General features: G+C 42.3%; 7 protein-coding genes across 9 annotated transcripts in view; 5 read left to right on the top strand and 2 right to left on the bottom strand.

Moving 5' to 3' along the window:
- The window catches only part of LOC134180579 (adenylate cyclase type 10-like), a 19,511-nt gene extending 14,381 nt beyond the window's left edge, over nt 1-5,130 (top strand). The window contains exons 39-54 of the mRNA XM_062647761.1: nt 1-72; nt 300-515; nt 595-681; nt 907-1,101; nt 1,432-1,892; nt 1,962-2,473; nt 2,547-3,156; nt 3,235-3,385; nt 3,474-3,565; nt 3,630-3,742; nt 3,816-3,912; nt 3,982-4,097; nt 4,166-4,286; nt 4,621-4,676; nt 4,727-4,851; nt 4,918-5,130. The exon at nt 1-72 is cut by the window's left edge and continues 71 nt beyond it. Of these exons, the coding sequence (XP_062503745.1) occupies nt 1-72; nt 300-515; nt 595-681; nt 907-1,101; nt 1,432-1,892; nt 1,962-2,473; nt 2,547-3,156; nt 3,235-3,385; nt 3,474-3,565; nt 3,630-3,742; nt 3,816-3,912; nt 3,982-4,097; nt 4,166-4,286; nt 4,621-4,676; nt 4,727-4,851; nt 4,918-5,082 (3,189 nt within the window). The 3' untranslated portion in view covers nt 5,083-5,130. The remainder of the gene's footprint in view (nt 73-299; nt 516-594; nt 682-906; nt 1,102-1,431; nt 1,893-1,961; nt 2,474-2,546; nt 3,157-3,234; nt 3,386-3,473; nt 3,566-3,629; nt 3,743-3,815; nt 3,913-3,981; nt 4,098-4,165; nt 4,287-4,620; nt 4,677-4,726; nt 4,852-4,917) is intronic.
- A 279-nt stretch (nt 5,131-5,409) lies between these two features.
- Nucleotides 5,410-14,770, top strand: LOC134179907 (uncharacterized). The gene is made up of 18 exons (XM_062646927.1): nt 5,410-5,541; nt 5,597-5,869; nt 5,930-6,022; nt 9,826-9,936; nt 9,998-10,066; nt 10,126-10,197; nt 10,574-10,671; nt 10,732-10,874; nt 10,932-10,963; nt 11,345-12,055; nt 12,116-12,262; nt 12,338-12,417; nt 12,478-12,520; nt 12,807-12,906; nt 12,971-13,104; nt 13,163-13,266; nt 13,379-13,643; nt 13,699-14,770. The coding sequence occupies exons 1-18, from the start codon at nt 5,428-5,430 to the stop codon at nt 13,792-13,794; spliced, it is 2,685 nt and encodes an 894-aa protein (XP_062502911.1). The 5' UTR covers nt 5,410-5,427; the 3' UTR covers nt 13,795-14,770.
- LOC134179908 (uncharacterized) lies at nt 14,400-15,295 on the bottom strand. Its single transcript, XM_062646928.1, has 3 exons — nt 15,062-15,295; nt 14,832-14,991; nt 14,400-14,770 (listed from the first exon to the last, which is right to left on the bottom strand). Exons 1-3 carry the CDS (start codon nt 15,213-15,215, stop codon nt 14,572-14,574), a joined length of 513 nt encoding a protein of 170 aa, XP_062502912.1. The 5' UTR covers nt 15,216-15,295; the 3' UTR covers nt 14,400-14,571.
- A 1,987-nt stretch (nt 15,296-17,282) lies between these two features.
- On the top strand, nt 17,283-23,298 carry LOC134180227 (uncharacterized). Its single transcript, XM_062647330.1, has 26 exons — nt 17,283-17,524; nt 17,641-17,862; nt 17,959-18,080; nt 18,141-18,336; nt 18,406-18,501; nt 18,567-18,985; nt 19,046-19,268; nt 19,335-19,514; nt 19,581-19,691; nt 19,759-19,907; nt 19,970-20,048; nt 20,101-20,240; nt 20,310-20,454; nt 20,979-21,019; nt 21,085-21,142; nt 21,212-21,266; nt 21,328-21,371; nt 21,430-21,497; nt 21,559-21,895; nt 21,952-22,011; nt 22,076-22,199; nt 22,263-22,333; nt 22,395-22,463; nt 22,527-22,684; nt 22,745-22,871; nt 22,951-23,298. Exons 1-26 carry the CDS (start codon nt 17,408-17,410, stop codon nt 23,125-23,127), a joined length of 3,588 nt encoding a protein of 1,195 aa, XP_062503314.1. The 5' UTR covers nt 17,283-17,407; the 3' UTR covers nt 23,128-23,298.
- A 2,698-nt stretch (nt 23,299-25,996) lies between these two features.
- LOC134180578 (SCO-spondin-like) lies at nt 25,997-27,653 on the top strand. The gene is made up of 3 exons (XM_062647760.1): nt 25,997-26,900; nt 26,970-27,225; nt 27,284-27,653. Exons 1-3 carry the CDS (start codon nt 25,997-25,999, stop codon nt 27,651-27,653), a joined length of 1,530 nt encoding a protein of 509 aa, XP_062503744.1.
- Nucleotides 27,654-33,311: 5,658 nt separating this feature from the next.
- Nucleotides 33,312-43,411, top strand: LOC134180076 (CCAAT/enhancer-binding protein zeta-like). Of its 3 annotated transcripts, none has more exons than XR_009969932.1 (37): nt 33,312-33,358; nt 33,418-33,531; nt 33,585-33,643; nt 34,230-34,322; nt 34,381-34,507; nt 34,575-34,689; nt 35,467-35,567; nt 35,620-35,707; nt 36,681-36,748; nt 36,815-36,943; nt 37,004-37,049; nt 37,114-37,157; nt 37,414-37,498; nt 37,568-37,652; nt 37,708-37,804; nt 37,857-37,941; nt 37,999-38,081; nt 39,881-39,915; nt 39,981-40,059; nt 40,113-40,175; nt 40,247-40,327; nt 40,391-40,441; nt 40,994-41,161; nt 41,230-41,283; nt 41,345-41,397; nt 41,494-41,540; nt 41,613-41,635; nt 41,703-41,739; nt 41,866-41,932; nt 42,000-42,073; nt 42,135-42,180; nt 42,243-42,331; nt 42,392-42,421; nt 42,487-42,519; nt 42,584-42,684; nt 42,751-42,790; nt 42,971-43,071. XR_009969932.1 is itself a non-coding variant. In XM_062647156.1 (37 exons), exons 1-37 carry the CDS (start codon nt 33,314-33,316, stop codon nt 43,247-43,249), a joined length of 2,925 nt encoding a protein of 974 aa, XP_062503140.1. In that variant the 5' UTR covers nt 33,312-33,313; the 3' UTR covers nt 43,250-43,411. The 3 variants fall into 3 exon arrangements, 1 of the variants encoding a protein (XP_062503140.1); XM_062647156.1 differs by having other exon boundaries at nt 42,487-42,530; nt 42,971-43,411; XR_009969933.1 differs by lacking the exons at nt 42,584-42,684; nt 42,751-42,790; nt 42,971-43,071 and having other exon boundaries at nt 42,135-42,157; nt 42,227-42,331; nt 42,487-42,515.
- Nucleotides 43,412-43,526: 115 nt separating this feature from the next.
- On the bottom strand, nt 43,527-66,601 carry LOC134180577 (uncharacterized). The gene is made up of 60 exons (XM_062647759.1): nt 66,521-66,601; nt 66,383-66,418; nt 65,906-66,322; nt 65,217-65,255; nt 64,899-65,151; nt 64,700-64,836; nt 64,607-64,633; nt 64,112-64,549; nt 64,006-64,047; nt 63,532-63,936; nt 63,432-63,473; nt 62,947-63,363; nt 62,838-62,885; nt 62,393-62,779; nt 62,289-62,327; nt 62,036-62,221; nt 61,589-61,717; nt 61,123-61,533; nt 61,027-61,059; nt 60,543-60,968; nt 59,945-60,164; nt 59,287-59,428; nt 57,830-57,935; nt 57,588-57,641; nt 57,126-57,527; nt 57,016-57,057; nt 56,692-56,944; nt 56,502-56,638; nt 56,418-56,441; nt 55,943-56,362; nt 55,840-55,881; nt 55,104-55,550; nt 54,627-55,043; nt 54,516-54,563; nt 54,053-54,454; nt 53,938-53,982; nt 53,705-53,878; nt 53,506-53,628; nt 53,025-53,438; nt 52,491-52,967; nt 52,192-52,422; nt 52,041-52,124; nt 51,003-51,047; nt 50,537-50,932; nt 49,014-49,055; nt 48,701-48,950; nt 48,510-48,646; nt 48,417-48,443; nt 47,919-48,350; nt 47,802-47,843; nt 46,846-47,241; nt 46,551-46,592; nt 45,985-46,398; nt 45,867-45,914; nt 45,171-45,569; nt 45,057-45,098; nt 44,769-44,942; nt 44,575-44,700; nt 44,081-44,491; nt 43,527-44,007 (listed from the first exon to the last, which is right to left on the bottom strand). The coding sequence occupies exons 1-60, from the start codon at nt 66,579-66,581 to the stop codon at nt 43,736-43,738; spliced, it is 12,372 nt and encodes a 4,123-aa protein (XP_062503743.1). The 5' UTR covers nt 66,582-66,601; the 3' UTR covers nt 43,527-43,735.
- Between the last annotated feature and the right edge of the window lie 1,938 nt (nt 66,602-68,539).

Genomic DNA, 68,539 nt, shown 5'->3' with positions numbered 1-68,539 from the left:
TGTGATCCTACCTGCGTTGTTGTTGAAGGACCTCTAGGAATGGGAAAGACTCATCTCTTGGAAGTTTTTAAGGTCTGTGTGCGAGATGCAATGCTGAATTCAGCATCACTAAATATGCATGCATGCTACAGGTTTGTCTGTTTCTGTTGTCTGTTTGTTTGTTAATCTGTCTGTTAATCTGTCTGTTAATCTGTGTGTTGCTTGTCAATGTGTTTATGTTGTTTTCTGTTGTCTTGTAGGTTATTAGGCTATTTAATGAACTCTATATATTTGCTTTTGAACTAAATTATTTTCTGTAGACAGAGGCTTGGCGAAAACAGTTTCGGGTTGTGTGTGGCCATGCTAGTCAAGAAGAGCAGCATACTCCACTATACGCCGTTAAAACACTTGTCGCTCGTCTTCTTGAGCTTGACCGGTGCCATTCGTCTACCGAGCGGGAAGAATTGATCATTTCTAAAGTACCAGAGGCACTTAAACCGGACTTGCCTTTACTCAACGAGCTTCTAAACATCAACGTATGTTACGTGCTTGCCTGTGTAAAGAAGGGTATTATGCAGGCCTAGGGTTTATTGTTCTTGCTGCTGTTTACTCTAGTTACCGCATTCTTCAAGAACGCAACATATAACGTCTGAGAAACATACGCAGATGCTCCACTTATTGCTCTTCAACATTGTCCATCATGTAGGTTGCTTTTATATTTTCTAACATACATGTATTGTTTATATATGGTGTGTGTGTGTGTGTGTGTGTGTGTGTGTGTGTGTGTGTGTGTGTGTGTGTGTGTGTGTGTGTGTGTGTGTGTGTGTGTGTGTGTACTTTATACTGCTTCATGATTTGACTACTATGCTAAAAAATTAGAACATTGAGCTTTAGATTGTGCTTGTGAGTTGTTGCTTGGTTTGTCAGGTTGCTCTTGCTCAGCCATGTGTCTTTTTTGTGGATAATGCTCAGTGGGTTGATGCCGAGTCATGGACATTTCTTTATGACGTTTCCTGTGATGGAAGTGCTCTCTTGGTGCTTGCTATGCGTCCGTTTGCTCAATCTGTGATTGCACCGGTTGCAGCTGAAAAGATAATTCACCATCCACACACAATTCAAATGGTACGAAAGAAATTTGAGAATTTGCATGATTTGCTGCATGCACGGATACAGTATTGCTGTTTGATCTCTTTGTCTCTAAGTTTCTGTCCGTTTTTGTTCTTCATCTGCATGGCTTTCTGTCTATTCGTTTGTTTGCTTCTCTTTTTTCGTTGGCTGTCTTGCTTGCATATACCGTCGTATTTAGCGTTTATGTTTGCACGAGTGCTTGCTTGTGAATTGAGGTGACGTGTTGGCTCGTGTGTGTGTGTGTGTGTGTGTGTGTGTGTGTGTGTGTGTGTGTGTGTGTGTGTGTGTGTGTGTGTATTTTAATAAGTATGATTGTGTTTACAGAAGTTGGGCCGTTTAGACCAAATGGAGATGACGGAACTGGCACGTTTAGCATTAGGCGTGTCTAGCATTCCAGTAGAATTGGAGCGATTGACTGCACGATGTCACGGTGTTCCTCTCTTTTGCGAAGAGCTGATGAACAGCATGCTACGTCGTCGACAGATCAGCATTGTTTCTGAAGACGAAATTCACAATCGATTGGATGGGCGGCGACCGTCAGGACCTGCTCGATCATCGCGAGGAATTTTCGGAAAACCTTCTCTTCATTCATTTTCGGAAAAGAGTAATAGTAATAATGTGGTCACGGCAAAGAAAATGTGCGTAATATTACTGGAAGTCGATATAGACCGAGTGTCTGTTCCAAGCTCTGTGAAAGAGTTGGTGCTTTCGAGGATTGACCGTCAGTCGCACCAGAATCGTCTGGTGATGAAATGCGCCGCAGTACTCGGAGTCGTATTTACAAGGTTAGATGTCGGTCATCTATTGTTGGTTCACTTTTCTTCTCGTGTTTTAGTCTTTTGATTCTTGGTTAGGACGATGCTTGCTGGAATCATTCCTCGAAAGTGTTCGCAAGGCCTTTCCAAATCAATCAACCAGTTGGTCAAATCGGCAATATTTGAGTGTGCCGTAGCTGCGGCAGCTAAGAAAGTCGCCGCTGGCGTGTTGCAAGACGACGATTACGATCTGTATTGCCACTGCATGGCAGCAGAGAAAGATGACGATCATGTCATGTGCAAAACGTTTCGTTTTACGCACACATATCTGCAAGAAACGGCTCACAGCTTGATGTTGACAGACCAAAGGAAACATTTGCACCAGAAAGCTGCAGAGTTACTCGAAGCTCAAGCTCACAAGTGTCGCCACTGTGGCGGTGGAGATTTTATGGAAGGGTCGGAAGAACATCATCACGCCATTCAAGCTCAAAAAGTTTTTGTTCGTCAGTTGGATTTGATCGCTGCATCGCGAAATGTCGTTCGGCAAAGAGCGTTCATCGGTCAGGTGGGAGACAAGCGAGTTAAGAAACGTCGTCGAAGGTTGTCGACCGGTGAGTTATAGTGTATATATAGCATAGCTTAGTATAGGTTTTTTCGCTAATGTCTGGTGCGTGTTTTGTTCAGACAATTCTTTCTATTCAACGGTTTTTGCTTTCAATCGATCTGCTTCCGTAGAGTCTTTGTGTTCGAATGATCTTTGGCAGGAGGATGAAGAATTGATGAAACGGAGAGAAAACGTGAAATCATCATCGAAAGAGAAGAGTCGTGAGTCATCGGACAGAACGGATTTAGATCATTTTCATGAAGTCGATATGGCTCATTGTGAATGTGCCGAAGTGCTGTCTCATGTCTATCCACAACTTGTGAGACACTACGAGGCTGCCGGTATGACGCAGAAGAGGCTCTTGTATACGATAGAAGCGGGAGCGGCTGCAGTCGAAACTTACGCAAATTTAGATGCCGTCATTCATCTCAAACGTGCACAGATGATGATAGAAGAAGGCTCGCAAGTTTCGAACGAGGAAAGAGCTCGCATTCGGGCTCTTTTGGGTCGAGCTCTTTTTCAAATGGGACACACCGAAGAGTGCATGCCACACTTTTACGGCGCTCTCAGAATATTGAACAGACGGCAACCAAGTCGCTGTCGTGCTGCTATGGTATGGAGAACGGTAGTCGAAGGTGTGAGACAAGCACTGCATATCTACTTTCCCCACCACTTTCTGAGACGTTTCAGGTAAGTAGTCAGTGCGGTATGTTTAGTTCTTGTAACTAAGTGTACTTCTTTGTTTGGCTTTTGTCGTTGTGTTTGTAGTGATGAGAAGTCACAGCTTTTGTTAGAACAAGCGCGCTGTTTAGTGCATCTGACACACGTTCACCATCTTCATCGTGACAATCTAGGAACGATGATGGCGGCCTTACAACAACTAAACGCAGCAGAAAGTGCACAGGAAGACATACACCAGGTGCGGCAATATATGCGTGTCGCAGCACTAAGCGCCGTTCTTCCGTATGCCATTTAATCTTAATTATAATGGGATTTGGTATTTGCAGCTGCTTGAAGCTTACTCGGTCATGATCGAATGTTGTCTACAATTTGGGCTGCGACGATTGGCAAGAAAATACGAGAAGACGGCTCGAGCTCTGTTAGTCTAGTATCTTGTACGAGATTGTAGTGTATGATGTATATATGGTGAGCGATGTTTATAGCTGCAGTGGCGTGCAACTCACTGCTAAAGATTTGCTTTCGGTCGCTCATTTTCAGTCTGTTGCCCTCAACCTGCACCTGGCACACGGCGACATGATTGAAGCAATCGATGCAGGTACAGTACATATATACTCGGTTAACATCGCTATTCTATCATTTCTACTTCATTTTATCTAATTTTTCCAAAGGAAATATTGCGCTGGAAATCGCCGCAGTATTACACGATTTGAAGATTCCGATTAAAGTACTACCATTATACTTTGGCGCCGCATCAGCAAACGAAAAGTTGTCGAATACATGCAGAGATGATTGAATGAACGATGATGTATATACAATATGTTATGATCGTGTTAGCACCAAAGAGGTCGACTCGACTCTTATACAACTGCGTGACTTTTGGATTGAAGAAAACGAGAAGGTAGCCGGCGCTTGGTACTTTGCTTGCTGCTTGGAGATGCTGATCACTAGAGGTTGTGTAACGTCACAAGTCGGTGTTTATCTTCAATTTTTTGATTCAAGCTTGTGAACGTGAGTTCAGGTTCGTCATACGAGACGGTGGAATCTTGTATTGATTTTGCGACCGAGTTTTGCAATGATGTTTTGGCTGTCGATGCCGCTCCAGATGCTGCCTTTTATTTGTCATCACTCATAGCGTTATGGTGAGACACTCTTACTGCTTGTCAACTATACATATATATATATATATATATATATATATATATATATATATACATATATATATATATATATTTATATATATGTAGTTTTCTGTTCTGCCTTTGTCAAATAGACATTGTGATTGCTTGCCTGGTTGCTTTGTTTTCTATGATTTGCTTCTACGTTTTCTTCTAAGTGTGTGTTTATGTATATCTCAATATCTGCGTAATTGTTTAGTCTCTTTGTGGTGTTGTTTATGTTTTATACCGAGAATATGCTTTAGTCTGGGTTGGGCTGTTGTTAGTGTGTACATGATGTGTGTGTATATCCATGTAGGTATGCTCAACAAATGGATTGGAACGGTTCTACATTTTGGCTGAATCTTTGCAATGGTAAGTACTCAGTTGCACGCATCTCGTGATAACGGTAATGTTCTTTTAAGATCTACGGCCAGAGACTAATGAGGCATTCGTTAGCTCAAAGGCCCTTTGTAACGTGATCAGAACTCACATATTAGGTGTGCGGTGCAGTCTGGCCAATGACTGGGTTTTGCAGTGTGCCACTCGTGTCAGATGAGCTGCTCTTGAGCGTAATTATTAAGTTAAAGTATTTTTCAAAATACATGATGTTTAGGATTTGAAAAGACTGCAGCGAATTTGCAAGCAAATGCCCGTATTCAAGTCACAAACACTAGAACTGAAGAGTTTGCTGAAGAAAGCGACAACGACGCAACAACGACGCAAACAGTGCTCTTGCTTTACAAAACAGACAACACACAGTGACGAAATATGTAAATGATGCTTTTAATTGACATAGAAGTGAATAAATGACACCAAGTGTTAAGGAACCGAGTAACGTGCGTTAATCATGAATGTTTCTATCGCAATTCAAGCCTGTAGACGTTATCACAGAAACAGGATGAGTTTTATGAAGGTATTATATATCAAATTTTGGCTACATTGCTTATAATTTTTGCTGCAGTTGCTAGAAATGTAGTATACAGTATGTGACCGCGTGCCGTGCGTACCGGGCACCGGCGGCCGTACTTGTAGGGCGCGCAAGAAGGCCTGGGTGTACGAGGCTACCTGCAGCCTCGCGGGCATCTCCAAACGACTCAATAGTGTGCGCGCATACGCCTATCGGATGATGATGGCGTCTGTTTCCGATCTTCCTGCCTTTCCTGACCTCAAATGTGCAGTCGACTGTAGTCCGTCGGATCTATGGAGTCTCAAATGCTGGGGTAACAGAGTAGATGAGGTACACTTGGTGGGCCTTTTTTTGGGACGCCGGTTTACTTTCGTTTCTTCTTCAGTTGAGTAAAAGCGTATTGTCTCTCAAAGAATCTTTTACAAATTACCATACGTCTGGAAAGGCTCACAGCGAAGTAGCCATTACTGTGGGCCAAACGCTTGGCCGGGCGGCCACTTTATTCGGTGATGATGGCGCTCAGTCGGAACTTCTAACGAAAGCAGCCGATTGTTTCAACCGCATTGAGTGTTATCGTGATATGATGTTGCTCAACCAGACGACCACAATGACAACGCAGTCCCTAGACGAAATAACAAGAGAATTCGAACAAACTAAAGTAAATTAGATTGTGTGGTGAAATGGTTGTTGGGAGTGGTCGAGGGATGGTTTACTGTAGGCGTTGGGCAAGTTGCTTCAGGATAGTCAATTGACAATGCAGGCAAATTGGGACAAGTTTGCGAGCTGTCGTCATGTATCCCACCTTGCTGAAGTGAGTTTAATGCATACTACTACAATTTTTGTAGTGTTAGTTTGTTTTCAGTTTTTAAAATTGTCTGTTTGTCTGTCTATTCGTCTGTTTGTCCGTCCGTCTGTCCGTTTGTGTGTTGTGCAGTGCTCGAATTAAAGTTTCAACGTTGTCAGAACATAGTCTCAGTAGCCAGCCCCTCCCCCTTTTGATATCAAAGTGGGAGGGGCTGACTACGCAAGACTAAAATTTTCAAATTGATTGGACTTCACAGCTAGAATTGGTTCAAACATATTTTCCATCGTAACTAACTTACTCAGGAGCATCAAAACCTGATTTTAATTTGTTTGGTATAACGCGCGTTAATAAAAAAGGCAGCCAAATTTAACATGATGAGTGCAAAACATCAGTGTCACCATGCCTTATGATATCCATAAACAGTCAACAGCTACATGAGCACAAACGTTCAGTAAGGTATCACAAAAGCTGGGGCAATTATTTGCCATTCTTGAAAGACACAACAGTGGAAATAATTTCTTCATTTTTACAACGACACTAGACAAGACATTTTAAAGCAGTCCAGCCATAGGGAGACCAGTTCTGGTCTATAAACAGTTCTAAGTATCCACAAGTCAATGGAGTTTGAGATAGAAGTCAGACTAAAATTGTCTCCCACAGATTGTTTTTCATGACTTGTGATTTAAGTCTGTGGATTAAGCGACATTAGAAATTTTCTATAACGAGATACGTAAGACAAAATGTATAAACCTAAATTAATTAATAGTAAAGCAAAAGTTGAGTCATGTTTTGTACTGATCATAAGCACTTATATTTACTGTCAATTAACTATATATTAATTAGCTGTAAAGCAGCTTGTACTAATTGTTGTATCAGAGAGTAAATCAGGTAATACTTAGGCTTAAACTGCCACTAAATTGTACAGGTTACATGTACAGGTTACATGTACAACGTACAAAACTAGTGCTTGTCAACAGTTCTCACCCAAGCTTCCCAATCCTCAATAGAAAACTCAACACCATCACTACTGTTGTGGCTGTCCTGTGATTGCGATGAAAACTTCTTTAATGCTCGCTCATGGAGACGACGCTGCCCTTCTCTCCACCAGTGATCAATGGCTGAGTCTGGATCCCAGTCAGCTAGAGCAGGTCCAGATACATTGATGCGCATTAGTCCTCAGCCAAGCACGTCCTTCTGTCAGTCTTTAGCATCTTAATTACGCTGTGAGTAGACTTGTTCTAAACGACCGCTAGCAACAGGCAAGCAGAAGAACAGCTCCACTATTCTAAGAATGTTGTGCCAACGACTGGAGTCTGCGCAGTTGAATATCTCCTACCAATATCTCCTACAATGCCAAATTAATTTAGAATTTACTGTGAATCCAGATTAGTTGGTGTCCCTAGCAAAGTTAGTTTCCAAAATGGTTCTGATTCATACACATGATGTACAGTACTATACACAGTATACCTAACAAAAATCTGAAAAATTACAAAAGAAACATGTATAGGAGTTTTTGAAGCGCGGAAAGTTTTTTTAATGCGTTTCTAAAACACCTGTTAGCAACACCTCCTCCTCAGCTAAAAGTGATTAACACCAAAAACAGAGTACATGCTACGCGTATACTGTACCTTTGTGAGTGAGTTACATGAAGGTTTTTTTTGGTGTATACGAAGTTACATTTCGAAAACATCCGGGAATACTTTTTTTGCAATTCCTACTAGTAGCTAAACGTAAAGAAAGTAGAAAGTAGAAATAAAGTACTACTTTAGCTAAAAAGTAGCTAAACTCTAAGGTTACCGACCATAACGCGCGGTAAATAATGCAAAACATGGGAAGTCGAGTTCTCGAGAGGGGTCACCGGACAGTCGAGTTTTAGCGCGTGTGCTAGCCACTTGTCCAGCATCGTCTTCACATCCATCCGTTCGGCCACTAAACATGTTTACAGATGTGCGTAGGACGTTATGGAAGTAGGAGGTTGTTCGCGCAGACTTTGCTCTTTGAAAATCTGTAATAACTTCTCAAGTTCTTTGCACTAGGGCGGACAGCGACAATCTTGGTATCATTAGAATTCGCAAGCTCCCGGATTTTCTATAGTAGGCTATCGACGGCGTATCTAATTTTTTTTAGCTGTTTGGTGCATTTCAAGAGTTGCTAGGGTTCCTAGCTCATGAAATAAGAAGGTGTGACTTTACAGCTACTAGAGGAAGTAGCCAATTAGCAAGGTCACTAAACGGTCCACCGCTGAGACATCAACTCACAGTCCTCATTGTTTCGCTGGCTGTTGGTTGGTATTCCTGACTCTTCTTCCTGTTCTGTTTCGTCTTCGAGTTTCTTTACAGTTACGTAGCCTCATTCTATTGTAATATGACCTATAATGGACAGTTTTGGGATATCACTTAACATCTGCGTGTGGAAAACAATTACAGCTGCATCATTACTGACTTTTGTGAGTAAGTCAGTGCAAACAGAGAGTAGCCTCTGTAAATCTCTAGGATACTGTACATACTGTAAAATTGAAAAGCGACAGAAGATTGAAGTTCACAGCAGACCAGTTACAACATAGTTGGAGAATGCCGTGCATATCATTACATCACGTGACTCAGGAATTCGTCTTACAAGACCGGTTGGGGTATACTACTAGTAACTCATGTGTATCTCCCGACTAACCCATATACGAGAAATACTAATCTTACAACGAACCTTTTGATGTAGAGATGAAACACGTCCATTACAGTTGGCCTCACCTGTGGCCTAGTAATTATAATACAATTATCAAATGAAGAGCGGCGATCACTGGCAATAGACATCAGAAACAGGCAGCAAAACGAATAGACGCTCATTGTGCAGCTAGCTGTAGTGGAAAATGATAATCAAGCCTTGAGAGCAAGACATTAGATCTCCTTTACGGCAGGTCTACAGTTGCGTTTTAGCTAAAGTTTGACATCTTGTCCGAATGTTCTTCTTCGTGATCGGACAAACAACAAAAGTGTTCGGAAATGTCCGATGTCCGACCGCTATTTCGAGCACTGTTGTGTATCTGTGTGTCTGCTTGTTTGTGGTGTGTCTGTTTTGTCTACCTGTCTGTTGTCTGTCTGTCTGTCTGTCTGTTGTGTCTTTCATTTATTTTCAACATCAATACTACCATACAATGAATATCACTAAAAGGCACTACAGCTAAATAGTGAGTTCTCGACCCATAGGTTGAGTTACACAAGTCTGTCTGTCTGTCTGCCTGTCTGCAAGTCCATTAGTTTTAAGCATATTTGCAGAGTAGGACTGGTTTTTGGTATAAGCGCAAGTTCAGTACATTTATGGAATAAACAATCTGTCTGTCTGTGTTTGTCTAATGCATACAGTATATCTGTTTGTCTGTCAAAGTAATATATTTAGAGACAATTGAAGTGTATAGGTTTAGCTAACAATGTAAACTGGATCTATGGCTATTTTTAAATCATTAAATTTGTTGGTTGAATTGGCTTAAAACCGTCATGCTTGACATTTGGTTCTGCTATCATAGACCTAAACTTGTAGTGTGTATGGCTGAAATTCAGGTGTGTGTGTGTGTGTGTGTGTGTGTGTGTGTGTGTGTGTGTGTGTGTGTGTGTGTGTGTGTGTGTGTGTGTGTTTGAGCAAGGGAATAGCAACATGAGTAACGGTACTACTAACCACATCTTATGTGTTGTTATGTCTTTGTTTTGTTTCTTTTTGTCCATCTGTTGGCTTGCTTGGTTGCATGTCTGCTTGTTGTCTTTGTTTCAGTTGGACCATTGCTCAATAATTTAGTCAGTGTGGTTTGTCTTTGTTAACAGCCATCACAGCTACACAGATTAGCCAGGGATACATTTGACGCCAAATACAGATACATGCTGATGTTGGCAAACTACGCAGATGCAGTGAAAAAGTCACTTACAGAGAAGAGAGTATGTAGTTTATTGGTCTTCACTTTCTAATGCATTAGGGCTATTGATGTGTATGTAACAGCTGATAGTTCTACAAAAAATTATTGACCACATGTTAGCTCAATACTCATTTTTCAATTTTGGATATCAGGTACAGAACATGTGGTTTATGGTTCAGCAAAATGTTGTTAATGTTTTCATGGTGTGTAGGTGTTGCATGACATGGAGCCATTTATAAATGATTTGTTCGGAAAGATCCAAACACAAACAAGTGAAGTAGAAGTAAGTTATGTAATTGTGTAATAAATTATTTATGGGAGAGGACAACTATAACAAGAAGTATGGATACAAGTGTTTATATGTAAACCATATTACAAGTACTTACTCTGTTGCTGGCTTCACGAATGGTCAAGAGGCATACAAAAGTCAATGGTATGCTGTGGTACTGCATTTACTGACAGCAGTGACCAAAGAAAAATGACTATGTCAGAAATGTGCAGTGTGTTGGCTTAACTGGCTGGTACCATGCTTACATACTGGCATCAGAAATGGTGTTTAATATGTTGTTGTAAGTACGGTTGTGAGCAATATTTGAAGCAGATCACATTACTATCAAATTAACATTTTATAGTTAATATAAAATTTTACATTATTATAGGAAATGTTGAAAAGAGATCATGCTGAGCGGCTTAGAGTCAGTCATGAAATTAAGCAGTTATATGAGACTGATCTACTGGCTTATCCACTTCACCTCCAGTTTGTCACAAGTTTGTTTGTGGAATCAATTGTGGTAAATTGATTTGTTATATTGCACAGCACTGACAGCATACCACAGTCTGGCCAACTGAAGAGTTCCGGTAGCCAATCAAAGAGTTCTGGGCAAACAGGAATAGATGTGTCAGCAACTGTGCAGAATTTTACAGGAAACATTAAGCAAGGCTTACAGAAGCTGTTTCATGGTAATAGCTGAACGACACAAGTTTGGTCATGTGTATTATTGACGCAATGATGTTTAGGTGGTAAGAAGTCTGCTTCGGCAAATGTCTCGGTAAGTGATGAGTATGAAATGTGTTGCGAGTGAACTACTGAATGAATGTGTACACTTGAAATTGATTGTTGACTGTGTGATGCTAAGGGAGGATGCATGGTGGAATGAATTTTTTGCATGAATTATACAACTCTGAGGTACATGTACTGTCTCAGTGGAGGTGGTGGACAGATGTACAAACAATGACATACAGATATATGAGTAAACAGCTAGTGGTCAGACATGCTTGCTTTGACAGAATTCAATTGTGTTACTGAGAGATGAATGAGACAAAAATTTATCTTTTGTGAATGGCTCTATTTACATGTTTAGCGAATGAATATCTATTTGGTTATATTGTTGTTGCTAGTCTACTTTGTATCAACAACTGCATGCTTTCAGGAATATGAGATAATAAATTCTCCAACTCGACGGTCACCTCCCAGGCGTTCAGAGGAGGAAAATGTTGATCCTAAGATAGCTCCACGAAGTGCTGACAATTCACCACTTCCGTTTCGTCGTCGGACAATTCCAATCAAGAAACAGACATCTAGACCTCATCTAAAAACAGCTCAGTTGTCTGTTGGACAGTTAACTGAAGAGAGCAGTGCATCTTCCATAGAAAACATAAATGGGAGTTCTGAAAATGTTGAACTAAATACTGAAACTGCTGAGAACACTGTTGCAGGTGTTGTTAACTTGGCTGATAAAGAGACTAAGGATGAACACAGTGATGAGCAGTCAACTGGAGATGGTTGTGCAACTACCAACTCTCAAGGAATTATACATAGTGATGGTTTAGGTTTTGTAGAATCAGAGGAGGAAGAGCAAGACACAAGAATTGACGACAAACTTAATGCTTCTTGTCAGACGTTGCAAGATGTGCAGTTGATTATTCCTGTTTCTGATAATGCACAAGATATGGACAAGAGTTTCATAGACCAGAGTGAAGAACAGAACGTTCAGATCCATGTACACAGCACAGAACAAGTTTCTCAGGCTGATCAAGATGTCAGCGAAACAGCTGATGACATAGAGACTGCAAAGGTTCTCATGCAAGGATACCTCCGTCTGCATCACAAAGTGCAGGGAAGATCGAAATGGCCACCTGTGGTGAGATGTGTCTGAGTTGTTGTACGTACCACATTTATCTACATTGTCCGTTTGTTTTAGTTTTGTAGCATTGTATTACAGAATGACAGTTGGCTGATGATGGCGCTGTCAGATGGCAGGACCAATCCTGTTGAATTAGACAATCTTTTGCTTTGTGCAGTCAAACCTTGTTTGCCCTCAGAAGTAGATCGAAACTATTGTTTTCAAGTATTTGCATATATTCAGTGATTGAGTAAGGGCATATGTTGATCATATTGCTTTTGCTCATACGTTGTCATGTAGCTCATTTCACCAAGAACAGAAAGATATTTTCAAGCCTTTACTGCTGCTAACTTGCAGCAATGGATGAGTGCTTTGCAGGAAAGCGTTTTTGTTTTCTGATGCTAACTGTTGTTTTGAAGTTGCATGTACTTACATTAGGAGGCGATCACATCTGCTATTGGAAGCAGGCAATTTCGTCTTCAGGTTTGTTTCAATTTGTTTTGTTTGATAGTGTGAGGAAGGGATATGGGTGGGATCATGCATGAAAGGGTGGAGATGAGTGATGATTTGTTGAAGTCATGACAAGGACACTACACTTTGTACTGTGAAGGATGCATATTTCAGAAGTGTACATACACTTGCTGTTTCTGTTAATTATAGCAGCTAGATAGAACGTCAGCTATTAAATGTTGTCAATTGTAGGCGTTTACAGAGAATGAACTTTAATAATTTTGTGAAGGTTGTTGGGTGTACAGTGTGTTTTCTGTAGCCGAGTGAGCAGTCAGAAGCTCAAGACTTGGTAAAGAATGCGTCAGAGAGGATTCATGCGGTACCAGGGAATAGTGTTTGTGCAGACTGCACAGCAGAGGGTGGGAACAACTTCAGTTAACGATTTTATTTTGCTCTATTGACGCCATTATCATATCATTATAGATCCCGAATGGGCTAGCATCAATCTCGGTGTAGTTATTTGTATTGAATGTTCAGGAGTTCATCGCAGCTTAGGTGTACATATCTCCAAAGTTCGATCTTTGGTGCTGGACAGTTGGGATGAGGGTAGTGTTCAGGTCAGTACAAAGATGCGTGGCTTCTGGTTGGTGCTGATTCTATGTCTGGTTGTTTCAGTTTATGGAGTCACATGGCAATGCCAGGATAAATGCTTACTACGAAGCAAAACTAGGAACGGAACCGTTTGATTCACTACCGCGTCCAACCGCTACTACTAACACGTAAGAATGTGATGGAAGAGTACCGAGTGACTGAGTAGATGATTGAAGCAATTTTGTTGATGTAAATATATTGGACTACTGTGTAGTGTACTGATATTTGTGTTTATTGAAGGTATGAGCGGCAGGCATTTATCAGAATGAAGTACGTAGATCGTAACTTTGTCCAAGATCCCGTCATGAATGTGACTGATCTCGATGAAGCAGTCGGCTCGAGTGGAATGAGACATACTTCAAGTGGTGGCCAACAACAGGACGATGACAGTCAGCGGAAAGCGACAAAACGGAAAGAACCCGGGAGACAGTTCAGCAATCGATTGTTGAACGTGTTGGGAGGTGCGAACTCGCTGATGGACATGGAAAACGAACTTCTGTGGGAGGTTATGGACAAGCTAGTCTTCACGTGATGATGTCTCATTCCCTTTTTTGTGATAGGATGAAACAGATTTCAGTGTACCACAGAGGAGTTTTTCGAGTTCAAGACTGATAGTAAGCGCAAGCAGTCAAGAAGATTTAACTGATTCGTTGTGAGCTCTACGTGGAACAATGAATATGTTAAGGTTTTGTAATGTTCCTACCACACTTGTCACGTGATCTTTGTATAGTAATAGTTGGGGAGGCTAATGTAATAGGACGCGCAGTCACTGGAGCGAGATGAACCGGCGATCGATTGTGTTCTTTGTTCTGATCTGACGGGTCAGCTTGTGCAATTGGATATTTTTACACGCAGTACACTACGGCGTTATGAGTATTGCTAGTGGGTGTCATTTACCTTAGCATCAATACAGGACTGTTACTACTACGTTAGTTTAGTTTCGCTCTTTAAAATGGTTTGCATACAGTTTGCCAGCTGCACAGTGCTCGTTCCAACTTGCTGACGTCCTAAATGCGGGGGAAGATGTTTCACTTTCTCTTTGTACCTTTTGTTTGTTTGCCAAAGCGAGATGGAACATGTGACTTGTACATGTAAACTATTATTAGCAAGAATTGTGAAAGACTGCGGTCGTTTACAACAAGCGGTTTTTGCTCATTCATTGCTCTTTGGATTTGTTGTTAATGAGAATGAAACCGTTTCGTTGCTATGAATGGGTGGGTGTAGTTGATTGCAAACTGTGTGGCCGGCGTAAACCGATCGATTCCATAAACTAGTTTTATTGGGTTTTTCTGACAATTGCAAGTTTCAGATCAAATTGCGTGCGAGACTCGAAGCAAACACGTACATTCAGCTGCGACTACGTACAGCAGGACTATTTTGTCACTGCTCGGTCTGTTTCCTCTTTGTTGCAGGCAGACTCTGTGGAAGTGCCATCAAGCATGTACATCGATACGTCTGCAATAGTAGTCACAGCACGGATGTTGAGAGGCAGTGTGTGGAATGGCGCAGTACGCCGCCACGACGAGGTAGCTGCGGTAGCAGCCGCCGTAGTATGTGTGTACTTCTTGATACGGTCCCTGTACGTCTCTGTCGCCGTAGGATTTGGTGCCGTCACCCCAGTCCACCCACCAACTGCACACAACAAGAAACCTAATGTTCGTCTAGGTGAACAAGAAAGCTGTTTTGTGCTTACAAGAAACCGTTTTTGGTGGGGCAGTTTCCCCAGGCGGTAATGATGGCTGCGTTTGCACGATATCCGCTATATGATTCAATAACCGACGACACGTTCGGAGGACTTATACAACTTGGCTTGACAATGATCGGACAGCAGGTGTGTCCGCATGGACCGGAGGCTGTGGATCACAGAGAGGTGAAGAGTTGTAGCCAGTGCGCTACCACTCACGACCAATTTGCTTTTCTTACGCGAGCATTGAGTAGAGTTTGCTAGCGCCTCTCGTTGTGAAGTCATAGTCACGTTTATGAGGTCGTTGCAATAGTCTGGTGCATAACAACCGGGCTCGCCTGCGGTAGTCGTCGCGATGCAGACGGCGACAACAATGAACCAAGTAGTCGTCATGATCCTTAGTCGCACCAAAGTCCTAGCGTTCCTACTGAGAGAGAGAGATGAAGTGACTATAGTGCAACAAAACTGGGCTCTTGTAGCAGTCTTGAGCAGGCGTAAGGGGAATTTCAAAAGGTCAAACAGGAAAACGTGGGATATCATCATGTGACAGCAGTGAATAGTTGACTTGCGTCAGCTAGTTTCAATTTGAGTTCTCACCGAGGTGGATACAGTGTCTACGGTGTGATAGAAGAAACTGTAGGGCCACCGGTAAATGCTAACGCAGATACTGTCTAGATTAACTAGACTCGTTAACTTAGATGCCGTTGCCTCTTGTTGTTGACAGTGTATGCGGATCGATTTGCTTGTGAGATAACGCAATTGTTTCTTGAGTCAACACGTCACTTGTTATTTAGACTTTCGATATGCTAATCGTTCAGGTGTGAATGGGGACATTCACTTTTACATGTCCGCGGCTGCTGTTTACTTGTAAACTAGTAGTAGGTGGTCTTATCTATTGGCATTAGTGCAGAGACCGTTGCTCAATATGGAAGTGTGGGGCTAATTGGACTCGTACCAGGCTGGACTCGTACTGTGAACCTAAGAATTTCGCTCTGGCTGTTGTAGTATCAACTTCTTTGTTTATCGGTTTCATTTAATGCTACCTCACAGTGCAATAGTAATCACCAGGACAAGACTAGACTACAGTAGTCCCATACCACAACACAGTTCTGTTGGAAAAAGAGTTTATGTACTCGTGCGAGCCTTGTGAGGGGTAACTGTTTGCACACTAATATGAGGTGACCGCCGTGTCGGTAAGGAAAAACGAACACCATCAATTAGTAACTGTCTGGAAACGGTCAAGTCTTCTGTACAAGTATGTGGGCATAGACGAGAGTAGCGGTATCGAGCACACCACTGTGTAGGAGGCACTCGGTCAACGAGTAGTTACTTTCGTAGAGTGATGCTTTCCGGACTAAGTCGTATGTAGGAAGGTCACAACAACGTTTTTGCCATTAGTGGGTTTGCACTGCCAATTCTAGCTTACGATTCCTGTGTCCGTTCATTGGAAGACAACGGACCTGCAGTAGCTTGATTGGCTGACCAGGAAGCTCCTGTCTATACACACTATCTCGTGGACAGACTGATGCTCTAGGCATCAATACAGGTGGTCGAAGGGTACTGGTACGAAAGATCGAGTCGACGATCACCTTTGTATGGCCTCTGTATCGTTCTAGTTCCCTCATGCAGATTGATGATGCGGGAGTGTGATATCTCACACACCCGATCTCGCTCACGGCCCGTCAATTTGCTGCACAGTTGCAGAGGTATCTGGCCTAAGCACCTGTAAACCTGAATTTGCTTGCTGGTGAACCAGACTGATCTGGTTGAGCACCATACATCTAATAATTACACAATGCTCTACAGTGGCCACACAAGAAGAAACGGTAAATTGTGATAAAAATATGAAATTATTTTATTCTGACAGATAATAGTCTATCTAGTGTATAAAGTTTTGTAATGCACATACGTTAATGTATCGTATCTTCTATAATCAATAAATTGAAAACCAGGGTTATTTATTTACTCATACTTAATCTGAAGTCAGAAATCATGATCAATAGTTACTATTAGAACAAATTATCTAAGCCAAAATGTATTATTACCAGAGTTATCTTTAGAAAGATCACATTTGAATTCACAAAAAAGGTATACAGAACACTCCACTTATCAACGCTCTCTCGACATTCTCAAGATTTGCTAGCTAACAGTTTATTACGAACTTAACTGTCATCCAAGTACAGCCGTTGTGCACAAACGGCAACGCAATGTGCAGGCACAATGCCCGTCAACTTCTAATATTATCTTTTCTGTAACTAAATTTTTGCAATTCTTGCCTAGCTAGCTAGATGTCGAGAGTGGGAAGTCTTGCTCTTGTGTGCAGCCACTAGAGAATCATCATTACATTCATGATCTCGTTTGGCACGAGCTTAGAAAACACACACACAAGTCGTCGAGTCCATAGATGTCACGTGGATGAAAAGGGCGGTCTTGTGCACGTGATCCAGAACGCCTGCGAGATGGCGGACGTCCTGCTTCAAATTCTAGACGTAGTTCTTTCTTACTGATCACTTCGTTGTTTTGCAACCGTTCCCAAAAATTTTCCAGTCTTCTCAATTGCACTGATCTATACAGTTGTGAGCAGAATGTCGAGCTGGCTGCGTAAGAAGAAACAGCAAATTGGCGCTATTCACCTCCTCGCACCAGGAGGACAAGCGGACTGGATTATTCCCATAGAATTCAAGCCTCGTCTTCTCGTTCAAGTGAGTACAGTGTAGAGACGTACTGACTAGACCACTGTACATGTTCTTTCCAGCATGTGGCTGCATGCACGTGTACTCACATCGTAACAATTCACATTTGTCTATTTGTTTGGAAGGATTTGATCAACTTGGCCGCAGAGAAAGCGAAGATAAAGACGATAGCCGTGCCGTTTTTTGGCCTCTACAATCGTGAAAGTCGGTACTGGCTCTATCCATTTCGCTACTTGGACAAGAATGACGCAGCCATAGATTGGTCATTCCGTGTGCAATTTAAAGTGAAGAACAGCGTGGAGTTGAGACGCCTCGACTCTGTAGCGTTTGAGTATTATATCATGCAGGTCGGCATGCATGCACTAGGAGGACACGTCGTCTTCCGGAAGCTGTGAAATGGAGCTCTATTAATTAAACGATAATCTTTTTTGTTGTGGTTGTAGTGTAGATCTGACTTCGTGTCTGACGCGTATTCTAACGTTGGCCTACAGGATGCCCTGCGTCTTGCTTGTCTAGACATTCTTCTTGCCACACTGAGGTTGAATATAACCTTTCAGAGTGCCTTGTAAGTCATACATTTCAGTTTTAGTTTGGATATAGAGTTACATCTATTTATCGCTTCCAGGAAACAATTTGGTCTTCAACACTTCTTGCCTAAATCAGCCAGAGACAAACTGAAAACACAAGATGCACTGATTGATGTTCTTACTCGAAGCTTCAAGAATTTTGAAAACATGACCGATGAGGCTGCAGCTATTCGATATGTGGAAATTATTGAGCAGTTGCCCAGCTTTGACGTTCATCGGTTTAAGATGAATCTCGTAAGTGAATTAACCGAAGACATATAGCGGATACAAATTGGTGATCTATGCTCGTATAATATAATATAGGCTCAATCTGTGATGGGAGAGAGCATCTCAGAGTCTGTGGTTGTGACTTTGTCTCATTTGTCTGGTCTAGTTCTAGTTCGACAGGAGGTGTATAAGGTTGGTTAGTTTGTGTGTATTGATGATATGGATGTGTGTGTTGATTTTCTGTCTTTTTGTGTCAGGAAAGTATTTGTAGTTTGAATGATGTTGCGTCTGTTCGAACTTGTACGAGTGCTGGTTCAGGCAGTCTACTTGTACATTTAAATCGAGCAAATGGTGCTACTCGTGTGTTTTCATGTGGTAGCATGAAGACATTAGAGACATTTTGTAGTATGGTAGATGGCTACTGCCGACTACTAATTGATAACACAAAGACAATTATAGAAGGAATTATTCATCCCGATGGCCACATACCCAGAATGGGGTTAGGTAGTGGTCCACTTATTAGGAAACAAAGTCCTACAAATGGAAGAGGACAGCATGTTCACTCTAATGGCACAGTTGTTATTGAGTCTGTTGGCTCAGAGCAACACGGTCAGTCAGTCCGTGAGAAGCCATGTGATTTGGACGAAGAGAAATTACAAGTTCATGGACCCATTAGGTCTCTTATGTTTAATGTATCTTGTGATGTTTCGCCCTTAGAAATATGCATGTGTTTTAGTCGAGATGAAGCAAAACAGCTGCTTCAAACAGCCGGTCTTGTTGATGGATTGTATCTAGTACGTGAAAATGCTCGAGTGAAGGGAGGCTATAGTCTCTCGGTGTGCATTGGCAATGAAGTGAAACACTACCTTATTCAGCGACATTGCGAAGGTTATGGAATACAAGATGGACTTCGCTATCCAACGGTGTCAAACCTGCTGAACCATTATCATGAAGAGAGGGTCCTTTGCTTACTATAAATACTCTGCTTGCGTATTATTCAACGAAATCAGTTTTATTGTTGATAGGATGGCTTATGTACAAAACTGGTCAAGGTGTGTTTACCAGTACCTACTAAAGATTCTCCATTTATTGATCGGAAGATCGAAACAGAGGAACAGCCGCCTCCTGTGCCTTTGTCACCAAGACCTAATACACAATGCTCACTGTCTTCCAATTTGGTGACTGTGTGTGGTAAGGTAGGAGAGGTATGTGTTTTACATCATTTTTGTTGTTTATTCTTGCAACAGTTAATTAGCTGTTTGTGTTGACAGGGTCTGTTTGGAAATATCCATTTGGGAGAAATGAAAGTGAGGGATGGTGACAGTGACCAAGTTACCGTTTTGCTCAGTTGTTTAGACAATGCTAGTTTTGTGGTTGGTAAAGTGAGTACAGTACTCACACTTTAACATGTTAACTATTAATTGAATGGGTAATTTTTGTTTTATGCAGCAATTGACTCAATTTTCCTCGACACTTTTCCGGCTGAATCATAAGCGTTTAGTGAAGTATTTCGGTCTCCACACTGTTGCCAAAAGCACATACCTGGTTCAGGAATTTGCACCTTTGGGTCCAATTGATGAACACTTGGCTAAACACAAGTGAGCTAATTCACTATTCCAAGCTGGTGATGTGGCATTTCTGTGATGCACATATTGAACAGACAATCAGAGATGTCAGAGAAATTTCTACTTGGTGTAGCTGCTCAAGTTGCTGAAGGATTATCGTACTTGGATTCACAGGTTTAATGTATGCTAATCTTGATGGAATGTATTATTCATGGTCTTGTGACAGAGTTGTGTTCATGGTGGCCTTACTGCTCACTCTGTGCTGCTCGTGTCACCCAGTACCGTCAAGATATCGGACGTGGGTCTAGTAGGTCAGACTGCAGCAGTCAGCCCTGACTATTTCAACGAAGAGCATGGATTAGGAAGGTGACCGTGACAGCTTTTGGTAGTATCATGTAATTAGTATTGCCATACAATTATACCCTGTTGGTTCAGACATCTCTTGCCTTGGCTTGCTGTTGAATGTGTCAATGGTGTTTCTCTATCCCATGCAAGTGATGTATGGGCAGCTGGAGTAGTACTTTGGGAATTGTTCAATTATGGAAAACGAAAGCCATTTGACTCTCTTTCCCCAACTCAGGTGTGGTAATATTTAGAACATGGCATGTGAATCTTTTGCTTTGTCATGGTTTCTAGATTGGTCACTAACGGGATTTGAGACCAAGTTGTTGCAATAGCTATGAATTATGATCTCTAGACACTATTATTAGACACTTGTGCTGAGTGCATACCCTGCATCCTAAGTGCACTGAAATAGTCAAGTCTAATTCTGCAACTATTTGGTTATGGGTTTTTATTTCTGTTGTCAATGTGACACATTCCAAACAAGGTAGTCCACTCAGTGATATACTAAACAACCTAATGAATTAGACAGGTGGCCACCAGTATACTAGATTAGCTTACTACAAGCTAGTAACCACAACAAAAGCCACTAATTAAGTATCTAATAGGTTGGGCAGCCAACTTCCTTAACTGGCAATGTTAGAGATATGAAGTGGTACAGCTCACTCTCACCCTTGGGCTTAACTTTTGTTTTTCTTGCAAGGTTCCTGTTTATGTAGCTAAACATGACATCTAAGTTAGGTATGTTTGCTGTTTGTACAGGTTAAGAATCTTATCAAAACAGGACAACAACTGAGTGCAATGTTAGACACATAGCTGTGGTTAAACTGTTTCCAAGTATCTGTGATTGGTGTTTGATATTGGTTAGACAAGGGTGTTCAGCTGGTGTTTATGAACTGATGAAACAGTGCTGGTCTGATGTATCTGTAAGTATCTAGTGACAGTCACAGTTATTGTTGTTAATAGCTTGTACATTTGATTGTTTATAATGGCAGACTAGATTGTCTAGTCGTGGTCTGTGTGAGGCTCTGCTAACATTAGCCAGAAAAGGTAGAGGGATTACATTTGTCAGATTTCACCTTGTTTGTGATTTGATCTCATTTTTATAAAGTTAGTGCATCTAATCCCTCTGGTGATTCTCTTCAAACTACTCAGGTTTTGTTGATGCTCAGCTGTTAAGTGTTTTGATTGATAATTTGATTTGAAACATCAGATTGCTAGTTCAACAGGAAAGCTAGGATTTTGTCAAGATGGCAGTGATGTGCAACACAGAGTAGCAAGGTACTTATGTACTTTATACGATTTGCGTGGAAATGAAATTATAGTTGCGTTGTCTGTCTAGCACTTCTGTTTTTCATCAAAGAAGTTTTTCAGATTCTGGTCAACCTGATCACTCATCTTCTGAATTGGCCTCACAAAGGAGTACAGAGTTAAACCCGACTTTTGCAAGAAGCATGTCGTGTTCTGGTCGAGCTGGTCAAGCCATTACTGTACAACACCCATCTTCTGCATTGACCTCACAGAGGACTTTAGTGACTGGTCCGGTCGCTAAACCTAGGAAATCGCCTAAATTGCGTAACCAAGGGGCTCCAAGTCCTATGAGTCTGGGATTGGAAGAGTTGGCAAAGACTAGCATCATTCATGCTAGTGAGCTGAGTTTGTTAGCAGACTTGGGATCGGTAATACAACTGAGTTTATTTTTCTGTCTATATATATAGCAATTAAAATATGTTAGGGCCAGTTTGGTGTGGTGAAGAAAGCAGTATGGATGAAATCTGATGGTACAAAGCAAGAAGTAATAGTAAATGAAATAATGTCTTGAGCCACAGATTGAGTTATTACTTGCTATGCCTTGACAGACCGCTGTAAAGGCATTGATAGCTGACGCTGACGTACATCAGCAGCAAGACTTCTTTCAGGAAGCCAAGTCAATGATCGCATTAGACAACCCCTACATAGTCAGGCTGCTGGGCATTTGTTTCGGTCAGGCATTTGCAATATATTCAATATGTTGACATGCTGTTATTGACACTGTTTTGTGTATAGAACCTTCTTTACTTCTTGTCACAGAACTCGTATCTCTTGGTGCTGTCAATAGTTATCTTCGAAATCTAAGGGTTGGCCATTTATTTATTTATTGAGTTTTTGAAGCACAATGTTGGTTTTCTGTAACAACAGCATGAGCCTCCAGCCACTAATACATTGATTCGCTACTGCCTACAGATTGCTACCGGAATGACATATTTGGTAACTTCCTTTCTAAGAAACTGTTATATTTGTACTGCAGCTGCTTAGATTGATCTTTTTTAGGCATCTCAGAAATTTGTTCATAGAGATCTGGCTGCAAGGAACATTCTAGTCGCATCTCCCCAGCTTGTCAAGATTGCTGATTTTGGACTTTCTCGTGTATTTGGCGGTGAGAAAGAGTATTATGTGGCTGCAAACCAGGGGCAGTGGCCACTTAAATGGTAACGTTGTTTGGTCTTCTTGAACATATGACAACTCTATATGTCTATGTCTGTTGTCAGGTATGCACCAGAGTCAATCAATTTCAAGAGATTTTCTCACAAGAGTGATGTATGGAGTTATGGCGTAGCAATTTGGGAGATATTCATGCTTGGCAGAAAACCCTATGGCAAGATACTGCCTAGGAGTGTGAGTCTATACATAATTCAGCTGATGCTTAAGATGGTTGGATTCTGTCTGTGTAATATGTATGATTGATTACGTGTAGATAATGGAGTATATTGACAGTGGAAAACGTTTGTCAAAACCTGACTTGTGTCCACAAAGTGTCTATGAAGTAATGCAGAGCTGCTGGGAATACGAACAGGAGGACAGACCTACATTTGACGAAATTTGTCAGAAAATGGAATGTTTTTGGAAGCAAAGGAGCAAACAAACCACGTGATGCAAACAATCATGCGCTTAATTGGCAATCTTTTATTTGTACTGCAGCTGGCTGTCAACTTGTAGCTAAATTTTTATAACTATATCACTGAGTCATTTGCAGGCAACATCTTTTGCATAACTAATTGATTAGTTAGTATTGAATATTCATAGTCCACCATTTGCTGGAATAGACACTTGGCAGTGGCTGGCTTGCGCCTTGTGCTCACAAGCAGTGGAAAACGTTGTAAGAGCGGTTTCTGTCGTTTGTGTTGTCTCATCCATATCCATGCTCGTTGGCCGCAAGAGAAAAGATATCTCTGCACTTGAGACATACCACGAGGCATACGCTACAGTCTCTTAGGTTAATTAATGCATCTGTTTGTATATAACTGTTATGCAAAATCTGGGAGGAAGTTAAGCTCATTCTGAATTATTTAATGACTCTTCGCCTCCGCTGTCGGTTTCATGTTACCCTAGGTAACTCGGAGGTTCAAGAGAAGTCGTGTCTGGACAATCTGTGATCTCGCTGCTCACGTGACGACCTTGTATGTGGCCGCACTCCACAAACTGGATTATCTTTGTTGGCGTTTATTCTAATTGCTGCAAATGATCGAGCTTCTCTGATTACCGTATCGTCGATTTGGTAATACGCTCGACCGTGGCTGTCCGGTGACTTTATATTCATTAGAGCAACTTGACGGTCTTTCTGACGCACGTCCGCTTTCTCTACATATTGTTAGATTCTATTTTAGAACTAAACTATATCGAGGTGTACACAGAAGCCTGTAGCAAGCGAGGAGAGTTGTTATCTTTGTTTGTTAATTTTATTGTAGAGCCAATGGTAGTGGGCGGTATTATACGTGTATGTACAGTAAGAGCGTCCTGTCAACGTGCAGTCGCGCTCATCGAGAGCCAGAGATCAGAGGCACAAGCTGAAAGTTGACCATCTGTTTGCTTGGTAAGCATCGAGTTAATAACGCCAGACGTTCCCTGGTCTCATGATCACTGATTCTAAATTGATTGCTCGCTCTTGTCGATCCGTCTGATCGAGTCAAGCTGCATTTGTGGGTGTGTGATGCCTCTCAAGTCACCGACCTTCGTTTGTCACTTTGTGTTGGTCTGCTGTCCGTCTGTCTACGTAAGTGCATGTGTGTTGAGATGCCTCAAGATCTAGCCGCCCCCATCTTTCTTTGCATAATTCGGTGCGGCTTTGTGCTTGTTTGCGGATGCTGTGTACGGCTGCTTTCCATTACATTGTTGTTTCTTAGTCTATCGTTCGCTCGTGCTTCTGAAGCTATACCGTCACTCATACTTGCTGTTTACGATCAATTTCACTTGTGAGCCGAAGGAAATGATGTCGACGACCAGGAGTGCCGTCTTGCTGTTGCTGACGACATTGTTGCTTTACTCGTGTGTCTCAGGAAGAGAGGAGAAAGGTGAGCCTGTTTGCATGCAGGTGGTCAATTTAGAGTGGAGCCAGTAAACAAGACGCCGCGGTCGTCCTACGCACTACATAAAGGTCGAGAATGCACCAGTGACTTGTAACAGTCGGCGCGACCGCTATGTAAACTATAGCCTGACTGCAGACGAGTCTTACTTAGTGACATTATTCGACCTTACTGTGTGAAGAGAGTTCTTGCATAACCACGTGTTTATGCACGTGAATAATCACTCTGTACGATTTACCCGCTGAAAATGCATTGAGCTGCATATAATCTGCTTGTTGTCAAGCGATTAGGAATGTCTGATTGCTGTCCACTTGTTTGTAGGATTGTCGAAGGACAGAAAGCACTTGTCGCTGCTTGTCAGCTCGTACGAGGAGGACAACACGTTGTTGCTGCAGATGTTTCCTCGTCAAACGTACAATCTCACTCCAGATGTCGTGCTCACGTTTCCAGTGTCTACCGTCACAGACATGGCTGTGGCTTTACTATTGCTCGGACACGCACCGAGTCGTCACTTTTTTAAATGTTGGGTGATTGTAGAAGCTCGAGCAGTCGGTCACTCTTTAGATCTCGATATTAAATACTTATCAAGAAATGGCAGTCAAGTAAACGAACCAACTATTACACTCGAACTCGATAAGATGCAAATGCAACAAGAAGTGACTATTTATGTCCAATCTTCCAAACGAGCTCTTACCATATCCCTAGACTGCAGAGAGCTCGCTAGTAAAGAGATTCATTTGAGAAGACCGAATGTAAAAAGATACTTTGCAATGCAACTGCTGGAGGTTTCCGAGCGAGTCCTACAGACGGTATGTTTGCAATTATTGAATGACTAAATAGCTAGAGTAGACACACTGCACTTGTCGTGTGAGTCAATTAATTAAGCTTACGTGTCATTTCAGGGTACTCTGACTACTAGACTACGTCCAGAACTGGATGTCTTATGCACGTCCCTATGGGCCGAAGTAATGAGCGTGCATATTGTGTTTAGTGACCTTTTAATGCCATGTTTGTATGCTGTTTAGAGAAACCGCAAGTTGTCGACTCGCCAGTTACCAGAGCCGGTCAAACCGACGAGTCCTAACGAATCGACGGGGGCGGCGTCTGAAGTCGGCGTATGGACGCAGTGGAGCAACTGGTCGACGTGCAGCGTGAGTTGCGGTCTCGGTAGAAATTCACGTGAACGACTGTGTCGTCCACCGACGCAGCACGTGCTGAGACAACGGTCATTCGTTCTCGATTGCGAAGGAGATCGATTACAGGCACGTTTCTGTAGTCACAAATGGAAATGTCGAGGTGAGTCATTCTGTAGCACTATGCATACTAAACTCACGCGTCATGTAAACTAAACTGATGCATGGCGATTACCACTACTTACATTTACATGTTTCTACATCGAGCTTTAAGGCTTCACGAATTTTGCCGGTTTAATTGCCGATAATGCGTGTAGATCCTCCAACCTTTCTTCCTCTTTCCGTTCAGTCTACCGGTGACGTGACGTGCCTAGCATCGCGCGATGGTACCGTCACTCGATTTAGCGGCAACGGCATCGACTTCAGGCCGGACTGTGCTCACGTGCTCGTCGAGGACTGCGGCGGTGGCAACGAGAAATTGCGTATATCGGCCGTTTGGGAAGAATGCACGGGTGGAACTCTGCAGTGCATCGTCAGTGTAGTCATCGATGACTCCGATATCGGTCGAGTGCTCGTCACCAAGGATCATCACGTCTACGTCAACGGTAAACCGACGGATTTCTTTCCTACCGTCGCTAGGCCTACCGGAATCAAGTACAAACTGATAATAGTTCTCGATACTTGTGGTGTTCGAATGGTTGGCGTGAAAAAAGGATACGACGTGTGTTACAATGGCTCGACGAGCCACGTGACCGTCGTTCTGCTTACCGATTCGTTTGTTGGACGGACGTGTGGCCTCTGTGGATCCAGTCAACGCGTCGAAAGGCTCATAGCGTCGGATGCAGGACCGACCTTATCGAATTTACCAAACAGACCGACACGACACGGTCAGACGTCTACGTCTACTGCTAATGAAACTTTCAAGTACAAATCTTGGCACTGCAACGGTTGTAACGCGCACGGTCCGAGTAATGCGGTACGAATAGCTCAACTAACTTGCGGCAAGAGCTTCAATAGTAAAGAATTTATGACGTGCAAGGCAAGTCTCACCAGAAACGAATTTAACAGACTGGCCAACAGATGTCAGAACCGCATGTGCCGTTGTCCGAATTCTCACAGGCAAGAATGTTTGTGTAAAGCTCTCTCCGAGTTAGCCGTGGCGTGCGAAAAAGCCAACGTATCCGTCAGTTGGAGAAACGAGGGTTTCTGTCGTAAGTCGAACATGCACAATAAAGACCGTATTCGTAGTTATTAAAGCACACGTGTTTGATCGTCTGCAGACGTACCGTGCGGCGACAGGAAAGAATACAAGGATTGGGGCTGTTCGATCACGTGCAAAGACTACGTCAATGGAATGCTCCCTTCAAAATGCCCGGCGGAAAAATATACGAGCGGTTGCCACTGCAAGTATCAGTGGACACTATTGAGTGGTGACCTGGAAAAATCGAGATGCATACCGCCATTCTTCTGTCCTTGTCAGACAGAAAGAGGACTCATCAAGCACGGAGTGTCAATAGAAGAACAAGAAAGAAATTGGTAAGAGGTGACGCTAGATTACAAACTTTTATGTTGTAAAAAGTTTTTTTTTGTTTAGTACGTGCACGTCCGGCTCGTTAAAGTGTAGTCCGCGTAAGTGCACGGCTAACTTTGTTGTCAAAGTCTCACTCGATGTGTATCACTTGTCGTTTGCTACAGCTATTCTGAACGGATCCAATCAACTCCTGTACGGTCGTAGAGGTTCTCTCTTTGTCGTACAATGTCAAACGACCGAAAACCTTCAGACGACCAAAGTCACTCTACGAGATCCCAATGGCAACATCCACGACGGAAACGGTCGAGCACAGGTAGTCATTCGTGCTCTAGACGTCAATAACGGCGTCGGCGTGTACATCTGCACGGCTGTAAACTCAGTCGGTAGCACTAAAGCTCGAATAGAAGTAAAATTAGCCGGTGAGTCTGACTGACTAATTGCATGCGCATGCTTGTAAAAATCGACCCGCCCTTTGCAGTACCGCCGAGAGTCAAGTCGATCACGCTCCCGCAAATTTTCCCAGAGCATTCGCCAGACGTTACGATCAACTGTGAGTTGTACAGTGATCACGTGCCACAAGCCACGATGGAGTGGAGTGTCAATGGGAGAGCTCTAATGGCCGACGATAACAATTTTGTATTGAAAGAGATCAGTAAGAAATCGGTGTTTCGTCTAAAGATTGTCGAATTGCAACACAACTACAGCGGACACTATTGCTGTAATGCATCCAGTGTTGCGGGGTCGTCCAGACTGTGTACACAAGTGACAGTTGTCTGTAAGTATCGAGTAGAGTCTCTATTGCAATATGTCTTGTGTTTACTGAAGGAGTTTGTGTGCATGCAGCGTCCGATTCGGGACAGTTGAGATTTCTCTCCAAACCGAAGGATGTGACGGTAGTGAGCGGTGGTACGGCACGCTTGCAGTGTGCAGCGACGGGAGATCCGTATCCGTGTCAAGTCGAGTGGCTGCATAATGGCACACGAGTCGTCGAAATTGTCAATAGGATAGGAAAGAAACGACTCAAACTGGTGATTAAAGGTATCGATCAGAGCAAGAGTGGCGTATACGAATGCCGTGTGCATAACACAAACGGCACGATACGTACATCCGCAATTGTCACAGTTAATGGTAAATCGTTCACTAACAATAATAATAAAGTAAGATGCGTGTGACATTGCTGTGATTTAACGTAAATACAGATGTCGACGGATGGACGTTCTGGTCGTCGTGGAGTCGATGTAGCGCTACTTGCGGTCAACAGGCCATCTCGGTGAGACAGAGAAGATGTACGAGACCGCCGTGTCGCGGACAAACAATAGAGAAACGGCATTGCGGCTCACAACAATGTCCCAGTTAGACATATTTTGTGCGAGATGGCTAAGTCGTCTAAGTGTGACTTGTGCTCGTGCTCTCTCTCTCTCTAGGCATTTGCTACAGTTGGGGCCATCTACATGTGGTAACGTTTTCGGGTCAAAATTATTCGCTGCAAAGTGACTGTCCTGCCAACATTCTCGCTATAGACTGCAGTAATCAGAAAAAGCCGACATTCAGTGTGCAGTACGTTACAAAGAGATGTCATTCGTCTCAAGCCGAGACGTGCGCTAAAGAAGTTCAAATCTTTCTTGCCAATCAAAAGTCGGAATATATATTGGATGGCTATGTCGTTACTATCATCGCTAAACGTAAGAGAAAGGTCGTCAGCCCCGATTATTCCAAGGGCGGTGTTAACATCACGTTTGACGGCCTATTTATTACATTTCAAACCGACGATTTGACTGTACGGTACGACGGACGCAGTCGCATTAACGTCGAAGTCGGGCAGCAATTTAGACGCATGGCGAGCGGTCTTTGCACAATTGACGGAGTCGGCGATTTCCGAGTTTGTAACAGAACTAGCAGATCTGCCACTGGTGACACTCAACGTGCAAGGTTACGGACAAAGGCCGTCGGCCTGTCTGTGTGTAGTACACGCGCATTACAAGAGAGTTCTTGTAGTCGAGGAAACGAGAGTGAAGACGACGACTATTGCTCTCCTTTATTGTATGATGATCGATTCGTTCCTTGTCACGACGTTATACATCCTCTCGAGTTTTATCAACGTTGTCGTCGCCTCGTTTGCAAGTGTTCGCAGCAGATGACCAAATCGGACTGTTCGTGTGGTGCTTACGCGAGCTACGTCGCCTTGTGTTCGCAGTTGGGAATCGAACTAGTCTGGAACGAGAGAGAGGCTTGTTGTATGTTAACTGGATGTGATGGTTACTCATCAATATCTAATGCTCGTTTCTCTCATTTCTTGTTGCTGTAGATAGCGCATGTGGTCTCGCTACGTTGAAGACAATATCAGAATGCAAACCACTAGAGCAAGCGACTTGCCCCGACCAGAGCAGCAAGAGCGGATTCACAAACAAAAGAGTGTCGCAATGCCCTCAATCTCCTTCTCTAGGTATAGAAACATAATATGACTTTCCTCCCGTTACTGTTTTTCGTTATTCTTGCTGCTTTGGTTTTTATTCAGGATGTTACTGTCCCGAAGGAACGGTCTGGTACAACGATAAATGTATCTACAAAAGCGACTGTTCGTGCTCGCACCAAAGCAATCAACAATTTTCACGAGGAGCAGCCGTTTGGACCGACAGATGCACCAACAACCGGTAACACACTTTGGCGTCAATGCTGCCAGCACGCTATTTGCTCTAAATCACCGAATTTCTTCCACCTATAGCGATAATAATTGTTCTCACTCTACTCTTCAACAGAAGAACGGCTCTTGTAGTAAAGGTATATATATATATATATATATATATATATATATATATATATATATATATATACGGATACAATTCTCGTTTTCTTCCATTTGTCTATCGGTCACGCTAACGTTTTATTGGGTTTTTCGTTCTTAGACACTTACGTTGTCGTCACGACACCAAATGCACTTGCATCTGTGGCGGGCATGACGTTTGGGTTGTGCTGCAATATCGTCAATTCACGTACTAACTTACGGTCATCTCTGCGCTACGAGTGGTATGTAGACGATACCGATCCCTCTATTCAAGTTGTATATATGACGTTGTATCTGCAGGTTTCATGACGGCCTTCTCGTTAAAGGAGAAAGAGAGTCTTCTATTATTCCAACTAAAAATGGAAGTTACTCTTGTAGAGTCGACGGAAGCGACTTCGTGTCGAAGGAATCGTCGGTCATCATGTATTGTAAGTTGATTTGTGTTGACACGAAGCAATGATGGACGATTTTATTTCTCTTGTGTTGTGTTACACTATAGCCGACGTTCGATCTAGTTGTGACGTGAACCCCACCGACAAATGGATTTTGTTGCCGCGTGACTGTTACCATACGGAAACGGGTGCACGACGTATGAATGTCGGTCAGTGTTCTATGTTACATTGCATTACGAAGGCAAAAGCAAAAGCGACGGTTTCCACTTGTCGCGACGTCGACTTGTGTTGCGGAGTCTCCAAATGGACGTTTGTAAACGTCACTTGTCCGCATAATTCGCTATCATCGTTTAAAGTATCGAAGGTATCCGAATGCGCTTGCACCAAGTGTGTTCAGCGCAAGGCGTCTCTGTATGCTGCGGTTAGATGGCAAGATGATGGATCTCGCGTAGAGCGCGGTCTCGTACAAAGTTTTGATGGAATGACGGCAGGACATCTACGAGACGGTCATTACGAATGGAACATTTCATTCAATCTTGCTTATTTGCCACTAAAATTCGACTTGTGTAAAGGTCTCTCTTCTAGACTCTGTTTTTCACCAACCGTGAGAGTGTTGCCATTCTCACTCGTCCACGATGTTGTTCATCATATTCACGTCATATCACCAACTCACACTCAACGAGTCGATTGTCGCTCTTCGACGGTCATCTATCTGTCGACCGTTGACGGAAGGAACGACTCGATCGCTCTAGAGACATCGCTCATCATCGGACGAGAGTCGTTTCGCTACAAGAACGGATCTATCTGCTCTAGTTTCGTGAATTTCCGCGTAATATACGCAAGCGCTCATCGTCCTTCTCTAGCAGTCGAAACTCCCGGTGTATTTGAATATGCAAACGATGACGGCAGTTCTGGTCTCGTCCAACCTTTATTCCTTCTCATGTTCTCGGCTGTGAACGAGGCAGACGAATATGTTGATATCGTGAGACCTCTTCGTTTTTATGTTTATTCTCCTTTGCAAAATATTCTAATCTCTTCTCGCGATCCTCTATCTAGTACTGAAGACGATACAACCCCGCAACCGGAACTGTTTGTATTACCCGACTGGTCTGTGCAATGGAGAATTTACAATGATGAGACGGCAGTGAGGAAAGTGAGGGACAAAAGAGACACGATCACCGGTGTCTTGCCTTACTATGCACCGGCATTTGCCGTCGGTCGTAAAATGAAGAAATGCTACGCACGCGTAGGGGCAGTAGATAGGGTGGGCAATCTTATCGGAGGGATTCGAGTGACGGTGACGACTCTATACGATGTACCCTACATGACCACCACGTCGAAATGGCTGACGAGTGAAGACAAAGAGATCTGCGTTTCGTTTGCTTGCAACCACGAAGCAATCATAAAAGCCGTTCGGACGTCAGGCTCACGACCAGTCTGTCTTTCTCCTTCTGACACGAGTGACGACCAATCGAATATTTGTTACCACAAAGACGGAGCTATTTATATTCTTTCAACGGCGCCGGTCCGGGTTCCTCTTTATCATTCTCTTTACTCGTGCCAGCTCTCTTCAACAGAAGACAGACGCTTCTTATTTGTTACTCCACGGTTTGTTTCCTCATTTGTCGCCGTACAGCATACGACAGAGACGATATCACCGCACGACACGGACACCGCAACACCAAAATTCTACTTCTTCAAAGTCAGCGTTACGAGTTCTCTTGGCAGACAATATGTCATTCGCGCCTCTACTTTTGTCCTAACAAACGACGGATACGAGTTGTACGGTTGGCAACGTCGATACCATTCGAAACCAGAAATCGTTCGTTTGCGTGGAGGCTCCGGTTCCTCGACGTGGACCATCTAATGACAACGAAGTGATGGTGCTAGTAGATGTTCATTCCGTCGTGGAAACAGGAGAGGGACGCAACGTTTGTCGTCGTCAGTCACTCATTCAGTCGAGCAAACCGTATACGACTATCGACTCGAACGATTACGAGTCTAAGTTCGTATTGCCCGCTGTAGGGTATGGATCGACTATTGGTGTATATACGGATTCGACAAGTCGTCGAGCAGAAATGCATTGTCTCGATTCACTTTCAGAGCGAACGTCTAGCACACGTAAGACAAAAATTACAAGAAAATCGAGTACAGCTGCCATCGCTTTTATTTGCAGCTAGCCACTTCAAACAGACCGCGTGGGCCAGTTGCTGCATTATCTCTATGTTGATGTTACGTTTCGTTTTATATTCGTTTTTTGATTGTTATCAAATACGCTATTGTGCAGTCGATAAGACTAGAGAAATACTACTACGTACTAATAATAATACTCTATCTTGCAAATACGAAAAGCAGTTTATTTAATTATGCTAGTTGTTTCTGTTGGACAGCATTCTTTTACTCAAAGAACATTTGAAACATGTTTGATTAAACTTTAACATGATGACATGTGTATTACATTTGATAACAATTTTTGAATGTCACACATTTCAACGGTCACGTGTGAAAGAGCGACTGTACATGTACCTATCCTTTAATTAATCATGCTTTCGTCTAAAGATCTCTGTTAGTTCCATATAATTAATAATTAATTAATTGCATGATCCAGTAGAAAAAAATTAAACTAATCATGCAGGCCAAGCTCGACCGCTTTTCGAATAAACCTCTGCCAGCGAAGACTGCCGTAATGCTTGTTTTGAGTATAACGATTAATTAAATATTGATTTGTCTAGCTAGAGTCAATGGCATTGAATCTCTAGAGAGCACGTATCTAGTATTAGCCGATCAAAATTATAAATTTGTTACCATGACCGTGTCGCAACGTCTACTTCATTTCTTCATTGATTGATGACCATCGGAAGTTCCTGCGAGTCAACCGATCATGCATGACTACTCACGTCACGAGTTATCCGGGACGTCATGGCTTTCACTTTGGACGCAGTGCTTGATTTAGGCGGAGAAAAGGTATTGCTAGACTTATTCGAGAGACGAGGTAGGAGGCATGTTTTGTAAATTGTCGACAGGAAGACTACGAACAGTTGCAAACGTGTGATAATGACGATGAAGAAGCAATGGAATTCGGGCACGAGAAGATGGAAAAGATGACAGATGAGACGTTAACACTCGACAATGTCGAGGTCTGCAACCAATTTCTTACTTTACTCTTTTTCTAATTTTTTTAATTTGTTAGATTAGAAATTTTATCAGCAAGTTGGGTCTGAACAAAGCAAAAGTCAAGAATGAAACAAGGCACGTGCACGCTGACACGCGTGTCATAATTCTTAGAATAACGTAGCTAAAAGACTTGGCTATGTAGGACAGATGCATGTTGAAGCATGTGGGAAAGATGCACGTTGTGGGATCATGGATGTGAGAAAGGAGTGTGTCACTGTGTGTGTGGCAAGCATAGGCACATGCTGACACCTCAAGCACAACTCAACATGCATTTCAGTGATATATGTCTGTGTTAGGCAACAAGTCACTTGTTGTATGACAAGGACAGGAAGGCCAATGATGGCATACTAGCATTGTTTGTGTGTGTGTGTGTGTGTGTGTGTGTGTGTGCACGTGTGTGTGTGTGTGTGTGTGTGCACGTGTGTGTGTGTGTGTGTGTGTGTGTGTGTGTGTGTGTGTGTGTGTGTGTGTGTGTGTGTGTGTGTGTGTGTGTGTGTGTACTTGCATGTGTATGTGACTGTGTGTGTGTGTGTGTGTGTGTGTACTTGCATGTGTATGTGACTGTGTGTGCATGTGTCTTGATATTAGAATTCTGATTATTTTTCTATGTGCAAACGAGCTCCTCACGGCTGTTTGGTAACGCACGAATTCTATTCTATAGTAAAGAAACAGACAAAAAGTTGGACACTGAGCAAAGAACAAGCAAAAAGAAAACAACACAAAAGAAAGTGGATCCTCTCATCCAGAATGATAGGTAATTATGAGATGACAACTATTTTTGACAACCAGCATATTGATGTCAAAATCTAAAGTGTGGAGAAGAAACATGAGAGCAAAAGGAAGCCATTACATTCTAGTTTGTTAGAACAGCTTCAAGCTTCAGCTGCTAAGTCGATTAAGCACTTTTTGGTTAGCCCTGGCACTTTCTGGTTTCATAACGTAAGTGAAATGAGTTGTTATCAGGGAACTACATGCAATCACTAACTTATATTGTATGTTTGATAAGGTTCCTGATGTTCCTTCTGATTTTGCTTTGTTGCTGCCTGATGCTGAATCGGCACACACTTGTCTTAAGATTGGAGCCACGCTGCTAGAGCATGATACCATCCTATACAAACAAAGTAAGAACGACAACTAGAAGTAGGTTTGTGGGATTTTTTGAAGAAATTTGCTAGTTTTGCATGACCTGTGAACTGCCCTATGTTTTCTACCTGTACAGTACCGCTTACTAGCTATCACTAACCCCAGAAATCCCTGTAATCATGGCAATCCTTCTAGTACCCTGTGATACCACTTGGACACACAAGATTGTCAGCTAAATTGGATACAACATGTGACAGTTGCCTGTAATATCATGTACAACTAACGTAGATACAATACTTGAACGGCTGTGTTTAGAGGGTAGGACACTATTGGACAGTGACAACGTAATATTTAACAACCAGTAATTGCTACAAGCTACCAGCATTAAGGTGCTAGCCAACTTGAATTGGAAACTTGCACTTCAGTTCAACAGGTCATTTGACTTGTTGCAAGTTCAGTAGAGGTTTAGGTAATGCACATTGTGCCAATTATGTTTGCAGACTCAACATGATAGGGCGATCTCCTTGGTATGCTATGTAAATTTGTAGTTCTAGTGTGCACATAGAGGGACAAGAAGACTAAGGGTTTCTGAAGGTAGTTGCTGTAATTTTGCAGTAAAATGTTATGCTGTTGACAGTAGGAACTCGTGGAATTGTGAGGATCAATCAATAGATGTATTGGGCATACAAGTAGGTAGTGCTGTATGGTGGTGGTGGTGGTGGTGGTGGTGGTTGTGGTGGTGGTGGTTGTGGTGGTGGTGGTGGTGGTGTGTGTGTGCATAGTATGTGAACTGCCATTGGACATTTTGTTTGCAGAGAAAGATGCTCAGAAGAGTGGTGATGTTCAGTGGCTAACAAAAGTGTTGACATCAGGAACATTGAGTGACAAGTTGGCTGCTTTGGCTTTGCAAATTCAAGTTGAATGCCATTCCCACTCTGTGTTTGTTTGTCTAACTGTCACTTGAATAGGAGTCTCCTGTTCATCAAGTAGACCGCCTCTGTGCATTACTGAATATGATGAAGAAAAAGAGCAAGCGAGAGGCTCTCATGGCTGTAGGTATGTCTTATTGACTTTTTCTTATTTGAAGGACAACAGTCAAATTCAAACTGTGCTGTTGCTGGTTTGTTATGGGTTGCTGTCCTGCATTATTATTCATGTTTGTGTAGTATGTATGCCTTTTCATCTGAAACAGTATAGGTGCTTGGGGCCAGTAACTTGAGTTGATACCACTGATTCAACAATAACTATTGTTAAGTTAACGAGTTGGCAATGTGTGTAAACAGTTAGCATATTGAACTTAGGAATGTTGTTACCATACAGCAATGCCAGTCGATCTGAAAACAAAGGACTGTGTGTAGCTATGTTGTATACATTAGAGGAAAGAGTGGGTGCCACAGACAGGCAGTCCCATTGTGCTGTTTGTTTGAAGAAGACTGACCAATCAAGAGCAGTTATTGCAAGTTAGATAAGCCTAAAAGATACATGTACAGTACCATCATCACAAGAGACAATGTGGATGACATGTGTTGTGCTTGTATGGGTGCTTAGTGTTTTGCATTAGGGTAGTCTCAACAGGGTCTCTGCATTTGCTTGAGCTAATGGATAATGTTGGCTATCATATCGTGAAATTAGAGGACTTGTAGTTGAGAGGCTAATACAGAAAGCAAATTACTTCTGTAAGATTTTTAGGAGCTCAAATGGTCATTTCATGTATGTATTGACAATCTCTGAGGAGCTGTTGACAAACTTGTGTTGAAGCAATTGCATGGGCAATGAAGCAATGTAGGATTCTGTTTATAATAGTGTTTAAAAGGATTAGATATGCTAAGCTGGGTAGGACTGAAATTGCACCATGTCATTGCTTTCAATGTGCTTATTAAGCAAAACATAATACTGTTGTTGCAGCTCACACACACACACACACACACACACACACACACACACACACACACACACACACACACACACACACACACACACACACACACACACACACACACACACACCTGTTATCACTGTTGTCATACAGATACGATGAAGCAGCTGTGGTTGACCGATCTTCTTCCTGAAAATCGAAGATTGAAACCATTGTCAGAGGTTGCAATAGTAGAGCTGGTTGCATTTGCATGGACAATTCCGCATATGCCATTTTGTACTATATAGCAACCGTTAGTCTACTTGTCTACAGTTGGACAATCAAGTGGTAGCGAGGCACGAGACAGGCTGCTTCTGTTTTGGTACTTTGAAGATTGCCTACACAATTTATGTGGACAAGTTATAGAGGCATTACAGGTGTTTTCTCTGTCACTTAAATGGCTTGTGATTGTCTGATCTTTTGTATGTGGATTACAGATGTTGATACAAGATGTAGAGGAAAATGTCAGGAAGAAGACATTAGGTTTGCACGTGATAATTGGTGCACACAAAGTATTAGTATGGACGTCACACAAGTTGTGTACTAGGAATTGTGTATGACTTGCTAACATCAAAACCAGAACAAGAGCAGGTATATGTACTAATTTATCTATCTTCTTTCAGTATGTTAGAGCTAATCTATGTTCCTATATAGTACTTTTGCAGCTTTCTGTAGTTGCTGGCTATTTACTTGTACCTCCACCTATCTGTTCTCAAAATTATGTGCTAATGTATATGTACCTAAATATAGTTTTACATATCTTTACCAGGCAATCTTTGATAGCACTTACATGTATTTTGTGTTGATGTCACACTTTCCAACTTGTGATATCTATGGTTTTGTATAGGAGCTACTGTCTATGCTTGTGAACAAGTTAGGTGATCCTACAAGGCAAGTATCGTCAAAGGCTGTCTATCTTTTGTTAAAATTAGGTTAGACATCAAATTACATTTTATTCAATGATTTTGTGTTACATATTAATGTACTTGAACTGTCACTAGTGAATGATCATCCCAACATGAAACTAGTTGTGGTCTGTGATATCGAGAAACTTCTTTATCGGGCAAATATCAGCGAGAGAGCTCAGTAAGGAGTTCATATCAAGTTTACAAGAGAGTGCATTGTAATATGTTAACTATAGATACTATGCCATTTGTTTCCTCAATCAGTTGATCCTCACTCACGCAGAATCACAATTAGCTGATCGCTTAGTTGATGTCTATTTTAGTTTTTTCAAGGTTGATTGTTTGATTGACAGCGATTGTTTGTTGTAATGTTTTTCTTTGTTAGTTATACATAAAGAAGGAAACAGCAGAGACACGTATGCTGGCATCTCTATTGTGTGGTGTGAACAGAGCTTTTCCCTTCTCAAAGAGTAAACTGATTCTATGACACAGCATTACTGGTGGTGAGGCTGTTGTGTTTTTGGCAGTTGACAATGACGGCGTCATTGAAGAGCATCTCGATACTCTCTTTAAAGTTGTACATGTTGGAACGTTTAACACGAGTGTTCAGGTATATGCACATTATGCACTCAGCCGCCTATAGTTGCTAATATGAGTGATCAATCGGTTGATTACGTATGGAATATCTTAGTATACTATTAAATAGAGGGTGTTCTTAGTAAAATGACCATCAAAGTAAGTTAACATATTCTAAAGCTGTATTATAGCCTATTTAATTAAACTAACATTTAGCCTTTAATTAGTATTTGTCTTGTATTATGTTGTGAGCCAGTAGTATTGTTAAGTATCTGTCATATGTAAGTTATGTTTTTGCACTGCACTTTACCTGTTGAATAGTGGGGTTTTATGGTATTGGATGTAATGAAACTGGTTTGAATTGATTTCAACAGTTTGTCTAAATAGTCATTTGCATTTGCTTCCTTGTCTAAGATGTTCTAGTGTACCAATAGAACAACTCATACTAACAAACATGGATATTTTCTGTATGTCGTTGTTTACTTTGTTCTGGTGCAGTTGATTGTACCCAGGTGTGTAAATCTTTGGTGAAGGCAAGAGATAGGACAAGTGTCTCTATCTTGCGGTGTTTTAGTTTTTACTTTGTACCAAACAACTTTTGCCTGTTGGTGTAGGTTTTGCTCTAACAGACTGGTAACAGCTGCATGAGGGCAGACAAACACAGAGAAATTTTTCAAACTCTTGCACTCTAGCTTACACATCAGGGAACACAGTGGTGAACACAACACACACACACACACACACACACACACACACACACACACACACACACACACACACACACACACACACACACACACACACACACACAATGGACAAATGTTAAGCCCTCTACGTCGTTCGACGTCGACCGTCAGTTATGGAGATAGCTCTCCCTGCCTCTAGAGACAGGGTCTCCATACGCTATGTGGAGGTTTAAGGACCAGCGCTACAATCCATCTGGAGCTTGGCCAGAGTCATCCAGGGGCACTGACTATGGCGCAGCTTTGAGACTGGACACCAAGGACGACACTTACTTGTCTGCTGCATGATGTTACTGCCAAGCCAGTGGTCTTGTCTACCCCAGTCAAAGACCAGGTGCTCATTTATACTCCTGAGTCGAGAGAAGCAATTGTGTGTATGTTTTTTGCTTAAGGAAATTATGCCATAGCTCGCCATCACTGTGACTTGAACTTGCAACCTGGATGTTTCCATTCTCCAAATGCACTCTCTAACCAATTGAGCTACAGCACACACACACACACACACACACACACACACACACACACACACACACACACACACACACACACACACACACACACACACACACACACACACACACACACACACTGATTCACATGTAGGTAGGATTGTTCTGCATTGGTCCTTCTGTATTGGTCTTTTGTGTTCTGTTTGTGTGGTAGTTGTTCTGTAGGAAACATTGTAATTTTGGAATGACCAAATGCTATTTAGGTTCTGTGTTGAAACGAATACCTGCTGTTAGGAACAATGATATCTGGAAGGCTATCAAGAGTTGCCTTTCTATTTTGGTCTCCTTTGTATGATAGATTGTAGATTGATCTGATATCTAGATCAAACAGATGTAATCAAGCTGTGGTCAAACTGTCTGGCTCGCGACTTCCACATCTCCAGGCACTTTTGAGATAACTCTGTCAAAGCTATATATAGAAAGGGACAGTATTGCCTCATATAGATAGATATAAGAGTTTAGGGATTTCCAGAATTTAATGTAAATTCTTCATTTCAATAGTGATCACTGCAAGCACTTATAGATAGGTACATAGTGGGTGGACTGGTATGTCATAATGCAGTCTGTTGGTTATTGTACAGGCTTTTATGCTTCTGTTTCAAGTGATGGAGTCAAGGTATGATGTTCATTTCATTCATGCAGTTTTTGTATACATGTATACAGCTCTTTGCTTAACAACAGAAAATCAGTGTCTGATCGTTTCTACCAAGCTCTTTATGAGAAGTTGCTTGATCCAGGGTTGAGACTGTCCTCAAAACATGTAAGAGTAGATTCCAAAGTTTTGTTGGTTGCCTCACTGTTTACTGTCTGCAGGCCATGTTTCTCAATGTTTTGTTTAAGGCTTTGAAAGCAGATCCATCTTTAAAGCGTGTGATGGTAAGAACTGGATTTCATGCATTTTTACAATTTATATCATTGACTGTACATCAATATTTTGGTTTGTTCAGGCATTTATCAAGCGGCAGCTACAAGTTTGTTTCTACCAACGCGCTGACTTTACTTGTGCCATGTTATATCTTGTATCAGAGGTAATGGTGATGCCAGCCAGCTGCTCTTGAAAGCATACTTACCGTGATTGTTTGATTGACAAGCTGGAACATGGCAGACCTTATCTACTAGAAAAGCTGTGTGAGCAAATCAAGGTACTGAATGTCTTGTTTCTTGATGTTGTTCAGCTTATGCAATGCTACTTTAATCATCTAGTTTTCTGTTTGGTTACATTACATGAAACACTAATAGTCTGTTGTAGGCAGGAGGGTTAATAGAAGCAGTTTGTCATTATAGCAGTGAATTTATCAAATTCCAATGCCTATGTTGGTTGCTGGCATAGACATCTTATGAATGAATCTAAAAGTTGCTTGCATGCAGCTTCTGTTGTAATTATTGGTCTAGGTAAGTTGCAGAGGACTCACTACTCCAGTTGGTTATCTCAAGTGTTGTTTATTAATGGCATCATTAGTGGTTGCTTGTCCATGTGTGTACTTGCATTTATTTAGTTCTGTGTTCAGAAATTAGGAATGTGTGAAGCAGATTTTTCAAGGCATTGCTGTGTGGCTCTTTATGCAATTTTTGTGAACTTATATCTAGATGCTAAAATGGCAGCAGTAGTGAAAATTTTTTGACATTGGTTGTTGTGTCGAATCTATTCAGAAGCATTTGTAGTAAAATATTAGTTTTAGTGTATGTATTTGTAGGAAAGTTACGATGAGGAACACTTCGAAGATATTGATGATGGAGAGGGCCGTGGTGGTAGGCAATTAAACTCTCAATCGTCTACTTCTCAAACAAGTCAGTACAAACCTCGACACAGAAATCCTCTTTATGCTGGCACTGAAAATACATCACTGTGGGAACTCAACAAGGTGATGATAGATGAACTGCTGTAAGTGTGTGACTGGCAAACAGTGAAGTCTTTGTATTTGTGTTTCAGCTTGTTTGTCATTTTCATCCATCAGTGAGTCGTTTTGCAACAGACTTGCTGCAGGTGCACTACTAACCCTTGTGTATGTTTTGTTCATTCAATGGACTAATTGGGAATTTTTCAGACTTCTTGCATCGAATATGAGAGTGATCCATTGAAGGACTTCGCTCTTATTAGGTATGACTTTGTTTGGTCTTAGTCACATTGGCAGATGGTCAACTAATAGTATTTTTATTGTGATTTGCCTTCACTACCAGTTCTTGCTCTGTGTAGGTTCTTAGATCGATTTGTGTATAAAAATCCCAAAAAGAAAGCAACAGGTGTGTCTTTATGCATTGCTTGTTAATATTAATAGTAGGAAAATTGTCAGCTGAGATGTTGTCTTGTGATAGATCATGGAGGATCTCTGATGCAGGTGTCTAGTTTGATTCAATTATGTTACTGTAGCATACTATCATTTTGTACACGTGTTGCTTTGTCAGCCAAAAGTAACATCAGCAAGATTTGCAGATCATCCAGGTTAGATGAGTTTTAGGTACTTATTTTTTGTGTATTGTGGATGTGAGAATGGACGTGTTTGTACATAAGGGCATGCCTGAGTAGTTATCAGTTATTGCACCAAGTGTATTAGTAATTTGTGAGTAGTTAACAGCAAGAAGTTTTTGTCTCAAGCAAAGAGTGATGTAAGAGAAGACGAGCTGTTCTTTTACAAGTAATACTGTTAGTGTATCACATTGTGCAGTCTAGTCTTGAATTTTTGTGATTGGTTGATGTTTCAGGTATTTTACCTGTGCTGCAAAGCGTCACAGAATAACAAGTGAAGTGCAAACTTCTCACGATGAAGACATTGAAGGTGCTATTGTAAACAAACATTACAGATTTTATGTCAGTTACATTTTTTACTTGGTTGCCAGATTTTGAAGTTGACGACGATGAAGTTGAGCCACTGAACTTTGCAACGTCTTGTTCTTTTGTAGTTTGTTGATCATCTTTTGTGTTAGTGTAGTCTTTGCTATTTGTAGTGCTTTAGCAAAGTCTAAATCTGACATGAGTCGGCGTTCAAGTGCAGACAATGAATCAAGTGATAATCTGGGCACCTCAGATGAAGAAGGTTTTTGCTGTTTAAGAAATCTTTAGTGTTGTGTCTGTCTTGATGAGTCAAATGATTTAGATCAAGATGAAGTGGATATACCAGATGAAGGTATGTAGTTTGTAGCTTTGTTTCTGTCTCGATTGAGCAGTGTTTGGTCGTTGTCTTCGTAATAGAAAATTTGTCTGGAAATGAAATGACGGAAGCAGGTTATGAGAAGGTATTTTCTATTCTGCTGAAATGTGTTAATTATTTCTGATTTTCTCTGAGTAGCTGTTATTGGAAAACATGTCTTCTGAAGAGGAGGAGGATCACAAAATGGATCAAGACTCTTCACAAGTTCAGAGTCACAAAAACAAACGGTTGAGTGCAAAGTATGTGAACAATGTAGCTTGAATGTTAAGTCCAGAACTACTAATGCATTATCAATTATGATGCAGAGATCGAGGTTCTTATTCATTGTTTGCTTCTGCAGACGAGGTATGGTCGGTGTGCTACAAGTACTGATAATGTGTTCTTTGTAACTAGACCTCTTGTGTTGGTTTTCTGCTACTTTCTGCCTACACGTTTGTTAGTCTGTTTTACAAATGACGTAGCTATGTCATGACATGTGAGTAGTTGGTACCAATAGATTAAATTTGTGTTTGGTTTGTGTTTTAGTTTGCTCATCTTTTGGAGGAAAATCAGTCAATGTCTGGTGGAGGTTCTGATGCTCTTGAAGTGAAGGTAGGAGAAAGTCGAAAGCAGCTGGAATGGGAACAACAACGGGCGGGCGACTGGAAGTGGAAAAAGAATAGGAAAAGAAAATTTCGTGATAGAGATCAGTCACGTAGGAATACAAGGAAAGGGACGGGTAAGACAACAAAGAGCTCCAGACCAATGAAAAGAAATGTAATAAACAAGAAAAGTAAAGGTAATCAAGGAGGTCGTAGAAAATAACTGGAGATTTGGGAGGAGCAAGTGTGTGATGATAGATGATAGTAATGTAAAATTTGAAGCTTTTCGTAGGTTTCTATGGCAAATTTGGCACTAGGACCTAGCTAGCTGCGATACCCATTATTACTGTTCTATTTCCATTATATACACAATAGTAGGTATTAAGTTGTGCTTGGCATTGTTCTAATAAGTCAACTATCCTTATAACTGAACTCTGCCATCATTGGATGAACATATGAATACGTGAGACCGGTTTGAGAATATAATAGTTCTGCCACGTTTGCGACAAACTAGTGATGGGATTTGTACGTCCATTTCTTTTCGTATATTGTAGTAACTATAGTAAGTAGTATATACGGCATTAAAAGGGGCACCATTCGTTTGAATGTCACGGCAATGGTACATAAAAGTCACATGTGATCCAAATATAATGCAAACATGACATTAACAAAACTACAGCCCGTAGAGTGTGTCAGCCTTGCTGATTCACTATTCTAGCTCAATAGGCTCCACATCGTCGTCATCGGTGTCTTCTGTTATCGGCTCTGTCTCTTCGAGTGGGTCAGCTTTCAGTTGACGGTAGGAACTCGTCGACGGCGAACTTCTCTTTCTTTTTTTCCGCATCAAGACGACGACGGTAACGGCGATCACGACAGCTACTGCAATGAGCGCAATAACCAGGCCCGCAACACCGGCGCTAGATAGACCGCTACTGCTTGGTTTTTGTGTGTTATCACTGTTATGTGCTGAACTGGAACCATCTAGAAGGAAGACACGCCACTGAAACATGCGACATGCATGATACTTTTACAACATTTCTCTTTGCTCACGCACTCATTGCCTTTTTGCAGACATAGCCGAACCTCGATTTACAACTGATTAATCTCCACATTCCGGCGTTTTCGCTTCCCATCGGATTCATACCTATACAATGATCGCTACTCCCACTCACGGCATCGCTGTATGTTGTCGGTGCCAAGAAACTGTAGGAAAATGGTTCGTTATCACTCCACACGTAATTTGACTGTCCAGTTACAGAAAGTCCAATCCAGACGATACCAGCAAATGGTGGCAGTTGGGACATGATAAATGCTTGCTCGTAATGATTGGCAATTGTAACGAGATCACCTCCACCGGCTTTGCAAAGTTGTTGAGCATCAGAATACAACACAGCAGACTGTGATGTTTTAGCAACAATTAAATAGCAAGACGCATTGTGTTCAATCCATCCAGGATCACAACCAACTGTATATACAATCAACACAACAGATTATAAACCTTTCGTTTGTGTTGGCGTGTGGAACGAGCGCATGTCCCAACGTACCAACCTTTAGTAGGAGATCTAACTGTGAAGGATCCGTGAGAGGGACCGTGACTATATGACATTATTCCGTTAGCGTTGAACGAAGGATACGAACCGTGGTCAAGAACAGAATGTACTGATACCGTGCCTCCTAAACAATGCAAACGAACCGGCTGTCAATTGCAAATCTAAGAAGAAAGGGTACGTATGTCAGTTCACCTTCTGTACCGATGATACCCGAATGAATTGCAGCAAGACAAATACTGGAATCACCCGTATATATTTGCCATCCCCAGATTGGAGCAGATTCGAGTGAACAGCCTGATCCCTGCAGTGATGGGCAAGACACCATAGAACATGACGGGCACGAGTCGAACGTCGCTGTGCAGTCAACTGGAAAAGCATTAACGTTTCAAATCATTACATTGCATGCTAGCAATACGTGATACCATACATGATACTGTAAACAAGCACGTCGTAAATACAAGTAAAAGCAATATGACCTACTTGCTGTACCGTTGACAGGCGGTGCCGTACTGGGATAAGGAACTGCACAACAACATCAAATAGTGGAAGTTGGAAATTCTTCCAATGAATGTGATCATGTGATCATGTCTGTACCTTTCCTCGTTTTGCATATGAAAGGAAGCTTTGCATCACAATTCCTGTCATGCCAGCGAGCATTTCCTCGATTAAAATAAACGCAGTTCTCTGCGCCTTCGTAATCATCGGGTTGTCCTCTAGCCCACGAAATCACTTGCACTGGATTTCCGTCTGTCCATGTATATTGATGTTCATTCCTACGATCGTTGAGTCCGATCCACACGTAGCCACCTGTAATACGGGCATCACGGACCAGTCTCCACAAGTCAGTCGATTCCTTTGGAGTGAGAATGCTGGCCAGATGAGATCCCATGCTAGAGCAAGTAGACTCTGCGGCGGGCCACGTTAGTGCCGTGTTGTTGATAAAGTAACAATAACCATTACCAGCTGATGATCTCCAGCCATCAGGACAATAACCTAGCAGACAAAATGAGTCAAACAGTGGTGTGTGTGTGTGTGCGTGTGTGTGTGTGTGTGTGTGTGTGTGTGTGTGTGTGTGTGTGTGTGTGTGCGTGTGTGTGTGTTTGTGGTGTGTGTGTGTGTGTGTGTGTGTGTGTGTGTGTGTGTTTGTGGTATGTGTGCGTGTGTGCGCGCGCGCGTGTGTGTTTGTGGTGTGTGTGCGCGCGTGTGTGTGTTTGTGGTGTGCGTGTGTGTGCGCGTGTGTGTGTGTGTGTGTGTGTGTGTGTGTGTGTGTGCGTGTGTGTCAGCACTGACCATAACTTGACGGTTGTGGAATTGTCTTAGGAGTAGCGCTGACTCCTCCTGAAATAGAAAAACGTACATCTAGAGCATCAAACGACTCATCACATCCCAAGACAACAAACGTGCATACGTCGAAGCTTCTTGCAAATGTAAGCAAAGCTTTTGGTACATTGATTGTCGTTCCAGTAGTGACCGTTGACGAGATCTCCACAATCTTCAAAACATTGCCAATTGTTTGGCTCTCCTGCATTCCAATATGTGAAAGACATGGGAGATCCATCGACCCACGCAAAGTTTCCCTCTTTGTCACGATCACTCAAGCCAATCCACATTCTGTAAGTATAAGACGAATCGTTCAAGTTGATGATTGAATTGGCAATGAACTCTTCCTCGTCTAGGCTAGTGATGCTCGTAAGGTTTGCTCCTACATCATTGCAAGCACTCACTGCATCCATCCACGTTTTACGGTCATTTTTGTTTTTTCCAATGAATTGATAACAATATGGACCGTGACCGACCCAACCGTCATCGCAATCGTATATATCTGATAATACAAAACATTCTTATATCACATATTATCATCACTCAACCTTACACACACACACACACACACACACACACACACACACACACACACACACACACACACACACACACACACACACACACACACACACACACACACACACAACTTACACGGTGGAACGAGAGTCATGGCTGGAAGCTTTACCACACTTCCTAGAAATTGTGACACATTAATTAATTAATTAACACAACCAAACACATGGCACTAGAGTAGAATCGACACTAAATTAAGGATTGTGACTTTAATTAAGTCTGTATGGTATCAGGTATTCAACGCAACGTGCACGTGTGCGTATTTATGATCAAGAATTGCGATGGTCATGAATGGTATGTGTACAAGTCTAGTATACAAATTTTCGCTTGTATCAATGTAGTCTATGCAGATGTCTTGTAATTGCTATCTTACCTATTGGAATCTTGCAAGCAAAATGTCGTATTTGTGAACACGTGAGATCATTCCACTTTCCACTCATGTACATTTCAACACAATCTTCTAGTCCCTTCCAGTTGTCTGGTTGATATCTATTCCAATTTGTAAACTGCACAGGCGAACTATCCGACCACACGTAACCTCCTTCAATGTTGCGATCACTTAATCCTGTCCATAATGAATGTCGCCATTTTGCTTTCTGAGCTTGTTGTACAACAAACTGATTTTCTTCGCTGCTGTGAACGGTCACCAAATCAGCACCGAAAGCCAAGCAACGATCACGGGCGTCTACCCAGCCCAATCGAAGAGGAAGATTAAAATTGTAACAGAAATTATGAAATCTTGTCCAGCCGGTAGAGCACTGCATGGGAGCTGAAACACAATTAATCACACACACACACACACACACACACACACACACACACACACACACACACACACACACACACACACACACACACACACACACACACACACACACACACACACACACACACACACACACACACACACACACACACACACACACACACACACACACACACACACACACACACACACACACACACACACACACACACACACACACACACACACACACACACACACACACACACACACACACACACACACACACACACACACACACACACACACACACACACACACACACACACACACACACACACACACACACACACACACACACACACACACACACACACACACACACACACACACACACACACACACACACACACACACACACACACACACACACACACACACACACACACACACACACACACACACACACACACACACACACACACACACACACACACACACACACACACACACACACACACACACACACACACACACACACACACACACACACACACACACACACACACACACACACCGTTTACCCATTGTAGCTGGAGGGGCAGGTTTTGTAGGTGCAGCCGAATCTGCAAATGCACAAATCTATCAATTGATTACAAATCATTACTAAACAAGCAAGACAAATAGCAGCGGTTAGATACCCGGTCGTCGTTCACATATCCATCCTTGTTTTCCAGTGCATGTCAAGTCATTCCACATTCCATTATACAAATGTTCTGCCGCATACGCGTAAATATGTCCACAGTCTTCTTGGTGTTGATAATCATCTGGCTGGTTTCGTCTCCACGAGGTGAACATGACTGGTCCATGATCAGTGTATTCATACAATCCCTCCGTTTGCACATCATTTAATCCAATCCACATATAGTTCATTCTTGAATCAGAATCAGCATAAAGAGGAAGACTCTTGACAATGAAAGCATTCTCATACAAATCGTCGATTCGAACTAAATGACTATTCTTCGACACACAATCACTTTCGGCATCCGAGAATGACTTTCCAGTCGTCGTATTACCATTCGTGAACAAATAGCAATGCTGATTGTATGACAGCCAATGAGATGGACAAGATCCTGAAACAAATCAATCACACACAATAAATGGGTTTTTGGGTTCTTAAACAGACATTGCTGTCACACCTGTTGTCAGTGGTTGATGTGGTTGATCTTATTGGTAAGAGAGAGAAAAGCATTACACTGATGATAATAGAGTACGTCACTGGTGTAACCTACTTGCAGTTGTCTTGCACATATATCGATGAGTATGAGTGCAAGGCATGTCGTCCCACAGTCCAGAATCAAACAAAAGTATTACACAGTCGTCTTCATTAGAATGACTGTTGGGTTGACCTGCTGCCCACGTGCTATAACTAAACATTAATTAAAGACTACCAATCAATGATAAACTGATGTAACTATTTTACATGACTGGTTGGTTGTCAGTCCATAAATAGGAACCCTCTGATGTCTGATCATTCAACCCAATCCACACATCTGCACTCCCTCCAACTTTGGCCACTACAAATGCATGCTCAAACAAGCTACCAATACTCGCTAGTTCTCCACCTTTCTGCTGACAATCTCGTTGAGCTTGAGAATATACTGCCGTGCCAGAACTCAACCAATAACAGTACGAACCATATTGTTCCCATCCAGACTTGCAATATTGAGAAACTAGCAAGAAAACGTAATGTTATTAACTAACAACCACAAATTCATTATTCAATTATTACTGACCCTTTAATGGTGGCCCTGGTGTAGATGCTATTTTACCACCTGCTGGAAAGACGTAACACCACAAAAATCAGTATCATGCAATGAGTGTGTGCATGTGCGTGTGCGTGTGTGTGTGTGTGTGTGTGTGTGTGTGTGTGTGTGTGTGTGTGTGTGTGCGCAAGCGCATATGTGCGTGTGTGTGTTGAACCACTACTACTAGAAGTCCAATGTGGTCTTCGTTCAAGTAGAGAAACCATTGATCAAATATGGTTAGTTTGTCAGTTAATTGAAAAGTCCAGTGAACATAAGTGGTACCTAGAGATATTCTCAGTCTACTTTTGAAAGAGAGAGGCATTGAGGAACAAGTTGTACAATTGATTGTTGACATTCATGGAACACATTGTGTTGTCAAATCCAAAGGTGAGAAGTCCTCAAAATTTGAAGTTACAACTGGCGTACGTCAGAGTTGTGTTATGTCTCCTGTATTATTTAATCTCGTCAAGAACAAGATTATATGTGAAGCACTAAACAAAGCTAAAGTCGGCGAAGTAGAAATTGAATACAGGAAAGAGGGAAGTCTCTACATGAACTACAGAGTCAAAGCTCAAGAAACTAGTGTCATCAAAGCTGCTATGTATGCTGATGATTTAGCTTCAATTGGGAAGACCTCGGGTGAACTGCAAAAGTTAGTAGACAGTCTACACAAACCTTGCTGTAAATGGAGAATGAAAATCAGCATCAAGAAAACAAAAGTTTTGAGCACTGGTTGCGAGCAGGCATGTATTCTTCTTGACAGTTCTGTTCTTAAAAACGTTACAGAGTTTACTTACTTGGGGAGTATCATAAGCCAAAATGGTGGATGCAATGCTGAAATTGATGCTCATATAAGCAAAGCAAGTAAAGTTCTTGGTTCCTGGAAGAAAAGGGTATTTGCCAACAGACAGTTTTCAATCTCCACAAAGATGAAAATTTTCTGTGCTTTGGTGAGACCAGTTTGCTATATGGCGGTGAGACTTGGTCCGTTACACAAGCAAACGTACAACGCTTAAATACATTCCACAGCGGTGCATTCGATCGATTCTTGGTGTCTCAAGATGAAATAAAATCAAGAATTCAGACAATTTAGAAACGAGCATGTGAATACCCTATTGCTATGACACTACAGAGACAACGATTGCAATAGCTGGCCCATCTGCTTCGCATGAGTGACAATTGTCCCCAAAAACAACTACTTTGCAGCAGACTTAGTAATGCAACAGGACCAATACATGGGCCTAAACAGAGATGGATAGATGTTGTCACAAGAGACCTAAGGTCATTACATATCAGTCTTTGTGATGCTGATGATCACGCTGCTTGGGGAAGAGCTATTACGCTGTGTTGCCAAACCCCATAGTGGGTATGGTGGAATCAAGGTCAAGGTGTGTGTGTGTGTGTGTGTGTGTGTGTGTGTGTGTGTGTGTGTGTGTGTGTGTGTGTGTGTGTGTGTGTGTGTGTGTGTGTGTGTGTAGTCCAATCAACTGAACAACGTTCTATCAGCTTACTTTTTATCTTCTTGCAAACATACGCTGTCACATCATCACAGAATCTGTCCGTCCAGTATCCAGAGAATGTATCCATAGCGATACAATCCATCCCCACTTCAGTTGTAAATCCCTTCTTCCAGTAAGTGTACGACACAGGACTGTCGTCCGTCCAGTGATATCCGTGTGCTGTAGCTCTCGAGTTCATTCCAATAAAAACGGACGCCACGTTGGATGCATTCTTGCGTAGCATGGACAACAAAAAGTTTTGTTCGCTAGTAGAGTGGATGCTAACAAGATTTGCTTGATCTTTTTGACAAGAAACCAAACTGGCAACCCATGACTTTGCATCACTAGTGCTAACACCCCGCAGTTGGTAACAATAATTACCAAATTTCATCCATCCGCCAGAACAATCTACAAAGTCAGAACATATAATTAATTAATTAATTAATTGATTGATTTAAAAGGGCGGTCATTACGTTACCTGAAGCTGCTGCGTGTACAATCGCACTCACACAGAACAGGAACACTAAATGCAAACGCTGTTAGCTTAACTTCACTACAAGTTGGCGTTTCCAGTATCGCAGCAAATCCGCCCCGCGTATACAGAAGGTCTTGGACACGCGAGACTAACCAACGCGAAACCCAAATAGAGTGCCGTTCAAAGCGTAGAAACGTCGTTAAGCTACGTATCGCCATCTATGCGCAGCATGATGACTATATTTTAGATTCTAACGGTCATATGTGTAGAGTACCGAGCTAGACACGCTCATCGATATCGCGTTAGGTGATGAAGTGGGGACCTTGTAGGGAGCAGTAGCATCATGCATTCATTGCCTTACCTGCAGTTAGGAGACGAAAGACGTCTCTTCCAGCTATAAAACCCATCTATATATAGTCGCTGAGTTTAGCCCGCCGAGACCGCTGGTATAAACCGCGAGCACAGACTCGTGAGCCACGCCTTCGTTATTCCCGTATGTTTAATCTCACCGCATTGACATCTGCGAATGGCGAAAGCGCGGCGAGACTGGTCACAAGTCTACGTGAGCACACAGTAGGTCCAGAGTTCTACAGTGTGATGTCTAGCATGCGCAGCCTCACGAAACTAAAATTCCGTTGTCTAGAGCTATTTTTAGTGTACAACATCTAATTTCATGTTTTCAATATCTACTATTATTATATATCTACGTCTTACGAATTTATGCAGTTCAAAGTATCAGCCAAAAGTCACGTGGCTGTATGTTTCCACCACAATACGTATTAGTTTCTAATTGATAGACATGTAAGAGTCTCCAGTGAACTTCTTTTTTTTCCCGCTGCTCTGATACACAAACCAATGTGGTTTGCACATGTTTCGATAAATGAGTCGTGTGACGCGTACGTCGATCTGCTGTCGTCGTTAAATTGCACGCACGCACACACACACCACAAATTTGAAAACGCAGCAGCGATTTCTAGGACTGAAACAACATAGACGATCGACACTACTAATTAACACGTGGCGACGCAACGCAAAACACACTGACAAACTTGACACAAGCAAATATTCCTCCAGTCGTGTTTGGAAGAGAGCTCACGTGAACCAACACTATCATATCACACACGCCTGTATAAAATATTGACAAATGAGCTATAGAGCATGATCGAACGAATATCTTTCAATAAACAATTTTAATCCAATCGAATGGGGGAATCGTCTTCATCGTCCGTGCTGGCGTTACACGTGGAAGATTCATCTCTCAGTTGAGTGTAGGATGAAAGCGATTTTCGACGACGTCGGTATACAAAGCAAATGCTAGCAACACAGACGACTGCAACCAGAAAAACAACAGCGATGGCAATAGCTGCAATGACACCAGCAGAGAGACCAACACTTTCACTCACAGTCGTCCCCTTGTGGGCTGCTAGAAATTAGAAAGAACAATTAACGTTCAATATCTTAGATGAGAAAACGTTACAAGGTGACATGCACCTGACACTGCATGTCGTGCAAATTTGCAAGCATATGGAAGCGGACTGTGACAGTTCTCATCCGAAAACATTCCGTCTGCGGTATTCAATGCTACACAATTGAGCGAATGGTGCTTGTCGTCGGGTTCGTTACTTTGCCAATACAATTCTGTGTTGTTCGTCGTTGAGTTGTCAGACCACACGTAACGTCCTTCAACTTCTGCATCGTTGAGCCCTATCCACATCTGCTTGTACGTTGAATGATGCGCCCAGCGGCGCACAAATTGTAGCTCAGCCAATGAATGAATACTTAAAAGATCAGAAACATTATACGCTGCTCTGCAAGCAGCCCGAGCTGAATTCCAGTCCAACGTACAATTTAAGTCTCTGCAACTTGGTGTGATGACGTAACAAGAGGATCCAAACGTCATCGTGCCATTGGGGCAAGGAGCAAGTGTAGTCATAGAACCGGGTCCAGTGTGTGACACAGGCGTATCAACTGTAAATAAACGAGATGCACGAATGTAACTTAAGCAGCAACAGTGTGTCATCTTACCGAGCAACTTTTGACAAATATATCCTCGTCGTGAATTACAATAGGTAACATGCCATGCTGCAGGCTCATCACCACTGTTCCCATTCATTTCTGCACAGTTCTGAGAATTACTAACGTCTCGTGGTTGCCCTTGAGCCCAGAAATGATAATTCAATGGTAATCCATCAACCCAAACATAATTGCCTTCCTCGTTGATATCATTCAGTCCAATCCACAACTGATCGACACCATTCGGTAGTTGTGACTGCAGAAATGAACGTTCTCTCTCTGAATCGATGACAACCAAATGAGCGTCTACGTTCTGACATCTCTGTTCTGCCTCTTGCCATGACACAGCAGTCGCACCATTGTCCACACTCGGCACAATCTGATAACAAAAATGATTATGTTGGATCCAACTCAAACCACAAGGAGCTACACAACAAAGAGCAAAGTATTGCAAAATAATTGAGTGAGGAGATCAACAATCCATCTATCATACGTAGTGAATTAAACTTAAATGTAAATCCATCAGATGTTCCATGTGGACTCGACATAACACCGTTATTAGTGTAGCCAACAAAAACGTCACGAGAACCGACACTGAAGACATTTACTAGACCACCTGATATGACACAACAAACACAGAAAATCAGCAATTCAAATATCAGGCGACGTCTAGAGTTTACAGTATTGAATACCATCATTATCCAGCAATCCTGATTGAATGGCAGCTCGACAAATGCTGGAGTCATCTGTGTAAACTTGCCAACCCCATACCAAATAGTTTGCATCGTAACTACAGTCATGAGGGCACAAAACGAGTTTACAGCGATCACACTGATTGTAAGTCGTATCACACACAACATAATTCACTATACAAACAAAACATTATGCCATACAACAGAAATCAATGAGAAAGATATGCGTTAACCTTTTGGAGAAACACTAGTGGGAAGAGAAGACGTTGGATATGGAACTGGATAAATAGCACAACAAGTACGAACAGTTATAATTGATTCAACAAAAAAAGTGGTGAGTGGCCTTACTCTTGCTTCTCTTGCAAACTGATGGGTACTTGGCAGTGCAGTGTTGGTCATTCCATCTGTTACCGTTTGTATTGAGATAAACACAGTTCTGTTCTCCACCATAATCATTTGGCTGGTATTGCTGCCATGATGTGATCAACACTGGCAAGCCATCGGTCCACACAAACGAGTGCTCGTTCTGACGATCATTCAATCCAATCCACACATTATGTTCCATCCCTTTGATTAGATTGATGACACCGTTTACAACACTGGTAGCTTCACCACTACTCATAATACTAAGAAGATGAGCTCCTTGACTAACGCAATATTTCTCTGCTTCTATCCAATTAAGACTTGTAACATGAGCAAGGTAGCAGTATCCTCCTATGCCCACCCAGTTCCCAGAGCTAGGACAGTAGCCTGCACACAATAGCATTTTTACATACATTACACATTTGCACGCCACCACTCACTCACAGACCATGTGTAATGGGCTTGGGAAGTGAAAAGGATGGAGCTGTAGCACCAGCTAGAAACACAGTATTGTGATACAAAACATGTACACTAAATTGTCAAGTTTTGTAAGACATACGTCTAAGTCGTCTACAAATAAAGGAATGCAGCTCACTGCATTGAGCATCATCCCAAAACTGACCATTTACCAACAGCGCACAATCCTGACTTCCTCTGTTGTTAGGTTGGCCAGGACCCCAATTAGTAAATGACATGGTTGCCGTATCATCAACCCACTGAAACGTTCCCTCCTTGAAAACATCCGACAATCCAATCCACATTTCAGATGTAAAGTCCGAGTCATTAAGACTCAGTAAGTAATTTCCAATATATTCCTGCTCTTCTAGAGATGTAATGCTTGTCAGATCCGTGTTCTCTTGCTTTTGACAAAATTGTAAAGCCTCAAGCCATGTTTTCCTGTCTCCACTGTCTTTACCATAAAATGCATAACAGTAAAGACCATACCCAGTCCAACCAGTAGGACAACTGAAATTATCTAAAGACATACAAGTATATTCAAGTACATTCTACCAATTGAATGCAAATCTTGACATACAGTATGATGGCAGTGTGGGGTTGCTTGCAATTGGACTCAAGAAAACACTTATCTTGCATACAAAGTTGCGCACTCGACTGCAAGCCAAGTCATTCCAGTTGGCAGTAGCACGATTCGTCAGCATCTCGATGCAATCCTGTTGGCCAAACCAATCGTTTGGTTGTCCTCGGCTCCAGTGTGTAAAAGACACCGGTGAGCCATCAGACCAAACATAACCTCCGTTGACATTACGATCGTTCAGTCCAGTCCAGACAGAATGAGTCCACTTTACCGCCTGAGCTTGCTGTACAACAAATGACACTTCATCCAGACCGTGTAAACTTACCAAATCGGCACCAGATTGCAAACAGCGTTCACGAGCATCCGTCCACGTGAGACGAATTGGATTGTCAAACTTATAGCAGTAATTGTTCCATTTTATCCATCCACTAGAGCATTGCAAAGAAGCTAAAACCAAAAGCAGTACACATATGTCAACTACTAATCACACCAGTTAACATTACAACATAACACATTAATTGTAATACGTTTGCTTGCATATTTCAACTCCTTGATTAAACGCAATTTATAACTCTTGTTAACTACAGATAAATTAAATGAAAAGACTTTCATATTTTGCACAAATGACTGTAAATAGAAAAGAATCATAGTAATATTATACTCAAACGTACGAACTAACACAGAGATCAATCACTAATCATGCAATTAATAATTACAATGTAAAGCTGTTTCTTACTAGCAGCTGTAGAGATTGGTGACTTTGTTGGTGTTGCTGTATCTAGAGTATAAATAATTACTTAAAAGATTTCGGTAAGCAAGTAAGACTGATTGCGAGCAACCTGGCCGTGTCTCACAAATAAATCCCTGCTTAGATCCACATAAACGATCATTCCAAACACCACTTGACAATCGATCAGAAGGCTGGACATACAATTCAACACAATCTTCAGAATGACGAGCATCGTCTGGCTGGTTAAGCCGCCATGATGTAAATGTGACTGGCCACATGTCTGTCCATTCATAAAGACCTTCGCTCTGCATATCATTTAGCCCAATCCACATCCGATGTTGCTTGCTTCCACCAGCAAGAGGAAACTGAGCCACAAGAAATGCATTTTCAAGCATATTGTTGACATGAGCCAGATGAGCATGATGTTTCTGACAGTACAATTCGGCTTCGGTGTAGTTACTGTATGTGGCATTATCCAATAGATAGCAGTGACCATTAAACGAGACCCAGCCAGGCATGCACGTGGAGTCTGGCAAAGTTACAATCATCAGACCATACGACACGTTTTAATGTCATGCACTCACCGATTCCAGGGCGAGACGTGGAACCTACAATAAGACGATCAGCAATCACTGTGAATCCAACACACGTATGACGCTGTAACTTACCTGCAACTTTCTGGCACAAATATGAGTTCTTTTCGTCACATGCAACATCACTCCAATGACTAGTTGTTGTGTTCATCACTATACAGTCTTCATGATCTGATTTACTGTTTGGCTCGCCATACCCCCAATTTGTATATCTAATAGTTACACGTTACTACGTCAAAAACAAGTGACAACTAGAAAGACTTACTCGACGTCACTTGTATCCGACCACACATACTCTCCCTCGTTGCTCTCATCATTTAAACCAATCCAAATGTGAACTCCTCTTGGCACTAACGTAAACAGAAAAGCTTGCTCGTAGACGCTGTGAACAACAGCAAGACTACCCTGACTGTTGACACAGTCCTGCTCGGCAATGTGATATGTTGACAACCCTGTTTTGTATTGATAGCAATTAAAACCATACTGATGCCAGCCAGGCTCACAAAAAAAGACAAATGCTATGACAAGAAATGGTGACAGTAACCTACCAGCTCTAAACGTACTCGAATAGATGTAACATATAACTTACAGAGTGTTGGAGGTTGTTGCGAAGGAATTTTACCTCGAGTTGCTATACAAATAAACAACATTTGCACCATTAAAATACACGACGCTACGTTGCAACTGTCCGCATCTTACGATTTCTCATTTTACAGATGTAACCAGTAGAATCATCACACGCACGGTCCACCCAATAGCCTGTAGCTGTTTCAATTGCTATGCAGTCTTTTCCTTGATCAGTCACAAATCCAGGCTTCCAGTGAGTGTACGAGACAGCACTATTGTCACTCCATTGATAACCGCCTTCCGTTTGCCGAGAATTCAAACCAATGTACAACGAAGCAACGTTAGAGGCATTGCCTTTGAGAAAACTTGAGACAAAGAACTGCTCTGTCTGTCGATGGATGCTTGCAAGATACGAAGTTGGAATTCCAGATCGGCAATCGTGTCGAGCTGTTGTCCAACTCTTAGATCGAGCAACATTAACGCCTCTGATTTGATAGCAATAGTCATTGTATTCAAACCATTTAGATGGACAACCTATAATACACAATGACAGCTGCATGCTGAACTAGTCTGTATCTCTTGATCATCACTTGCCTGATGACATGACTTGTCCCTGCAGTGACATCAACCACAGTAACAGTATGAACCCTACAACAAATTTGTGTTGTTTAGCAGCTAGAATTAGGCTTAAATAATCATTGTTGCTTTAATGTGTGTGTGTGTGTGTGTGTGTGTGTGTGTGTGTGAGAGAGAGAGAGAGAGAGTGGTGTCTGTGTGTTTAGTTAAACGTATATAAAATTAAACAATTAATACTTAAACTACATATAACCTGCCACCTTGTCTAGAGATTTCCCAGCTCATTTTCAACCTAGACATCTCGTTGTAACGCACACAGCTCACGACACCACAACACGACGCAGGTAATCTACACCACCACATCGATCATCTCACGTGATGGTACCAAGTACCGCATAGACCTGCGGTGCCAGCCCACACATAAGACGGTGGAAACTATTGTGCGCACCATAATTAGTGAACCGTGGAATGCAGCTATTGGACAGCGGTGCCCTCCATAGCCTCGGAACCAGACCGCTTTTGCACGTGAGAGGGCGGGTGAGAGGGCGGGGAGAAAAAAGTGGTCTGGGGACTACGCCGATCAAACCTAGTTCGAAAGAGGAGGGTTCTTGTTCGCTCAATTGCAACCGCGCCAATCAAAACCCACGCCTTCAGGAAGGCGGCCAATCGGTGATGAGAATGCTACTAGCAACTCAGCACGACACGCTATTGCGTATGCAGGTGCAATAGGTTATGAGGTAAGTGATCGCAATTACAGCTTGCTAAGGTGTTAGTGTGTGAGTGTACGAACGTCCTTGTTGACTGGTAGTTACGGATGACTTCGGAGCAATGCCTGACGATGAAGCCATTGCAACTGCCATGTCCAGCGTTTTGACTCTGTTCGGCGTGCAGAATTTGAAGCCACTGCAGATGCTATCTCTTCGCCTCCTTGTCCGTAGACGGGACGGGACGTCTTCGCGTGCTTTCCTACGGGCTTTGGAAAGTCGCTAATTTTTCGTCTTCTCCCACACGTTTGTGCCCGACTAGCATTGCAGCCAATGGCTTCTGGCAATATCCCGTGGATCCTGTGGTGCTATTGGTGACTCATTGAAGTCGCTGATGAGAGATCAGGTCGCTATTTTAAGCGCAAAAGATTTACAGCTGCCTTTGCTGGTGAGTCGGATTCGTCAGATGCTGCTATGAAGGTAGGGAAATTCCCCTATGTCTATGGAAGCCCCGAAGTGCTTGTCGGCCGCGGCTCACGCGAGTGGCGATGTGCCTTACAAGCAAATGAGTCGAGAGAGCGGTTCGTGGCCGTGGTAGTGGACGAAGCTCACACAGTAGTTCAGTGGTAAGGCAAAATCCTGTCTTTTCTTTGCGTTTTGTAGTCGTCTAGTTGCAATCGGTGATGTGGAATTCCTGCTTGGTCCCAAACAAGTTGTGTTTTTCGCGCCCTGACGTAAACTTACTGTCGCAAATTCTGCACTTGTGAAGATACAGACTTCCTGGGCGTAAGCAGACTGCTTGCCGTAGACGACATGATGAATCGCGATATTAGTAAACAACAACTGGTTCTCACCACTGTAAGTAGATTGTTAATAGCTAATAACTGTGAGACTTGTTTAGCGTAATAACGAGTTAAGTCGTTACGCCTACTTCCGAACTCACTTACAATAGCGGAGTCCCCAGACCGCTTTTTTTCTCCCCGCCCTCTCACTTGCCTTTCCCGCCCCCTCACGTGCAAAAGCGGTCTGGCTCCGAGGCTATGCCCTCCATACCAGCCGATATTGGTATCAATCGAATGCTCTTTTGCTAAGCCACACCCTACATTCTGTAGCACAACTAATTTTGTCATTGTGTGCGTGTGAGGCGTAAAACAGCTAGAAACAACGTTGACATGCAGCATGATTAAGAACACATTTCGATGATTTTGATGACTGGTGTGAATTGATCACAACTTCTTAAAATTAGCAAAACGAATAAATTATTGTGTGTGTGTGTGTGTGTGTGTGTGTGTGTGTGTGTGTGTGTGTGTGTGTGTGTGTGTGTGTGACAGCAGCATGACTGAGTGATTGAGCTCGTGCATCTGCATTATAGCCAATTGTACTGAGATGTGTCATTGCTGCTACATAAAAACACATGTCTACACCAATCATGTGTTACCCGTTCACGAAAAACACGAAGAGACTAAAAACTCAACACACACCATGCTTGCAGTCTACTTTTTCCATCTCATCTCAAGGCACAACCACATACAGCAAGTAACTGCCACTATGAACAGCAGCAAACAATCATAAACGGCCCACCTGACTGTTTGAAACTATTCTCACATACTTCTAGATTGAGCAACTTGTAAATGAAAATGATGTCATTTTTGTCACACAAACCTAACAAGCTATAGGTCCACTGGCTCATCATCGTCACCTGTCTCATCACTAATGCCACCCAGTAGGCCTCCATCATCCTCATCAACAGCTTTGTTCATAATATTGTAGCGGGCGCTTGAATCTCTTCTTCTGCATATACATATGATTACAACCAAAACCACAGCAATGATTGCTACTAGCAGTAGCGTTCCCACAACAATTCCAGCAACCGCACCTTTTGACAGTCTGCCTAAAATAGATAAATACAGATAATCAATATTATCTAGAGCACAAGCAATGTTTTGTGTGTGTGTGCGCATGTGTGTGTATCTGCGTGTGCTTGTCTGTCTGTCTGTCTGTCTGTCTGTCTGTCTGTCAGTCAATACATATTTTCTTATACACGACATTGTTACAGTCTATGCTAAAAATTGGCAAGTTCTAAGACAACTAGGACCCAAGAGGTACCTAACTACAACTAAGAGTCAAACAGTTGACAATAATATGTCTGTCTGTCTGTCTGTCTGTCTGTCTGTCAATACATATATTTTCAAAGAACAACACTATTACATTCTAGTCTGGCCTGTCTGTCTGTCTGTCTGTCTCTGTTGAATCTCAGGAATGTACTTACTTTTAGCAGAAAGTGGCATTTCACAGGCATAAGAGTACAGGGAAACGCAATCCTTGTCAGTGATTTTGCCATTCTGAAGCATAGCAACACAGTCTTCTGTACCATCCTTGTCGTCAGGTTCTCCTGCTGCCCAATCCAGACCTCGCTCTCCTACAGGAGTGCCATCCGACCACACATAAATGCCTTCAGTTGCTTTATCATTCAATCCAATCCATACATGCCCCCAACCAAGAATTGGCAGGACGTATTGTGCCTGTCGTAGTTCGCTGAATGTGTTGACACTTATTAGGTCAGCACCAGAAGCTTTTGCCTCACATGCAGCACGAGCACCATCCCAGCTCAACTGGCAATCACTACTAATACAATCAGGAGGAGTGGCCCAGTAACATTTAGCATTCAGCATAATCCAACCGTCTGGGCAGTCTCCTGTTACAGTTTCAACAATGCTATAACAAAACATCAATCTCACGAGAACAGAACAAACCTTGGATGAGTATAAACGATGTAGGACTGGCTTCTTCAAACAAACAAAAACAGATTTCAATATATTTCTCTCTAAAGCCAAGTCAAGAATGATTACCAACAAATTTCTCACAAATATATCCGGCTTTTATTATTTCACAGTTTGCAGTGCTCCACGTTCCTGATTGGTGCCCACTGTCAAGATTCATTAAGACACAGCTCTCGTTGTGATTAACATCACTGGGTTGACCAGTTCCCCATACATTAAACTGTACAGGCGTACCATCTGTCCACACAAAGCTGCCATGCTGGTGCAAGTCATTGAGCCCAATCCACACTTGACCAGCTGCTGATGGTAGTTGTGATTGGAGGAACGCTTGCTCTTGTGCACTCTGGATGGCAGTTAGATAAGCACCATTAGACCTGCATTTTTGATGAGCATTAGCCCAAGACTTGGATGAAGTGGGTGAGCCGAAGATGAAATGGTAACATGCATGATTATGAAAGACCCATCCAAGATCACAAACACCTAAAAATGTGACTACACTACAAGAGTTATTAACATGCAGAAAGTCAAGTCTAACGGTTTGATGGCAACGAAAAAGAAAATGAAATGTCCGTGGGACTGTGAGACAGAGAAACGACTCCATTGTCACTGGCTGAACTGTACACAATATGTCTCTCCATTTTCTTCACGGTAAGCACAGATGCATCTGTGTTCAAATAGTAGTGTACACACACACACACACACACACACACACACACACACACACACACACACACACACACACACACACACACACACACACACACACACACACACACACACGAAGGCACGCAGGCAGGCATGCACGCACACACACACAGGCAGGCACGCAGGCACGCACACACACACACACACACACACACACACACACACACACACACACACACACATGCACACACACACACACACACACATGCACACACACGCACACACACGCACACACACATTTTTACTGACTTTTCGTTACAACATTGTTATATCTTACTATCATTTCTTGTAATCAATGCCAGCTGAATTGCAGCTAGGCAAATACTGGAATCACCAGAATAGATCTGCCATCCATACACCTTGCTAGATGATTGTTGGCAGTTTCTTGGACAAGTCACACGTTGACATCCTTTAGTTTTACTAAGACACTGATTGTATGTTGTATCACAACTAATTGCATGTGCTGCCCAAAACAGATTAGCAGTTCACAAACTACTAAACACATACAAACCTATAACAAAAAGTCACACCTGGAGGTAAAAATGGTGACGTTATGCTGGGACATGGACCTGAACAAACACAAATAATCATGTTAAGTGTAAACCATATCAGTCTCAACCATTTAAGGTTTTACTTTTTGGCATTTTGCAAACAAACGGATGTTTGTACCCACATGAAGTGTCTGTCCAAAGACTGTTTTGCCATTTGCTCATGTAAACACAATTCTGTTGCCCATCATAGTCGCTGGGTTCATTCTTTGCCCACGAACTCATCAAAACTGGCGAGCCATCTGTCCACATAAACGTGTGCTCGTTTTCACGATCATTGAGACCGATCCAAATGGTACCAATGCCACTCGATAGTAGTTTAGTAAGAAATGTGCTTTCAGCTGCAGTTACAATGCTGGTTAGGTGACCACCCAAATTAATGCATGTCTTTTCAGCGTCAAGCCACGTCTTCCACTGACTATACATCTTATAACAAAACGGTCCCTTCGATTTCCAACCTTGAGGACAACAACCTAAGACAAACTAAATATATACTAAATCGTATGCTAATCATTGAGAATAACAACAAACCTCCAGCATTATTGATATTATATGGAGGAGTCGGAATTGTCACACCAGCTTCACAACATAATCAGACGTAAAACAATGCAATACATACAAACAAACAATCGAATCTTACGTCTAGGATATTTGCAAATGTATGGTAGGTTTTGAGAACAAGTCAAGTCATTCCATCCGGTAGTACCCCTCAACTCAACACAATCTTCAGCTGCTCGATAGTTGTTAGGTTCGTCCTTATGCCAGTAGATAAAATTGACTGGAGAGTGATCTGTCCAATGGAATGCACCCTCCGCCTCTTGATCGTGTAGCCCAATCCAAGCTCGTGCTTTGAGGCTCGAATCGTTAATCGTCTTCAAGCTATTAGTAAGAAATTCCTGTTCATCCAAACTAGTGATGCTGACCAAATTACCCTTGGTATACATATGCTGACAGTTGTTTGACGAATCCGACCAAGTCGTCTTATTTTCCACAAAAGTGTAGCAATAGGGACCGTGAGAAAATGTATTATCATCATCATTCGGACATGGTTGACCATCTACAACACAACAGAACAAGTACAATAACACATAATGTCAAATACATTGCAACAACTGTAAAGCTCACTGTACGTAGCTATCGTAGCTGCCGGCACTGATAATGATTTCCCTACAAAATGCTTTCAACACTAACACATATTTTGTACATATTTACAAAGCTTGCTCACCAACTCTGATCTTACAAGCCCAGTAGTTCAAACGTCCACAATTGTTGTCATTCCACCTATAACTGTTTTCATGTAGATACATTTCCACGCAGTCTTCTTGTTCTCTATAGTCATTCGGTTCATTGCGGCTCCAGTTGACATATTGCACTGGACTGCCATCAGACCAAACAAAACCACCCTCCACATTACGATCAAATAATCCAATCCACATGCCATTATGAAATCCTGCTTTCTTTGCCTGATCTACAACAAACTTCTGCTCATCCGTATCGTGTATGCTTACTAAGTCTGTCCCATACTGTAGGCACCGATGCAAGGCCTGAATCCAATTCAAGCGGAGATTGTAGCCAAAGTTGTAGCAATAGTTCTTAAAATGAGTGTATCCCTTTGGACATTTACCTGTTGCTACGTGTCAGTAAATTGCGATGATTTGCTACATATTCAATTTAAACATCAGCATGCCAACCTTCTTACCTGGAGTTGGTGTCTGAGGTGCTACAGTTGCAGGAGCATTTGCTAGATCAGAAATCAGGCATGACCATCGATTAGTTATACATGCAGACAAGCAGTCAATATTTACTTGATTGTCGTTCACACACCAGTCCCAACTTTGAGATGCAAAGGTAATCATTCCACACACCATGAGTCAAATGACTTGATGGAAGTACATACAACTCAACACAGTCTTCTTTATAGTTAAAATTGTTTGGTTCTCTTCGTGCCCATGATGTGAATTCAACAGGATAACCATCTGTCCACGTGTACAGGCCTTCACTTTTCATGTCATTTATTCCAATCCACAAATGAGTAGAACGATTACTAACAGTGGCTTTGCCTCCCACTAGTGGATACTGACTGACAATGTATGCATTCTCGTACATGTCATTAATATGAACAAGATGAGAATGACGAGATTCACAAAACGACTTAGCAGACGTGTAGTTACGATTGGCATTTGCATCAAACCAATAGCAATGACCATTATACGAGAGCCAACCACTCGAACAATTTGTAGCAGCTAGAAGAGGCAAACTTTGAAAGCAAATCGATTAACTTCTCATTACCAATTACCTACATGAAGGTGTGGGAGCTGTAGTTTGAGCTGTGCATGTGACAACAAGTTAATAAACAATTACAATTGCACATTCATAAAATAGCAATCACTCACTGGCTGCCATTTCACACATGTAGCTGAGTGTTCCTGAACATGTACGATCATTCCAAAGGCCTGTATGTACTACCAATTCTACACAGTCTTCATGATCTACACGACTGTCTGGCTGACCATATGCCCACTCAGTAAATCTAATAATGTACAATAATTAGAACATGTGGCATCCTAATGCGGCTCAAAAGGCAAAACTAACGTAACATTGCTGTCGTCCGTCCACACATATTCACCCTCTGTTTGTTTGTCGTTAAGGCCAAGCCACATGTTACTCCCTCCATGCAGTTTAGCCAACACGTAGGCTTGTTCATAGACGCTGTTAATGCTAACTAGATGTGCACCTCGAGCTTTACAATTGGTTTCTGCTGTTGCATATGTTGCTTGGTTATAACTGCTGTACCAATAGCAGCGGTCACCATACTGATCCCAGTCATTCTGGCAGTAAACATTCACTAGACGGAGTGTCAGAAATGACAACAATTTGCATACTATAGTAAAGGCTAGGCTCCATCTCTACCTGTGCTGGGAGGAGCTTGTGTGGGCAAAGCTGTTGTTGCTAAACAGTTACCAAAGTCAATTAGTATGGTTTGTGATATGCCACATAGAAAGCAAGTTAAGCTAGAATATGTAGTGTCTTCAAGAGATTTATAACACAATGTAACTGTATTACTTCCCATCTCCGATAACGCCACCTTATTAAATCTCTTTTAGACACAACATATTAGACCCAGATACAGTGCAGGATATAACGGTTCCTCTTTGACAGGGACATCCACAAAAAGTCATCAGATATCCTAATTTGGTTGCAGCAGCAGCATATTATTAATTAGTCTTTTACTGTGTCAATAAATCTAAATATGTACGAATATACAGTATGCATGCATAGTTCCATAAAAGTGAGGTACTGTAGACGTTATGCATGTAACAGGGCCCAGAATGTTTACACATGTTTGTGCTCTTGCTTCTTGAATGAACTGAAGTCACTATAAATTAAGTCTTTATTGCTGTGATTAGATCTAAGCAAACTATAACAGGAAGCAGACCAAAGCAAATAGTCATCTGCATTAACAGACATCACAATGGCTGCCCTGTTGGCTGCGCCAACCTTATGGTAATTAAGTATTGTCAACATGACCGTTATATTCCGCACTGCAGATACCTCATGTTCAGAACAGCTACATAAGTGCTGCACAATAGGATACTGACCCTTTCTCATTTTACAAATATACGCCAATGTTTCATCGCAATTCTGGTCATACCAGTAGCCATCCCCTGTTCCGATTGATATACACTGCTTGCCATGCTCAGTTACAAAACCTGGTCTCCAGTGTGTATAGGACACAGGCGTGTCATCAATCCACGCATATCCACCTCCAGATGTACGTGATGACAAGCCAATGTAGACAGACTGCAAACTGGAGATGTTGGCTGTTTGAGCTAAGAATCTTACGACAAAGTCTTGTTCTTTACTGGAGTGAATGGACACTAACGAGGCACGTCGTGGACTAGCACTTCCATAGTCACAGCTAAGGTAAGCTGACAACCACGTCGCGGCAGTGTAACTGGTACGACCTTGCAACTGGTAACAATAGCTCGCGTACGACTGCCAGCCAGCAGGACAGGCTGAAAGTCACACATCACATTCACACATGCAGACACGTTGAAAGTCTTTGTTTAACTTACAGGGAGTCGAAGAAGAGCATTGAAGTAAAAGAAAGACTAGAATTGAACAGAATCAAGAGTACAAATGAGAGCCACAGAGGATCCCAGTATGGCAGTCAGGACGTCTAGTGACGTAAATCTGACGTGTGAAAAGCTTACCAAGAGAGCCAAATCCCCAAAGCTTCTTTGATATGTCGGTCTTGTCTCCCGTCATCATCATGATGCGATACGAAAACTCCGCGCCTGCGCACGAAGGCCATGGTAAAATTTAGTTTTTGTTATCTTTCTGCTTTGTATTAAAGCTAATTAGATATTATAATATTTTGATTCATACCGCTACTTGTACTGTGCTCATTTACAGCGCTCATTAGTTACTCTTGTAGCTAGGCAGGCGCATAAATTTGCGAAGTCCGGCCTATTTCCTGCTCACTTCCGATGTTTAGTACACGTGGAAAGTGTAGTACTACAAAGCTAACGCACGCTAACGATATTGCATAACTAGCTTTTCACTAACACCTATGACTCTGCAAACAGAAACCTCTAAATATCGAGCAACTTCATGACCGCGAACATTTGGTACGCAGCACGATGTGCTAAAACATAGACTAATTGATGATGATGATGAAGCTTTATTTATCCACGGACTAGTCTTCAACTACTAGAGTCGGTCTTCCAGGCACCGTGCAAATGTAAAAATGTAAAAACCAACTCCCCAAAACAACTCCCCCAGACATAGATATTTACAATAAATAGACAATACAATTTCTACAGCGACAATGTCCGTAGAAGCTGTTCTTCTAGCAGAGATTTAGCTAGAGATATTTTTGACATCGATCGAATTTGGGCCGGCAGTGAGTTCCAGAGTATCTGCCCACGGTAGAACGAGGTCCTTTGGAGAGCTGAAGCTCTGGCTGCTGAAATTATTAGTCCTGATCTTGTAAGTCTCGTAATCACTCGGTTAGAGGCGTTAGCAGAGTTGAAGCGCACGCTCACATCTTTAGGGGCTGATCCGTAAAGATAGCGATGAACAACACTGACCAATTGAATGCCATGACGCACCTGTATAGGCAAGAGGTTGTGTCGAGAGTAGAGGAGAGTTAGGTTCCCCGTTGGTTCACGAAAAGAGAGACCAGCTAAAGCACGAACTGTCCACTTTTCAAGTCGAGAGAGGCAGTCAGCAACAGCGTTTGTCCCGATGCTCCACACCGGTGCGCAGTAGTCAAGGTCAGGGAACATGACTGAACGAACAAACGCAGACCTGGCAGCTGTGTTACAAGCTACCAACCTAGTTAATTACTTACCTAACCGGCAAACCATTTTTTGATACGTGGTACGTGTGCGGCCATGGCCGTGCGGCCGATAACCTTCCGATGTCCCTGCATAGCAAGATAGAGTATAGTTGCACTAGAGCTACTCGCCAGTGGCTGCGAGGTAGGGAGATGTTCACCCAACTTGACGATCAACAACTGCAAAGAACTTTTTGTACGCAGTGTTCACCAGAACTATAGATGTTTAAGCGCTTAGTTTCTGTTGCCTAAGCAGGGGCGTACCTAGGCATGTTTCCAGGTTGCCCGGAAACCCCACCAAGAGGTGGGCGTCACCCTCATTTTACCTTCTTTAGATACGTTTTCAATTTTAGAGACGGTACTGTAGATTATCTTAATTAATTAAAAATATTTGTTAGATCCATAAATTGATGCTCTGCAGCTGTAGCAAACAAGATTTAGACGTGATTGACAACTAAGCTGCTTTGCGTTATTCATACTAATATTAATATTAATTTTTGTTAATATTAACTTTGGAAACCCTATCAAATAAATCCTGGGTACGTCCCTGCTAAGAGGAGTGACATCAGAAAGCGCTTTTTGACAGAAAATGCTTACTGAAAGATCACCCTACAGTTCACGTGCTCCGTTGCCCTCCCCCAACTTGCGAGTCGCTCCACGCCCTTACTCTCGTACAAGACAACCGATGTATATGCAATCTCGGCCTTTCCACGTCTCCTGTTTTTATCTACAGAAAGCATCTCATCCTCGATCCTCCTTCATGATGTAGCTGCGAAGTCCGGATACGAAGAAAGGCAGTACGAAAAAGTGCTGCGTGAATTGCACGCCTAACATGTTCTCTGCTCGAAGGAATTATTTGTCCACTCGAAGGAATTATTTGTAATGACAAAGC

The sequence above is a fragment of the Corticium candelabrum genome, chromosome 5 (assembly GCF_963422355.1).
Source record: "Corticium candelabrum chromosome 5, ooCorCand1.1, whole genome shotgun sequence".
Lineage (NCBI taxonomy): Eukaryota > Metazoa > Porifera > Homoscleromorpha > Homosclerophorida > Plakinidae > Corticium > Corticium candelabrum.
The sequence above is the reverse complement of the archived record's forward strand: the minus strand, read 5'-3'. Positions and strand labels throughout refer to the sequence as shown.

What these genes read in the sequence shown, in the direction of transcription:
- LOC134179907 (XM_062646927.1), top strand. Translation starts at nt 5,428, where the DNA reads ATGATGATGGCGTCTGTTTCCGATCTTCCTGCCTTTCCTGACCTCAAA. An exon ending in CTTACAGAAGCTGTTTCATG is followed by an intron (nt 10,875 to 10,931) that starts GTAATAGCTGAA and finishes AATGATGTTTAG; the next exon opens with GTGGTAAGAAGTCTGCTTCG. An exon ending in CCAACCGCTACTACTAACAC is followed by an intron (nt 13,267 to 13,378) that starts GTAAGAATGTGA and finishes TGTTTATTGAAG; the next exon opens with GTATGAGCGGCAGGCATTTA.
- LOC134179908 (XM_062646928.1), bottom strand. Translation starts at nt 15,215, where the DNA reads ATGACGACTACTTGGTTCATTGTTGTCGCCGTCTGCATCGCGACGACT. An exon ending in AAACTCTACTCAATGCTCGC is followed by an intron (nt 14,992 to 15,061) that starts GTAAGAAAAGCA and finishes TGTGATCCACAG; the next exon opens with CCTCCGGTCCATGCGGACAC. An exon ending in CCCACCAAAAACGGTTTCTT is followed by an intron (nt 14,771 to 14,831) that starts GTAAGCACAAAA and finishes TGTTGTGTGCAG; the next exon opens with TTGGTGGGTGGACTGGGGTG.
- LOC134180227 (XM_062647330.1), top strand. Translation starts at nt 17,408, where the DNA reads ATGTCGAGCTGGCTGCGTAAGAAGAAACAGCAAATTGGCGCTATTCAC. An exon ending in TGTTAGCAGACTTGGGATCG is followed by an intron (nt 21,896 to 21,951) that starts GTAATACAACTG and finishes AAAATATGTTAG; the next exon opens with GGCCAGTTTGGTGTGGTGAA. An exon ending in GCAAGATACTGCCTAGGAGT is followed by an intron (nt 22,872 to 22,950) that starts GTGAGTCTATAC and finishes GATTACGTGTAG; the next exon opens with ATAATGGAGTATATTGACAG.
- LOC134180578 (XM_062647760.1), top strand. Translation starts at nt 25,997, where the DNA reads ATGCGTGTAGATCCTCCAACCTTTCTTCCTCTTTCCGTTCAGTCTACC. An exon ending in GAGAAACGAGGGTTTCTGTC is followed by an intron (nt 26,901 to 26,969) that starts GTAAGTCGAACA and finishes GATCGTCTGCAG; the next exon opens with ACGTACCGTGCGGCGACAGG. An exon ending in GAAGAACAAGAAAGAAATTG is followed by an intron (nt 27,226 to 27,283) that starts GTAAGAGGTGAC and finishes TTTTTTGTTTAG; the next exon opens with TACGTGCACGTCCGGCTCGT.
- LOC134180076 (XM_062647156.1), top strand. Translation starts at nt 33,314, where the DNA reads ATGGCTTTCACTTTGGACGCAGTGCTTGATTTAGGCGGAGAAAAG. An exon ending in TCTATTTTAGTTTTTTCAAG is followed by an intron (nt 37,805 to 37,856) that starts GTTGATTGTTTG and finishes TTTCTTTGTTAG; the next exon opens with TTATACATAAAGAAGGAAAC. An exon ending in CGTTTAACACGAGTGTTCAG is followed by an intron (nt 38,082 to 39,880) that starts GTATATGCACAT and finishes GTTATTGTACAG; the next exon opens with GCTTTTATGCTTCTGTTTCA.
- LOC134180577 (XM_062647759.1), bottom strand. Translation starts at nt 66,581, where the DNA reads ATGATGATGACGGGAGACAAGACCGACATATCAAAGAAGCTTTGGGGA. An exon ending in ACAAGCTCCTCCCAGCACAG is followed by an intron (nt 65,152 to 65,216) that starts GTAGAGATGGAG and finishes CACTCCGTCTAG; the next exon opens with TGAATGTTTACTGCCAGAAT. An exon ending in GCAACAACCTCCAACACTCT is followed by an intron (nt 56,945 to 57,015) that starts GTAAGTTATATG and finishes TTCTTGTCATAG; the next exon opens with CATTTGTCTTTTTTTGTGAG.